Below are 58491 nucleotides of genomic sequence, written 5' to 3'. Positions count from 1 at the left end.
ATATAAAATCAGTTATTTCTGAAATAGTTGCTTTATGGAAAGTATTTCATTTAGAATAAATAACTGCTCCAAAAATCAAGTGATTAATCTTTTCCTGAAAGGGACAACAATGAAAAATAACAGCAAAGTAACAATCTGAGTAACATATTCAAACTGGAGAACATTTATTCTTCTTCACTTGAATGTTCTATTTTTATATATGCTGGTTTTGTTTATTAATTATAGTTGTGAAATGTTAATTTAATACTAACATGTTATTTCTTTAAGATGTAAAAAGAATTTGATTCCAAGATGTCTGTAATTTCAGACCAACCAACCAATTTGCAGCGTGCTTCTAAATTAAAGTTAAAATTAACATACAGTATGCTTCCATCAGGTAACATAGAAATAGGATACATAAACTATGAAATATTAAAACATAGCACACCGTATTACCCATAAAACTTGTTTTTCCATTTCAAGTTTATTAAAACTTTAGCAGTACAAATGATCCAGATTGTGGATTATCAAAAAACCAAACTGAAGTCCACATTTAAAAAAAAAATGTTCCCCAACGTGTCTCTAGAACCTAGAAGCAGAGCGGAAACAGTAAGTTCATAAACTCATCCATGCCTATTATCTTCATCGGTTCCAGCACTTGATTCATGATCGGATTTTTTATCTTTGCCATGGGCACGATCTCTCTCCTGATATTTTGATTTTTGGTTGATCTCCTTTTCTCTTGAAGAACGAGATCTGTCCCTTTCCTTTTCCTTACTCCTCCGCGAGTAAGATCTCTTCAATTCTCTGTCCTTGCTGCTTCTTCTTTTCTTTGAGTCAGGACTTCTCTCTTGATTTCTATAGGACTTTTTGCTTTTATTCGTCTCGGAGCTACTGCTGTCACGGCTTTTTGAACGCACCTTTTTTCCAGCCTCTTCCTTTTTGCGGGAACTTTTGTACTCTTGATCCCGATGCCTGTCTTTACTTCGACTTTCTTCCCTCTCAGAGCTATGGGATTCCTTCCGCCTTTTATATTCTTTCTCTCTGGACCTCTCCGGGGTGCCTCTTCTCTCTCTCTCTCTACTCCTTGATCTTCCTTTTCTTCTTACTTCCTTATCTCTATGTTTGGAATAATCTTTACTTCTGCTGCGGTCTCGTTCTTTACTTCTGGACCTGGCTCGTTTGCCTCTGTCCACACTTCTGCTTCGCTCTCTGGCCCTATTATTGGAACTATGTTTGTTTTTAGGCTGCTCACGTTCCCTGCTTTTTGAGTGTTCATGTTTTCCCCTGTCTTTACTTTTGGTATGATTCTGGCCATTACTTCTAGATCTTCCCCTTTTATTCTTCTCCTTGCTTTTGCTTCGTTCTCTGCTATGAAAGTCGTTATATTTTTCTTTGTCTTTTTCTCTGCTTCTTGATCGCATTTTTTTATCTTCATGTTTACTGTATTTTGAGTCTCTTTCTTTACTTTTGGATACCTCTTTGCTTTTGCTCTGGCTTCTGGATCGAGCCTTTCTTTTGGCTTTGCTTTTGTTATGTTTGTCCTTATCTTCTTTCTCAGAATTCCTCTTTGTCCCTCTGTCTTTACTGCCGGATTTGGGATCTTTGGGCTGTGTTTCTTTCTCTCCTCTTCTATCTGGACTTTCAGAACCCTCCCTGTGGTCAGATATTTTTCTTTCTTTTCCTCTTCCTGGACTTTTTTGATCTGCAGCATCCTTCTTGTTTTCATTAATTTCACTCCTTCAAGACAAACAAGCAAACAAACAAACAAACTTGAACATAAAGCTAGTGAAATAATCCCACACCATTATCTGAATTTACGTTACAAACTGCAGACCCAGGGAGGTACATGATAGAGAGAAGTACCTCTATAATCAAAAATACAACATACTATTGGAGAACTCTACTATATGAGTCAAATGTGACACAACAGAATGAGGAGGTCTCTAAAAAATTTGTGGAACAATTTCCCATGAGGGGAAGAAGAAAGCACACGTACTTTCTTCTTTTAATTTCTCTATACTTGTTTTAATTTTCATTTAGCAGATTATTACTTTTTTTTCTTCTTCTAACAAGATTCTAAATGAGCACAATAGGAAATGGAAAAATCAAATTATTATTTACAGGAGTTTCATTGCCGCACTGACTATTGAGTTACTTATTAAGTGAGATTAAAAATCAAATAAATAAGTAGTACAGAAAAGGCTACAGCTTTGATTGCCTCTTACTTGTCTCCTTTTATCCATCTTTCTCCACTTGATACTCTCATCCTTTGAGCTCTCTGCATTTCCTGTCTCCAGTGTGGAGGAGTCTCACTGCGTCTAAAGCGATCCCTTGACCTGGATCTTGAAGGTGTCCGGTACCGCTTTGAATACAAGAGAAAAAATGAGCTAAAACAAGATGTGGATCCTAATTTGTATAGCAGCTGGGATAGCTTTGATTGCAAATTACCCATTTAAAAACATAATAAAACCTCAATTTAATGGACCATTTGGGGATAAGAATTGTTTGTTGATTCAATGTTCAAGTGACATAAAGTGATACAATTGATACAGAAAATGTCAACTGATACTTATGCAAATAATATAAATGACATCAAATGTCCAAATTACCATGGAAACAATAAACTTTCTTGGTGAAGATGACATCTGATGTAAAATTTTATCAGTTGCACCTGAGGAATTGTGGTTTTACTGTATAAACGCTCATAGAATAAAATTAACTTAATTGTGCAGCTGAATTTTTAAACTGAAGCTCAATGTTCACTGAAAATAACACAGTAATATAACAATAGCAAAAATATAAAAAGAAAAAAGGGTGCTGTCCAGGAGAATACAAAAATGTATTTTAAAAAATAAGGGGAGATACAAAATTTTAAAATAAATAAGAGATCAAGTAGTATAAGCAGTCTAATTAACACAATACTTAAAACTTTTGCTGCTATATTAATTTTTCAAAGTGATTTCTCACACTTTTAAATACCCGTCTTTCAGTTTTCCAGTGTCTTGTTATAATACCACTTCAAATCTATGTCATTTAACAAATTATATTTTCTTCTTTTTGAGTTAATGTTACTTATCGTTCTCATTTGAAAGAAGCCAATTAATAAATTTACTTGTTAATTTTAACATTTTTTCTAGAGCTTTGCCATACTTTGACCTCAGTTCTAAACATTTGATCCTTGAAACAAAAATATAAGACTTTAAAAATTCAGTTCCTTGCAAGCAAGGATTTATGGGAGATTTCCTTAGCAAATCTTTGTCCCACAAAGCTAGTGAACACTGATGAGTTTCAAGGAATCCTCTAAGCCACTACCCTAAGAAGCCTTGGCAGAAGGCAGTCCATTACTGGAGAAGAGAACGATTTAGCAATAAAACATGTGCATACCTGATGGTAAAGGAACCCTCATGAAGACTAATAAAACATGCATCCCAATTTAAAGTCAATATACTGACACAACCTCAGCTTGTTGTAGAAATCACTATATTCTAACCAACCTGCAAACATATATAGCTTATGGCCACAACTAAGCCCAAAATTTCTACTGCTAAATGAGACATTTGTCAAGTGAGTTTTAAAGCTGTTAAGTGGATCATTGCAGTTGTTAAGTTAGTGACACTGTTAAGTGAATCTAGCTTCCCTGTTGATTTTGCTTGCAAGAAGATAGCAAAAGGGGATCACAGAACCCCAGGACACTGCAACCATCATAAATTTGTGTCAGTTCCCAAAATCTGAATTTTGATCACATGACCATGGGGATGCTGTAACTGTCGTAAGTATGAAAAGCAGTCATATCTCACTTTTTTTCAGTGCTGTTGTAATTCATACAGTTATTAAAGTAACTGTTACAAGTTGAGGACTATCTACAGTATATTGCTTTCTTTGTCTTGATATCTTAGCATGATACATAAATGCAAAATGCTGGTTTTGTTTGCTAAACTTTCTGGCTTTGGCCTAATTAGATAGAGATAGATAAGACAGATAGATAGATAGAGACAAAAAGACAGGCAGGCAGGCAGGCATTTATGTATATGTCACACAACTAAATCACAGTTTATTAAAAGCCAAATATCAAAGAAATTAAACTGCAAAAAGCAAACATACCCTTGGTCCCCTTCCTTTTATTTTTCTTCCAGATCTTGTCACCAATAGCCTTCGATATGATGTTTGACAATTTGATAGATTACTAGAAATTAAGAAAAGAAAAAAATCATTGCTGTTTAACCATGATTTATTAAGTTTCTTCCATAATCACGTACTTCTGAAGCTCACAAGCTGCCAAGACTATACTAAACATTTTCTTCATAAAAAAATAATTCAAATATTCAGTGGTGAAGTGATAGTAATAGTAATAGTAAATTCTAAGAGCCTTAGACCAGCAATGCCAAACTAAAATGCAATCAATGAATAAAATACAGATAACAGTAAGATATAACAAGGCAGTTTTCTTACATTACATAAAGATGACTGCTGAACCTCATGGATATACAAAATTAGCTGAAAATAGTTAATAAATATTTAAATGATAAACATATTATTTATTCCTCCCTTGAAGAATGTTTATCAACATCAGGGAATAAATCCTACTGAAAGCAATGTGCTATCTTTTAAGTAATGTTGCTAAAATTGGTGCTGATAATTATTTTAATTGAAGGTTTAAAAGCTATTTTAGCAGTTTTGTGTTAATGGATATTTTTAAAATGTGTTTTATGGAAATTGTTTCATTTTTTAAACTGCATACATTTTTGACAAAAATAGCTCAAAGATTTCCAAAAGAAACAAAAGTATGATCAATAGAACAGACATAATTATGCAGGAATACAAGTTCACATACAGTTTATACTGATCACAACTTTGAGGTTATTATGTCAGTCTCAAACACACACTAAACTTTACATTTCCCAAAGCTTAACTTCAACCAAGTTAATATATTTTTTTCTATTCACCCCAGTTAAGATATAGTCTTAGCCAAAGTGGGCTGAATCTCACTGCAAAATCCCTAAGGACCAAATATTTTCATATGGCTTATTTTTTAAGTGGATCTGTTGATATCCTAGGAGATTAGCATATGAAAAATGTAAATGAGTTGCTGATTTCCCATATAGAGTTATATTGCTCTATCCTGTTTGATCTGGCTTGACATTTTGGTAATTACATTGCTTTGGGTGGGGTGGACAAATGCAATATTCTGTGTACTGCACTAGTGCGTCAAGGGTCATTTGTCCCATTCTTCAATAAGAACAATCACCCTGATTGCTGTCAGATTTGGTGGATGTCTTTATGGGAATGTGCTCTGTTAACATGAAATGGCTTATCAGACAAGCGTCTACCATACCCTTTTGGTGATAACTATCAGGCTAACCGTAACGAAATTACTCAGTTGAACAGCCAAGTAGGGTGTGGATGTGCTAAGTATGAGCTGTTTGGTGGGTGTCTGCAGCCTCACCTTTCTAGAATTAGTCAGAATATTGTGGTATACATCAGAATATAACCACTGTGCTATGTGATCAGAATTACTGTTCTGTTTTTGTTAATCCTGGTTTATGCTTTTAGGCATATTAAGAGGTTACAGCCACTTTAATAAATAATGGAGAAAAGCAAGGGAAAACTTTCTCTAATTGCTAGGTGCACAAGTGTTGATCCCGAATGTTTCTTCTGTGATGGGGAAGAAACAATGAGGGGTACTCTACACCAAATAACTGGAAGTTGTTGCCTTTAATACTGGCATTCGTGGTTACAAATTAGTAGATTAGTTGAGAATGGTTTCCATAACCATTTTATCTGCCTGATACTGTAATTATTTTCCCATTATATTAGTCTGCCTTATGTTATGTTTCCACCATTTAGTTAGTAATTGTAATATGTTTACACATAGATCTTAGTATTTTAATATCATAGTATTGTGTCGGTAAACAATTTTAAAAACCCTTTACCTTTCCCTTTCTCTTTCTCTGTTCTTTGTCTCTTTTTCCTTTTCATCTACTTTGGGAGGACTTTTCCTCATCAGAAATCTGTTTTCTGGAACAGGAGGAATCTCTTCTGGACGGACTGTAGAAAGTGGCTGTTGCAATTCAGGATTTTCTGTTTCAGCTTCACTAGCTGAACTTAAATTTATAAAACAAAAGAAGACATTTATCTGTATTTTTAGAATAATGTTAAGTTTTCAGATGCCAAACATATTTCAAATTTACTATACTTTAGAAATTTGTGTGGGAAAGTTGCAAAACATTTAATATTTTAATCTGAACTGTGCTGGTTTTTCTTATGCCTTGCAAGTTCTAAATACAGGGTTGAATATGAGGACCTGCTTTTTTGGTCTTTTTACTAGCATAGTAATTTAAAAAAAATACTCCTCCTGTTTATATATTATTGAACATGTATGTAAATCGACAGATTTAATCGTGCCTAGGGACGGTTTCTAAGCTGCTAACCTACAGAAAGTGTCCAGGTTGTGACCCTCCAGCTTATAAACAACCCCTTAGTTACGAACAAGCTGCCTGCAGCACTCAAAATGGCAATGAGATTGGATTTAAGATGGCAGGTGGCACTTCTCCCTGCTAACTGAAAAACCTTTGAAGCCTTGCAAGGACCTCCATGATCATGCGTTAATATATTGCACAGCCTATTTTCAGGGGTTCCTGAAAGCCCTGCACAGCCCAAGACAGAATGCTGTCTGTCGTTGTGAGTCATGTCCCACTCCAGTTTTTCTCTAATTGACTGGCAGCAAGATCCAACTCAAACGGCAGACATTACTTTACCCCCATGAACTCAAGCATCACTGAAGCAGCACAATGCCTATGTGAGCATCACAAAGTAAAGCAAGTATTTTTAATATACAGCTAGTCCTCAACTTACAACCACAACTGAGCCCAAAATTTCTGTTGCCAAATGAGACATCAGTTAAGTGAATTTTGCCCATTTTCACAACCACATTTGCCAAAGTTGTTAAGTGAATCGCAGCAGTTGATAAGTTAGTATCTCAGTTGTTAAATGAATCTGACTTCCCCACTGACTTTACTTGTCAGGAGGTTACAAACGGTGATCACGTGACCTTGGGACACAGCAATGGTCATAAGCATGAACCAGTTGCCAAGCATCTGAATTTTGATCACATCACGACATGCAGCACGATGCTGCAACGGTGCTAAGTGTGAAAAATGGTCATAAGTCACTTGTTTCAGTGCTGCTGTAACTTTCAACAGTCATTATTTTATTTTATTTATTTTATTTTAATTCCATGTATATCCCACCCTTCTCCGAAGACTCAGGGCGGCTTACAAGCTTAGCAGTAGCCTTCATTCTAGGTATATGCCTGCTTATTAGGGCTTTCACACACCTCCCAAGCGGCATTATTACAAAGTCAGCTTATTGCCCCCAACAATCTGGGTCCTCATTTTACCTACCTGGGAAGGATGGAAGGCTGAGTCAACCTTGAGCCTGGTGGGATGCGAACCTGCACTAATTGCAGGCAGCTGGTGTTACTTAAGGAGGCATTAGCCCACTGCTCCACCCAATCAACTGTTGCAAGTTGAGGACTACCTGTATGGCACTGCCTGTTTCAAGAAGTTCCTGAAAACATTCCATGGATTCAGCTGTTCCTCAGCTCATGGAAGAATGCCATTCACATTTTTGACTTGCGTTGGGCTTCTGTTTTTCTCTTATTACACAGTAAGACAAACACGTGACTAAATAGCTTGTTCCAGTTTACATACAAATGGATTTAAAGGAAGACTTAGGAACAGAATTTGTTATTGACCTGGGGACTTGCTGTATTACAAAACCGCTGGGTTGACCTCCTAGCAACAGAAGCATTGTTCTCCAAGTATCTCAGATTTCATCCAAAAATATATTTAAAACCATTATGATTTTAGATACATAAGAAATCTATTTGATAAAAAACATATAAAAAGATTTATTTTACAAACAAACTGTAATTGACAATGGAAAATGTATCTTTAATTCCTTCAAATTATTCTATGTTACATTTGTTGCAATAATAGCGCAGGAAGGAATTTTTTTTAAATGCTTTCATAGAAATCTTCCCTCTTCTCTATTTACCTCTTTTTGCTTTTTTTCCTCTTTTTCTTTTCTTTCTTATGTTTCTTAGAGGTTTTTTTGTGTTTCTTTTTCTTTTTCTTTGTTTTTTCTTCAGCAGCACTGTCAGATTCAGTTGACGAATCAGAAGACGTTTTTGAATCACTTGAACTTTCTGAATCACTAGATGAAGAAGACGACTTGTGTCTTTTCTTCTCTTCCTTCTTGACTTTAAATGAAACCAACAGAAAAGCATTTACCGCCTAAGCTTAAAAATACTCTTTTCCTATCTTTCCAGTTTAATTTCCAAATATTAAAGCAAATAAATTATTTCCTAATCATGATTTTTCATATATGAAAATGCTAAATATTATTGTTTAACTGCAATTACAGTTGTGACTGTACCACGTTCAAGTAGAAATATATTGTTATACCCCCAAAGTCTAAAGATGCTTAATAAACAATTTTAACAATGATGCTCTTAAAGCATTAAAATAAGCCAAATAATTAATTTCTACCAAAGGTGACTGGAAAACAAAAGATTAAAGCTGATTTTTCCCCCTTTGCTGTATTGGCAATCTGGAACGGCAGACTATTATTAAAAAGGTATTTTAATCTTACCTTTGGATTTTGGAATTAGTTCTCCACAACTCAATATTCGCACTTCTGCATACGGTTTACTAGATGCATCTGTCTTCTGATTTTCTATTTCTCTTACAACTTCTTGCCCCGAAATTACTTGTCCAAAAACAACATGATACCTAAATGAGCGAAGCATAATTTTAATAAATGACTGACATATCTATCTCATGGAAGAATTCAACAGAATTTTCCAATTACAAGTAAAAGACAAAAATACGTACCCATCAAGATGAGGGGTAGGCTTAGTTGTTCTTTAGATGACACCAGAGGCAAGAATTTAATAAAAAAAGGATAATATTAGTATCGAGTTGACAGCGTTCGAGCACAAATTTGGTATGACAGAAGTGAGAAATTTGAACAAAATATTAAATATTGAACAGTCAATACATTAAAATTTATATAAAGTTCTGCTTATTAGTGTAACTGTACCTAAAATTCAAAAAATATGTTTAAAAAATATATTCTACAGTCTAGTTTTGAGTGAGATAGTATACTTTGACAGCACTATACTATATAATGGCATGAATATTCAGAATTCTTCTGAATAGGAACAATTTCCTTCAATTAAAATATCTGATACTATAAAACGGGCTTAACTAGAACATTTCTTCCAGGCATCCAATTCCTATGTAAGGAACACTTTTAATAACCTGAGCCATTATTTCTGTAAAACAGTTTAGACTCAGGTTCTTTTGTCAACCAGGCCATACCGTATTTTTCGGACCATAAGACGCACTTTTCCCCTCCCAAAAGTGGGTGGAAAAACGAGGTGCGTCTTATGGTCCGAAGGTAAGCGAAAACACTTGTCTCCCGTTCAGTCAACGCAGTCCATCAGCTCCATTGGAGAGACGTGATTGAATGAAGACATGGAATTCTCCGCCCTGCCCCTGTGATTGGTCGGCAGGGGAGGAAATACGGACGTGCCTGCCATGCCTTCTGACTGCCTCCCCCTCCCTGCGCGCACACATTTTCTTTCTTTTACCTCGCTGCTAAAGAAATAGTTTTTGCTAAACTAAACCTCATAGGCGACTTGCCCCAGCAAAGCCGTGAGGAGTTGTCCCTGCAGGTTTCTCTGCGAAGTTTATTGGAAGTGATTTCCCATTTGCAAGATAACACTGCTAATTGTTTGAAATTGCTTCGGCATCTTAGAAAACCTATTCAGGGAAAAGAAACTACCGGTACCTCTTTCTTTCTTTCTTTCTCTTTCTTTCTTTCTTTCTTTCTCTTTCTTTCTCTTTCTTTCTTCCTCCCTCCCTCCCTTTCTTTCTTCCTTCTCTCTTTCTTCCTTCCTTCTCCATTCCTTCCTTCCTTCTCTCTCTCTCTTCCTTGCTCCCTCCCTCCTTTCTTCCTTCTTTCTCTCTCCTTTCTTTCTTTCTTTCTTTCTTTCTCTCTTTCTTTCTTCCTCCCTCCCTCCCTCCATCCTTCCTTCTCTCTCTCTCTCTCCCCTCCTTCCTTCCTAGTATACCGGTACTATTTGGTTCAGAATATTTTTTTTCTTGTTTTCCTGCTCTAAAAACTGGGTGCGTCTTATGGTCAGGTGCGTCTTATGGTCCGAAAAATACGGTAGTTACTTCTTGTCAATTAAAGATGTTATGTTATTCAGTTTCAGTAGTACAACAATACTGAAACATTTGGCCTCATACTAATTTATTCATTCCACAAATCTCTCTAAACTTCTATACCACTGAGCAAATAGTGTACATTCATTTTTGAAGAGGCAGCTTATGCTTAATATAAAATTGAAAATAAAGAAGCAAAGACAAAGATTTTGAAGACACTACAACCATCAATATATTACTCAACCAATAATTTCAATTAATTGCAACTGATAAACATGTAGCCATTGAATTCACAGTAGAACTTATTAAAGATTTAATATTTAAAAAACTAATGTATTTTTATTTGTTCTCAAAGTTCAGTTATTCATTCCCTCGGACGATTCCCTTCCTCTTCCTGAGCACATTAAAGACTTATCAAGGAGTCATTCCCATTCACCTGTCAAACTTCTGCCTATATATACTGTGAGAAGCAGGGGACACAGATGTGTCCTTTATTTCATAATGAATAGAATTGTAAAAATAGCATCTTCTGTTATGTCTGGAATATTCAACAATATTGCTTGTAAATAAATGTTAACTTGCTCTGACAATCAAAGTATACATACATAAGCATTATCCACTTTCAGCCCATATCACTATTTAGTCCTTAAAAAGCTCACAATTATTACACATTAAAAGATTTTTTTAATGTAGGCATTAAGTTGCAACTATTTAGCTCTTACATTGTTAGAACACTCTACATACAGCTCTCTTTTTGAAATATAAGACTATAATAGCTGTCCCTATTTCAGAGGAGATTTTGATTCTGACTTATTTGGCTATTTGTAATTCTATTTATTATTTCCACTTAGGACAGAACAAAACAGATGCACCATTTACCTCTGAGAGAATTTAACTCAGTATACAGATATGGTGCTTTGTAAGTAGCAGGAGAAACATAGTAAAGAAACTGTAGTAGTACAAAAAAGTGAGGAAAAGTTTATTATTACCTATATTTCCACACTAGTAACAACTGACTTGATTTATGGAACTTTGCATTATGTAGTGAACTTTCATGGGTTTTATATGGAATATGTTTTAATGATTATATGGAAGAGAAACTGTATTGGGGAACTGAGATTTCATGGAAGACAAGGCCTACTAATATACTAATTACTTCTGACTTTTCTCTCCCTCAGAATTATAATAGTTTTATGTTTTGATCTCTTTGTGATGTTAAATGCCAGGTTGGTTAATATTCTCACTCTCATCTCTAGATGTGTTTTGGTGGGAATTTTGTCCTGCCATATGTAATCAAGACTTGGATTGTGAAGGATTAATCTCTTCAGCGTTGCTTTTCTGTTCAGCACCCTAGCAGATTATAAAGTGTTCTTATAGACTAGATTCTTCAGTCTGGTACCTCTATCATTCCAAAAGTAGAGGAACCAGAGCTGTCTGAAAATTATGGAGGTTATAAAAATTTGAGGATATAAAGTTCAGGAAGTTAGTATCTATTTTTCAGGCTCAACGCACTGTCATAAATAAGTTTAGTTTAGACAAGATGGAGTATATGTAGCACATTATTTTCTCACAAGGTATTGACAGTCAAATTGTTTTAGAAAAAATGTACCCCTCTTAAGAGATCAAAACTGGGGAATGCTTTGTTTATTCAGATTATTGTCAGAGCTTTAATAATTTGCTATGGCGTGAAATGTGTTTTACAAGTTTAGATTAGTAAGTTAATTAGGATTCAACTGGGATAGAAATACGGTGCATTCATCAGCCCATATTCTGTACCCTTTCATTTTAGACTGATCGATGGATGTACATGATGCCTTCACTGGCTCTTGGGCCCAATGCCAATGCTGTCCCTGTATAAAACAGTACAGACTGTTTACGGACTAGAGAGAAAAAGAGCAACTTTTCTAATATATTTCACCTGGGAATATTATCCCAAGCCACAGTATTACTATTTAAGTTTTCCCTCACTTCGTCTGTTCAACATACGCCATCAAAACGGACCCTGGAAATATCATTCAGCTTCCCATGACAGACAGCAGGAGGTATACTCTGGCGCAAGCTATGTATCTTACGCAGCTTCACATCCCAAATCAGGAAAAGTGCTTTTGCTTTAGCCCAATGTAATTCTCTTCCCTCAGCGCTTCTGGCTGGAAGGTACAAAACAATCCCACACTCATTATGAACATGTCCTTGAGACTCAGTACATATAGAAACTATTGAACATGTTCTCTTGTATATCCACTTAAAATACAGAATCTTGAAATCCTCCAATTGCCACACTTCTGACTAGTCAATTGGACACAATAACCAATAGTAAGCAATGTCTACTTTCTGACATCAAACCTGAAGTAACATGCAAGGCTGCCAAGTTTTGCATGGTAGCATGTAAAATTAGACAAAGGATAATTAAGAGTAATTGAACCTGCCAGAGTAGGGATAGTCAGAAGTGGATGAGGCTCAGCATTAGCTTTTGGGTATACATTCCATGTCAGCTATTGCACTACATTATATTTTTCTCAGCCACAACAGGGTTTCTGTAAGAGAAGCTTACAATTGTTATACTTACAAATAGACAGGTATACAGGTAGTCCTTGACTTACAACAAATTGCTTAGCTTGAAATTACGACAGCTAATTACAACCCAAGCCTGAAGTTCTGATGGCCATGTTCTTCCATAGTTACTGCATTTGGCAACTGGCCCCTATTTATAATTGTTTGCAGTGTCCCTCCCGATTTATGACATTTTTTTCCAAAAGAAGGTATTTATTTCTGGTTTTCAGAAAAAAATGCCCCATAGCAAACAATGGCCTCACTTAATCACCATGGCATTTGCTTAACAACCATAGTGTTCACTTTACAATTGCTTCATGACTGCCAGAAAGTGGTTGTAAAATCAGTCACATGGTGACCTACTTTAGCACCATCACAACCTACAACTTGTAATTGGCAGGATCCATTAAGATCCCAAGTCAAGGACTATGTCTGTTATACGGTATGTGTATGCTTGTATTTTATACTGTTATTTCAAGTTTATATTATCCAGATTGCTAATTTTATTTTCTTCTTGTTATATACATATAGCCTGTGCAAGCCTTTTAGTATATTTGATTTGACTGTTGGTACTTTTCTTAACTATCCTGGGCTTGTCAATTTAATATTGGTTATTTTAAATATTTGAATACCAATTCTCTTGCGCTGATTAATGATTGCAATAAGCTTTCTATCAAACCATTCTCATCTTTTACTATGGCACGTTGAGTTCTTACTCAGGAGCAAGACCTTTACTAGTAGATTCCCCTCCTCCAATTATAGCACATGTTCAATAGAGAAGTCCATCTATAAGTTCCTCTACATTTAGACTTTTAAGAAATATTTTTATTGTTATATTGTCCTTTTTTAACTTTTCTTATATTTACTCTAATTGTGTTTTTAATTTTATGTACTTGGAATTTTTTGGAATTTTGTGATGGTAGTTGTTTTTGCTGAGTTTTGATGTACAATACTTTTTTTGTAATAATTTCTAATTTTTTTTATAATTGTATTTCTGTTTATCTTGTAAATTAGTCTTAGATAGATCTCCCATAATTCTTAGAAATAGATAAATAAAAGCATTCTCTGTGCTAAAGGTATTGATACTTTGTAAACAGAAAGTCATTCCAACAATTCAAAGTTCTTACAATCATAAGGAGCTCCATCCAAATGATGGAGCTAGCATGATACTTACATAAAAAACTGTGAACCATTTGTATCTTTCCCTCTGTTGGCCATTGAAAGGAGAAATTCTTTGTTGTGCTTTACAGCAAAGCTTTCATCTAGAGAAAGCGTTTGAATTACTTCAAAAATCCAAGTTATTACCTTGCAGTGGCATTTTTTTTTTTTGCATTTTAAATTAGGATTGTCAAGCTGCATAAATGTTATCATTGCAGTGCCAAAAAGTATTCAAATAGATAAAACTAAAGACAGAAATGTATACTAATAATTCTCAGTTTATTGGACAAAAATATAAATATTATTCAATTAATATTGTTGAATTGCATATATAATGAATGAATGAATGCAAAAATACAACTATCTAGCAATCCATTGATCTGTCAAACAAGAACAATTTGTAAGTGACTCATTATCCAAAAAGACAGACATATTTTTTGGAAAAAAACTTTATTATATTTTGCTACCTACATTTATAAGTGTGCCAAAATAATATGTTGTATTGCTAGATAAAAAAAAAATACCTGATGAGCAGTCCTCTGTTTTAGAAAAGGTAATTTGGAAATTTGAAATAAAAATAAATTTCAATTACTTATACAACAGACTTTGTTTATAAGATATTTGTGTCATAAAAGCATCTTATCTAACTTCCAGTTACAGCCTTTTAATACCATCAGCTCACATTTCTAGGAGCATGAAAAGAACTCAGATTGATTAGTCAGAATTAACATTCAGCCATCTTGGAATTTTTACAGAGAAAGACCGAAACCAGATCCATTTATTGGTCTACTTGGTCCAACTGCCAAACTAGCATTCATTTTCTGCCAAAAAAAATCTGTTTGTTAAAGGCATGTCAAATGACTGGAATGATGTTTTATCGTTTTCCCTCTCTGCTCAGACATGAGCAAGGAGGGCTGGTTTGTTAGCAACCAATGAAATGGTTAAGCTGGGCTTGGCAAAGGGAAGTTAAATGGAGACAAGATGCAAGGTAGGGGGGGAGGGAGAAGGGAGGGGGAGGGGGGACTGTTAAAGATAAACTGTATGTTAAAACTTTTCAATAAAAAAAAAGATGCAAGGCTGTCACACACTTCAGGAAGAAAGGACTTCCCACCTTAAGAGAAGTAGAAAAAGAGATGGGTTGGTATGCCACTGATTGCGAGATCACTTGAGGCCAGACTTTTTAAAAGGTCTAAAATAACTCTACAGTTTATGATCCTCATTATGAACCTCAAAATAAATTAGTTATTTTGTAGATCCATCAAATAGGTTGCTCCTAATATATTCACAACACAGCGGTGGAGTTGTAAGCTAACCTGAGAAAAAAATAGTTCTTACCTTCAAAAAAGCCTCCATAAATTGATTCTCCTCCTCTCCCATTTCCTTGTATGAAAAAACAACAACATACATCTAAGAAAAGATCCTGCAAGCATCCAATAGAAGATAATATAGATAGTTCAGGGTTGAACTGTGGAATCCTTAGTGTTCTCTGAGCTTGGTTGTTTGTTTGCTGACATTTCAATACCTGAATTGGGTAACATCATCAGTGCTAGTGAGTATGGGGTTTGCTCCCTGTTTCTGTACAGTAACTTGCCCTGCCACCATTGCGGAAATGTGGTTTTCTCCTTGGTAGTTCTTTGATTAAAGTATAATTTTCTGCCAGATTGTTTGTCTGGTGTCAATCCCTGCTTATCTAGGTATTGGATGTTGGAACTGACACCAAAGACCCCACAAACTTTAAAATATTTGTATTCAAACTGAATATTTTTATAGAAGATATAGTTATGGAAGAAGTAACAGAAAACAAGTCTGTTATTTTACTATCCATCTAGGTAATTTAAAGTGGACATTAATGAAACAGAATGGGAGAGTTCTAGTTTTTCTTATATTTTTACAAATGAATTCAGATTTTTTTAAGAAGAAAAAAATGGCAATATTTTAGTAACTTCTTTAGCAAAGCACTCTGCTTGAAACTATCATAGAAATTCATTCCTAAATTTTGGCAAGAGACTATTATTCCGAGTTTCCTTCCACAAAAAATAGACATCAAAATTATTTAAATACTGTAAAATTTATTTATATTTGAACAATTACAGGTAATAATTTGGAACAAGTAATGACATACCTTCACTGAAGTCACCACCTTGGATCATGAAATCTTTCACAACTCTATGAAATAAACAACTTTTGTAGTGAAGTGGTTTCTGGGTTGATTTTCCAGTACCTTTTTCACCTACAAAGAAGAAATAGTTTAATGCACATTAAATATTAGTGACACAATCTCACACAATGAAATACAAGTCAAATTGTAAATCAACTTTTGGTGATTTTTAAAACTCTAAATACTAAGCCATTAAAAAAAGGTCACACAGTACTAATAGTAGTAAAAAAGAAGCAAATAAAACGTTTCTACATAATAGGCAAAATCCACAGAACTGTACCCATTTGTTAATTCATACAGCTAGTCCTCACTTAACAATTTAAATTGGTTCCAATGAAATAGTCACTAAGCAAACAACATGATATAGACAAAAAAAGAAAAGGGGCCTTTCAACATTACTGAATACTGCCATCTCATTTAGACAGTTTCCTTGTGCAGAAATGCCAGTGTTATTCTCATTCTGGCATGTACTGTTGTCAGATGCAGAAATTTGAACCTAAATGTATGTGTGGGTTGGACAATAATTTTTAGTACCATTTATTCCCACTGTATTTATAAACAGTTGCTATCTGAGGCAGTTGCAAACAAGGATTGCTTATATAATAAAGTGGTTTGAAACTTCAGTTAACTTCTCAATTGTAAGACTCTACTATTCAAGGATAGGTTTGTATGCATTTTGTTTTGGATAAAGGCAACCTTGTGTACAGTGCTAAGGAAATAGGAGAAAAAAAGCTATAGTTGTTTTTCCCCGTGTATCTCAGTGCACACTTGAATGAAAGAATTTAACCTGCGCTTAGGTCACCCTCGAGTTATAACCATTTGTTCAGCAACGTGTGAGCAAAGGGAAGGAGATATTATGGTAAGATATGGGCAAGTGTCTTCTGTAAGAACCTAAATGAAAGTCAGAATTAACAAAATTCCTCTGAGCTCCAATACGACAGTGGAGAATTTTTTTTTCAGAGTTGGAATCATCCAGGTTTCCCTATCTTTCTGACTATAGGAAGAAACACTTAGAATTCTCTGAAAACTTTAACTATGTGGTTCCACATTTCAGTGCAATCCCAAGAGCAGAGCCATCATGACCATAAATTACTAAGATGTAAGACATTTAACAGATAGTCATTATTTTATATGTATGAATTAATACATACTTCAAAATAGATCTTAAACTTACCAAACTTAAGATAAATGTGTAATATTGCTATAGTTTTATGCACCTTTTGACATTATACTTAAGAACAATTAAATCAGCATTAGCTTTACATAGCAAATTATGTAAATAAGGAAAAATATCTACAAACCTGTACAAAGGCAGCGAAAGTTCTCACATGTTTTTGGGCAAACATCTGAAAATAATTCAAAGACAACTCTTCCAGCTAAAATTAAGAAAAGAAAAACCCATTACATTTATATTCACTAACTTTAAGAAGGCGAGCTTGCATGCATGAAAATAAATATAAACCACTTATTCTAAATCGGTTTACCTATGCGTAACATTTAACATTGAAACCAGCAGTCTTACCAGGGGTGTTATTGATGGCTATGTCAAAAAAACAACGAGGTCTTTGGGTTTTCACTCCCATGGCTTCAGAATATTATATCTGAAACAGAAATGCAAATCATAAAGAAATTTGATTATAGCATACTACTTGATTTATTTATTGAATTTATTGGCTGTCTATCTTATCACAGGGTAACTGTAGAGTTACTAATAACAATGATAGGTAAGATATTACAAGGCTTTATTATTTCATGCAGAGAAAAATATATAGGCAATAATATTGCACCAAAAATATTGAATTATTTTTATGGGTTCTAAAAAGAATGCAATACTACATATTTATATTTAGGAATGACCACATTGGAGCAGTCCAAACTGTGTTAACAATCAACTTCCAATTCCTTATGTGATTGTCCCTCTAACATTGGGGGGGGGGGGGAGAAAGCAAAACAGTGGTATGCTAACCAGTGAACACATTACTGTATGACCTTTTCCTTCCACCTCTCCTTTACCACATTTACCATTCTCTTACAACTTATTTCAGGTATACCACAAGGTGATAAAGCAGTCACCAAATGACTGGATGAAAAAACTATTCAACAATGCAAAGTAATTTTCTATAAAATATTTTATTTTTAAAAAGTATTGATCCTGCTCCATTTCAACAAATCTGAAAATATCACATCATAACCAAGTCATTCTGGTTCATTTATTACAATATTAATTTATATGGATGCAATTCTGGTTTGGATTTGCAGTGAGGGATGGTTAACATTAAATAAACGTAGAGAAGGGAATATATGGAAACAATGTTACATCAATCTTCTCTTAAAAAGGCACAAAGTAAATTATTTTTTTGACAATTATAAATCCAGAAAAGGCAAATCTTTTAGGATCTGATAGTTGAAAGGTTATTTCTCCAGCATCATAATATAAATCGCAGCATCTTCCTATTTCATCTATCCCTGTGTTCACACTAGTGTATAGCCTTCCTTATATACTGAAAAACAGATGAATCTGCTTAATATTTAATGTTCCTTCTACTTGGTATTATTTCATATATGACAGGACAAACACTGATGAGGCATCATATATGCCAAAACATGGAGAATTAGCAGAGTTCCAGGTTAAAGCTACAAACAGGAAAATAAATAATGGCTGAATGTTAATTTCACTTCTTTCATAATATAAAACTAGTATTTGATAAGCATGTTTACCAGTTTATTGAAAGCAAATTATAAATTACAGCAGCCTTAATCTATTAAAACATATTTATTTCACTGAAAATTTAAGCCTATAAATTGGAAATTCCCTAATTTTTTTCTGCAGGTTAAAATTAGTGTGTTTTAAATCAGTATTATTTATTTTAATGTTATCAAAAATTCCAGAGTTCTCTAGATCATGATACACTATTTATGTGAAGAAAAAAGGTCAAAGAATTAAGTATAGCACTCCACACTGCTTTCCCTTTTGAACTTCCAAATACCCCACATTTTCAACTATTTATCTTAAACAAGAGAGCCAAAACCTATATATTTGATTACTTACTCCCATGTAATTCCCAATGCCTTATATAATTGTAAACACATGAAACAGCAATGGATACAGGCAGTCAACTTACAATCATTCACTTAGTGACTGTTCAAATTTTCAAGTACTGAAAATAGTGACTTATGACCATTTTTCACATGTATGACTGTTGCAGCATCCCCATGGTCATGTAATCAAATTTTGGGTACTTGGTAACTGGCATGCATTTATGACAGCTGCAGTGTCCCGGGATCATGTGATTCACCATTTGTAACCTTTCCAGCTGGCTTCTGACAAGCCAAGTCAACGGGGAAGCCAGATTTGCTTTACAATTGCATAATTCATTTAACAACTTCAGCAATTTGCTTAACTATTGTGGCAAGAATGGTTGTAAAATGGGACACAATTCACTTAACCTGTCTTGCTTAGCAATGGAAATTTTGGGCTCGGTTGTGATATATGTTGAGAGCTACGTGCATTTGCTTTCTTTCTCATTTATTATTCAAATTTATACAGTCATCCTTTCTCATATACGGTAAATGATCATTGGCAGCTAACAGGCAAATAAAAAACATAACAAAAAAGAGTAATATTATAATGCTATTTGAAAATGAGAAAAAAATATGAAAGCATATAAAAACCATCACAGAAGACATAAAACCACCAAGGCAATTACTATGGCCACAGTACCAGCACCGCCACACTCCTGAGTCCCCATGCCCAGGGTCTTCAGGGCCGTGTGAGGGTCCATCTGATCTGGGGGAGGGGGGATCATGTTCCGTAGGGCAGATGCCACAAGGAAGGCTCTCTTCCTGGGTCCTGCCAGACAACACTATAGTCGATGGGACGTGCAATATGCCCTTCTTCCTAGACTGGATGGGGTAGGTAGATGTAATTGTGGAGAGGCAGTCTGTCACGTAACCTGATCCCAAGTCTTTCTTACATATAAGCCAAACTAGACCATTTTTGAAGGTTAGGATATAATTGTTTATTTGTACAAATTCTCCTAATACTATATGTATTTGAAAGAAAACTAGATTTAATCCCAAACCATTTGCTTTAGGCCATGAAGGAAAAAGTTTTCTGTTTAACTTACAGTAGTAAAGAGGTAAGCTTTAAAAATCAGGATCGATCTCACACACATACACCCTTTTTTGTTAAATACAGTATCTATGACCAGCTTTCATTGGATAACAGCAGCTCTGCTAGATCACACAGAAAATCCTGTCTAGTCTGGTGTCTTGTTTCTTATAGCAATTGACTAGAAGCTTGATTAAACAAAGTAGAAACGAAGGCAGGCTGAGAGGGATCTTTTTTTTAATATTAAGAGGCACAGTATGCAAATTATGGTTTGAATTTGGGGAGCACATGTACATTTAATATTCTGAAAGTTTCACTGCCCCAAATGATTTGAGACCTTGTTCGCATAATATGTTATTTTACATGCATTTAATAAACCAGTACTCTTTGAGAAGCCAAATAAAAATAAGTGGTCTGCTTTTTTGACAGAACTCCTTCCTCTGTCATTAGGGCAAAGCAGGTCATTAATTTCTTGGATGGCCAAAATGATGCTACTCACTCTTGTGCATAATGTTTCTTGTGTTTCAGTTTAGGCAACATACAGTAAATAACTTTAATTTTTTATATGAATTTTTTTTTACAAAAAGTTTGAAATTTACAAATAAGGGTTTTTTTTCTAGTATTCAGGGGTGGATTGATAAAAAAAACATTTAGCCTGGAGTTGATTGATAAAAAAAACATTTAGTGTGGTTTAAATATTCTCTTCAAAAACACAAGATACCCTATTTTTAAGAACATTTGTTAAAATATTTTAAATACAACAGGGGCAACATAATTTTATGACTTCTATATTCACCTTATACTATATTTAAACCAAAAAAGTAAAATATTAAGTTCTAAATGCTCTAGCTTGAGAGTTTCAAACTCATAGAACATAGGCCAAATGTGGCCCTTCAAATAATTTTCTGCAGCTGGGAACAGTATTTTAAAAATGTGAAATCTACACCAAAAGGCAGCAATGCTCCCTGATTACTTTAATGGGTATTAACAAGTAAAGTGAGAGAGCAACCAAGATCAACAATCTGTTACCCTCCTATGCATACACTGAATGTAGCATCTCATATTGCTTTAGGTCCTAGGTGAGCTGGCGTCTTCTGATTTTCTCCCTCATATTTATTTATCTGTCCAACTAATTTATGCTTGCCAGGCAACAGGCAAAGATGTACAAGGCAATGGCATTTACTGGGTTCATTGCAATTGCTGATGCCCGCAGCTCCAAGCTAAGAAGAAAGTGTGACCTGACACAAAACCTGGGACCGACAGGCAGAGGGGTGGTTCAACTCCTAGCTTTGCATCAAAACATTGGCCAGGGCTGTAGCCTACTCCTCATTACTTACCTGCTTTTACTAGCAACCTCTTACCACCATGTCTACTTCAGGTTTAATTCAGGTGGCTTGCTATGCCAACCTTGGTACTTCCTGTCTGGGAGCCTCAGATGGACAAAAGGCTTTGCATGGGGAGACAGTGACAGGACCCATGAAACCCAGTGCAGTGATGACTCAAGCCCAGCTGTTAGGAAGTACCCTATCTGAGGTTTCAATGATCCCATTTTATAATGGGGTTGCTGGGGTCCTTTGTGCAAAACTAGCTATCCACCACGTATCAAATTTCACTGGCAACAACAATCCAAACTGTCATTGCATTGCTACCACTATGGCTAAAGTAGCTGTACAGCACATAAGTAGAGTACTGCAATCTCTCAACTGTTTTTGTTTCTCTTTTCTGAATCATTTCTAATATTATAACATTTTAATTAAGAAGGAGCAATGGGATGCTTATACATTATCCTAAATATGGCTGGTTATTTCATAAATATATTTACTGTATGATGTATTTATTGAGTCTCATGTTTCATTTTATTGTTGCCAAATTTAAAGTTTGTTTTAGGCTTTCCTAAATAACTTAGTATCACAAATTTAACTACCAAACCCAAAGCAATGGAATTGAAATAAATCACTTCCAGTACAACTTGCAATACAGTGGTACCTAAGACTATCCAAAAGAAAAAAGAAAAAAATTCTTGGATCCAGAATGACAGATGTATAGAATAATCCATTATGAAATGATAAACTTTCAATAAACATATCTTTAATTACAGAGATCTTGAATTCTTTCTATTACATAAACCTTTTGGGCAAAGCAAATTCCCATACTGATATTACTAATTTAAAGGAGGATGCACATCAGTTTTTAAATGTCTTATGAAAACAACTGTATCAACTAACAAATATTAAACCAATTCCTTAAAAACAGATTAAAATAACAACTACAATAACCACTGTAACAAATGTTGGATATTTTTCCTGATTTCTTCAAAAAACAAATGTTTGACCGGGCACCAAACCTTACTTGCAATCAAACACAAAATTAAAATGTTGAACACGGTGTACTGTCACTACTAGATTACCTTCATGATTCATCCTTGATGAATTGAATTGTGTCACAAAAAATTAAAATGAGATTTATCAAATACAGATCACAAATAATTCTTCTCAAATTTGTTGAGACTTTTAAGATAACTTGTTGCACTTGACATGTCTTTTAAATAATGCAGAAACATTTTCCTTCAATTTAAATGTATACCGGTATTCAAATATTAATGTTAAAAATAGGAAACTTAGGAATTGACAAAAATATAATCAAACTGTCTTATTTGAAGCAAAGTTAAAATTTTGACCAATCCTTCTGCAAAATACATCCAATAATGAGAGGCAATTAGTTGCAGTGGTTTAGATGCTGGCTTAGAAACCAGGGGACTGTGAACTCTAGTTCCACCTTAGGTATGAAAGATGGCTGGGTGATTGGGCCAGTCACCCTCAGTCCAATCCAATTCACAGGTTTGTTGTTGTGGAGAAAATAGAAGGGGAAAGAGTATTATGTATGTTCGCCATCTTCTTATAAAGTAATAAAGATAAAATAAAAATCCAACAAATAATGTTGCATCCATAACCAAATCTGTAGTTTTATTAAATCTGCCTTCCCACACCTTCTACTGAATATATTTGTTCTCATGTTTAAGAAAAGGAAAACTGAGGGAGAGATCAAGAGCCAAATTTTGCTTCTCCTTAGGAAAACCAAAGCAAAATTAAATTCGTGCCCTTTGTAAATTCCTGAAGATACAAATCGTTATAACTGAAAAGCATAAAATTGTACTACTTCGTCATCTCCTTCTCTCTCAGAATACACGATGTCTTTAAATATGATTTGTACATTTTATTAAAAAAATCATTGCTTGTTTTTTTTTAGAATTTCAAAACTAAAGTATTGCAATGACAAGCAATATGTGAAGATCTAATTTTCAAACAAAGTGCTGATTTTGGAATGTATGATAACTAATAGATGGCAAGTTCCTGTAGAGTATGGGAAGATCAATACAAAGGGAACAACAACACGGAGGTAATTTAAGAGCGATCCCACTTGGTCTACAACTGATTCAATTAGTTCCTCCCCTCTTTTCATTGTGTCTGTTAATGTCACCACTCGCTACTTTTTTGGCCTTTTTCATCTTTTACTTCGGATACTATTCGGAGCAATCGTCCCATGATCTTTCTTCTCTTTTTCACCAAGTTTTTTTTTTTTACGACGAAAAGGACTAGTTTGTTTCATTAAAAAAGCCGCTTAAATCAGCCTAGAATCTTTCCCCACAAACTGGAGGAAAAGGGGAGGGGGGAAGTAGCTTTAATTTTGTTGCTTGGGAAGAACAGCAGGTTCTTCTCCCCCACTCTTGCACAAGTTGCCCGAAACAAACCCTACAAATCGCTATTAAAACCCGAGGAAACCCCCCCCTCTCCCACCCATCGAAGGCCCTGTGTTGTCCCTCAGCCACTCAACGCGAAACTGCTTCTCCTCCTCCTCCCCCCTCGACCTGTGGAGAGGGCGACGCTTCTCTCAGCGAGGCCTTCAGGATCAGCCTCTGACTCTGAATGAGAAAAGGCCTCTTCCCCGTTCACCCCACCCCCCGAGTCAGCGTGAGGCAGATTCAAACTGGGAAGAGAAGCGAGCGAGCCCTCCTCTTCCTCCCTTCTCTCCCGCCCGCTCGGCTCTAAGACGGGGGGGGGGGGGAGCGTCTTCTCCCTCAGGCCACCCTCGAAATTTGCCTCCGGCTCTTCTGCGGACCCGCTTCGCCGGGGCTCCTCTGGCCACTCACCAGCCTCTCTCGTGAGGCCCGCCAACCTCCCTCCGGCCGCGCTCCTCACCACCTCGCCTCCGCCGCCATGTTAGGATCTGGTGCAGACGGACTGCGTCAGTGGAGGAGGGGACGAAGCGGGAAACCCGGAGCGGCTGGAGGCTGGCGCGGGCAAAGGAGGGGAGACCGGGCGCGCGCGCGCTCGTGTGTGCACGCGTGTGTGTGCACGCGTGTGTGTGTGTGTGTCGACGCGCTGGAGAGTCAGAACCTCTGGCGACAAAGTCACTCAGCCTGGCGCTTCGGCAAGGCGGGCAAAAGGGTTTTCAAGATCCCCGCTCCGCTGCTAGGCCTTTTTTTTTTTTTGCCGCCCTCTTGGGAACGCTGGCTCTGCTCTGCCTTTGGCGGGCTCCGGGCCTGGCCTCTCCTCTGTCTTGGAATCGGCGGCCAAGAAAACGAAGGGATGCCCTAAGCTCGCGTTTCTGTTTCCGCGATTAAGTCAACATGTTTCCTATATCAATTAAGAGAAGCGTTTCAAGCCGCCCAGCCCTATTACAACGTAGCCTCAGCAACATCGAGACTTGACTGCGCCCCGAGGCTGGGTTGGTCATCCACCCCACGTCCTGGTATCTCTTCGGCTATTTATTTATTTATTTTTATTTTTATTCCATTTATATCCCGCCCTTTTCCGAAGACTCAGGGCGGCTTACAAGCTTAGCAGTAGCCTTCATTCTATATCTGTTAATGTAGGAAAAGGGCATTGCATAAAGGTTTTGTTTGCACGCGTTGCTGTTTACTTCGAGAGTAGAGCTTTTCAAGGCACAAAAGGAGTTTATTGTAGTAGATATAAATTTGCAGAAGGATCAGGCTGGAATCAGACGTCCTAGGCTTTCCCTCGACACAACCTGGAAGCAGCAGTTATTCATAATTAAGGCTCACGATCCCTCCTTTGGATACGTACACTCTTGTCACCGATTTTGATTACCCTTCCTACAATTATTTCCAACATCTCCCTTTCACGCATCTGTGTGCTGTAATATAACTTCCCAGTAATTACTTAATAATTCAGTTTGCCCTACTGAATGCGAATCTTAAGTTGCACCTCTACCAAAGTTGATAAAATCTCCAACTTTTCGGTAAACGACTTCGTATTATACATACAACAATATTTGATTAAACTTTGCTATCCTCCCAACTCACGATTCCGGGAGGGTCATTGCAATCGAAAAAAATTACTGTACAATAAAAATCAAGATACGGCACAGGTAGAAGTAGAAAATTGCCCTTTTTTTTTACATTATCAACGTCTAAATTCCCGCCTGCGAAACCGAAGCGTCGCTCCGCTTGAAGACTACAATTCCCGAAAGGCAACGAGATTGTCGGTGAGGCACGCTGGGAAATGGAGGACAGTAGCGGATTCTTTGAGCGGGCATCGAACAGACGGTTACGGAAGCCGAGGAGGCGCGATTAAATTCATTCTTGGAAAAACGGCTGGATGCGGCCGGCGTTCCTCAGGCGCTTTTTGTACCGTAGGTGGAATTCCGCGGGAAGCTTTGAGGTTTCACGCAACCGGGATGCACTTCCACCACGTGATATTTTTGAGGCGGAGCCGGCGGTGGGTCATTCGCGGGGCGTCTTCCTTGCTAGCCGGCAGCATGGCCGCCCGTAGGGCACCGCGTGGGTTTAATTTGCTCCTGCCGCATCTTGTACCCAACGGAAGGGAGAATTTCAGCCGTTTGTGCAGAGTTCAGCTAGGTGTTGATTTCTAAAGCAGCTCCCGTGATAAGATGCGCTCCGTTACGCGCAAAGTCGAGGAAATCGTGTCAGGAGGTCGTATCCTGCTTCTGCTTAATTCCCATCGCCCAAGGTTTGTTTTTATCTGCGGTATGCGTTTTCTAGATTGCGATGGGGTTTTTGTGGCTGTTGCAGAATTAAGAGACTCAGACCTCGGAATCAAAAGAAGTTTGTTTTATTTTGCGGGCAAAAGGTTCAGATTAGAGAGCAAAGGCAACGTCTGAACCCCTTTCCAGGAAACAAGCAGGTACATTTATAGTCTTCAAAAGTCACAGAACACGGAAATGTAAATTACTAATTTTGATTGGTTACATGGATTCTAAGCCCCCTTCTAGCTCATCCCTAGCCCCCCTTTGCAGTGCGAAATTCTAGCTAAATATCTTGCAACCTTGTTTCTAACAATGGTCACAGGCCCCTTGCTAGCATCTAAGTTTCCTGTGCTATGTCTGTGGTTGGGTACAAGCGAGACATATGTGGTTAGCTGTAACTGAACTCTGACAGCTATCTCAAAGGTGCCCCAGGGGTGAATGTGTGGTCTGACATTTTCCATTTCCTGGTTCTTCTCTTACTTTTGTGTCCTACCTCACATTTATGACATACAGCATCCATAGGTATTATCTATATTTTCCTTTATGGCCTGCCTCATGGCTACCTCAAATATGTGTCTTTGCAAAACGTTGCAGTTGTTTGGAAAGATTTTGGGTCAGATGCTGCTCTCTTTTGTCTTTTTCGTGGCATGCTTCCTTGTTGAAATTTCAGCTTGGGAGAAGAGCTACGGTGCCTTCGTGAATTGGCACTCACTGTAGCTGCAGCTTAGGTACTCACTGGAAGAATAAAATTTTGCAAACCTGTTGAAAGGAAACGTTTTTTATTTTCTAAAAAATAAATGACGAACCAGGGAGAGTGTCTCAGAGAAACCTAGTTGAGCTTTAGCAGTAAGAAACTTACTGAAGCGGTGCCAGAAATGTACGTCATATTTTAACAATTATTGGTGTCATATGAAAATAATAAATGCTATTATAAAAATATCAAATATACTCGCTGTTAATGAATTGTTTCTTATGCAGTTTTCATGAAACGAAGATGATTCTCTTTTAATCCAATCTTTATAACATTAAGAAAAAGTATAAGCCGTTAGTCCCCTAGGGTTTTATAAATTTTTTTTCAAATCACCCAGCCATCATTTAGATAGATATCATGTTTATTCACTATTACCTTGGGTATTCAAATAACTTTTTTTTAACTTTTGCTTTAAAAATTCCATAAGGAATTACCATATTTTCAAATCTATTTCGCAGTATTATTTTGTATATTTGGTCTTATTATGAGGTGTTTTGTATTTTCACTTTTACCACGGTTTTGAATTAATTTCATTTCCCCCCTTATGGTGGATGTTTGAATTGTACTATTTATTAACAGCCCTCCCCGCCCATCTTCTTGAACGTTATTTTGTAAGTTGTGTGGAAGACTGACTGATGCAGCACCTCAGATGTTGAGTCAGTAATGGTAATAATAATACTTGTTATAAAAAAATCCAGACTTAATTCTACACAATAAGAAGGGCTATATCAATATATGGGGAAAAATAGAATCCATCATAGGCTTTCTTTTAGGATGAGATGAGGGAACAGAGTGGCAGAGACATAGGAACATAGTTGCATGGTTAAAGGTCATGACAAGTTATAGCTAATTTCCAAATTGTGCTAAACTCCCTGAATTCCTCCTGACTGCTAGGCCAGAACAAGCATAAGAATAGGAGGAAAACAAAATGTGTGAATACTGTGATTCCTCACAATAGTTTTTATGGTTAGTCTGAATAAGGGTACCTTCTATTTAATTAAGGCTTCTTTGAAGCATTGGGGGGCTTATTAATAAAACGTACCTTGGCAGACTAATACTTTTGTATTCTTTTTCTTCCTACAGTCACTTCGTATTATATGGTAAAGGAAATAACATTGTTTTATATCTGCAAATAACATTTCTTTTTCCTAATGTATACTTGTGGCAGTCAGAAATGAAGAAAGAAGTTCTGGGTTCCCTTGGAAGAAGACTATCCAAATGACAAATATGCTTTGCCTAAGACATTTTTATCCAATTGCAACAAGATGTTTTAACCGTCGAACTTGGAGCAGCGACACTTTGTTGAACCAACTAAATAACTTTACAGATGAACACCAAGTGTTCAGTCTTGTGTCAAAGAACAGAGCCAGACTCTCTGAAAAACATGTGAGGAGTGCAATTAAGAAACTTGTGCAAGTTCAAAAGAAAAGGCCTAGGTACTCGGAAACTATGGATTATATAAGAAGTCATTCTCAGTTTTTTGTACTTCGCATCTTGGCAGAAAATAAGATTGAATGTATGGATAATGAATCATTAGTGGATGTGTTATACAGTGTACTCTGGTAAGTAGTGTGAGATTGAATTGCAATTACAGCAATTTTTCATGATTTTATTTTCAAAAAATGAATTGCTGTTGTATACACTCAGGCAAATTTATTACGTGTTAAAATGTGCTTATATTCATACTTTTTGAAAAAGTTCAATCTAGCAATCATAAAAATGGAGTTATAGCAGCTGTAAAAGATTGTATATATGTACTTTGCAAAAACCTAAAGGAACAAACAGGTGTGATCAAGACAAAGTACAGAGACCTGCCTTTGCCACACAAAAGTTAAGATTGGTTTTTAAAATTGCCTCTTGCATTGGGGAAATGCTGCTGGAGTAAAATGCAACAGAACTCCAAAATCCCATTTGTTCCTCAAGCATATAGAAAAGAATATCAATCACTGTTGTAGTTGATATTCACCACAAGGTTGAATATGAACAATTTTTGTTACAAGCATTTAAGGGTTGTTACGTGTAATTTAATTTATTAATATTTAGATACTTTACATATGGGTTGGGAATTCAGAAATCGTCAGAGGTTACTAAAAGGTATATTTGAAAAGAGGAAAGTAGTACTTTTGTGCATTAATCCATTAATAATATATTATAGAACAAATTTATTACAGAACAAATATATATAATAATACACATACACACACTATACATTATATACACGCACCCACACATACATATGCATATGTGTACATGTATATAGTGTAACAAAAATATATGCTACCAAGTTACAATTTATTGATCTCAATATGTAGATTTATTTTAACTCTAAAATATCTTATGGACATTTGTTTGGCTCACTTTTTATTTTTTCTGAAGGTTTGAAGTTGATGCCCATGACTCACTTGTAGAAGAGTTGGTTGTAGAAGGCTGGAAGCGATTAAATGAGCAAGTGTACATTTTATCTGTTTATTCCTTTTCATATTAATTGGAAATTCATGCTTAGAATAAATCTCACAAAATTAGCACTAGGCAATAATATTTTTAATCCTTTCTCTTGTCTCTTTCATAGAATTTGGTGGCTCAAATTGCGATGTAAGATAAATTTGCATGGATTATTACATTAAAAGTAGAAACTATAAATGTAAGACTACATCACTTTAGTTATTGATTCAAAATAAACTATTAGTAACTTTAGGCTGCAGTTCTGAGTTCCATATTCGCTCATTGGAGTTTGTCCAAACTGAGTGCATGAACAAGGAGAGCAAGCAAAAGTTTGCCAGTAAAGTTCAGCGGGAGGAAGAAACAAAGAAGGAACCAGCTGTCCATTCTGAGGGAACTTTGTGCTCAGCTATGAGGAGTAAAAAGCTCATGTCCTCAATAGCTACACATTGTGAAGGATGTGCCCTGATGGTTGTTGGTTGTCAATTATGATTGACTAGTTAAGTAAGCAGAAACTGTAGGACGGGTTCTCAACCGGGGGTGCGAGACGATATTCCAGGGGTTGCGAAAACTTAGGTTTAGAAGTTTCAAAATTATAGTGTACGTGCATAATGCATTTCAAACTTTTATAAGGGGTGCGAGAATATATCAGAAGCATTCTAGGGGTGCGGGGTATAGAAAAGGTTGGGAACATAAGGCAGTCAGACTGCTTTATTCATAGTCCTGTGCATTCTGCAGCACTTTTTCCAAATTAAATCTGAAGCACTGCAAAGCCTTAAATACTAGAGGTCTGCAGTATTTAGGTCTGAAGCAGGAAATGTACAGGTAGTCCTCAATTTATGATCGCAATTGAGCCCAAAATTTACCTAGTTAAATGAAAAATTTGTTTTGCCCCATTTTACAGTTTTTCTTGCCACGTTTGTTAAGTGAATCACTGCAGTTGTTAAAGTTAGTAACACGGTTGTTAAGTGAATCTGGCTTCCCCATTGACTTTGCTTGTCAGAAGATTGCTAAAAGGGATCACATGACTCCGGGACACTGCAACCGTCATAAATCTGAGTCAGTTGCCAAGCACCTCAGTGTAAATCATGTGACCATGGATATGCTGCAACAGTCATAAGTGTGAAAAATGGTCATAAGTCCCTTTTTCAGTGCCATTGTAACTTGGAATGGTCACTAAATGGGCTGTTGTAAGTCAAGGACTATCTGTACTTTGGATCTGGCATATTTGGGGTACATTTATGCTGGAGCTGAACTGATCTTAAGTTTAATAGCAATTCCTTAAAGAGTACAAGTAGGTGGATATTTGAACTGGAATTTATGGTGACAACTAATTCCAATTGCTTGGAATGCAGTTGTTGAATGCTTTCTGGAAGACTTTTCTACCTTTACTTGATTAAGGTTCTAAGCTGCAAATTTCTCTTTAGGAAGTGTACCATGGAGAAATACTGAAAATTGCCCTAGTTTGTAAACATATATGTAGACCTTTGGCACAGTAACTGTATTGTCTTTGTTATCCTCAGACTGACTCCACCTCTGCTGTCTAAATTTGCAATGTGTGTACAGGAACAACATCTACATCATAGTCCACTCATGGGTGAAATAGCTCATTTGGTAGATAAGAAATTGGATTCCATAGAGGATTCAAGGTAATTTTTATTTAATAAAGATTCCAGCCAGGGATTCATAGGTCTTTTAAGATTAAATGGAGAGAATTAATAAGGGAAGCATGCCCTCATTGTTCCCGCAAATCCAACATCTGACATGAATACAGACAGGCAGCTTTGGGTGTGTAATTCCTAGATGTGAAAAGAGCCTGAAAGGAAGTTTATTACTGAATATTCTCAACTTATCTTATTGTAGATATACAATTGAATGTGCCCTATTGTGGAGACAATATAGTTTGGGATTTTTAAAGACAGGTAGCCCTCATTACGACTACAATTAAGCCTGGAAAGCGCAGTTGTGTCACTGTGGGGGTGCTGCAGCTGACCATAAAAGTGAGCCAGTTGCCAAACACCAAAAATGCGATCATGTGTCTGCAAAATGCAATCATGTACCTGTGGGGATGTTGCAACAGTCGTAACTTTGAGGACAAGGTTTTTTTGGGTCTGTTATAACTTATGAACAGTCATTAAGTTTCATGGAAGACATTTTTTCCACGGATGGGGTGGGGGGAGGATCGTGTAACCCAGATCCCTAGAAACTGCATGCACAGTTTCACTCACCTCCAGCTATGCGGCCCGGTTCCTAACAGGGACTTGAAGACCCCGTCTTATGCCACACATACCTATTCAGAAGTAAGCCCCTTTGAATAAGCTGAGCGAAGCTTAGTTGCAATGGAGCAATCTTAGCTGCTATCCCATTTCAGCTTACACAAGCATGAATCCTTTCAGTTGTTTTTAGTTGTCACAATTTGGGTTTGCTTATCCAAGACGCTTTCTAGTTTTTTCCCCAAAAGCTCTTATTTCATCATTGGCTGTAGAAAGGAACTGATAGGTTTGGCAGGTTATTTTCATCATAGCATAGATTTGTTTTTGTATTTCTTCCATGGTGTACTCTCACATCTGGTGTTCAAGGTTAGTCTTATCTTGTCTAAAGTGTCAGTCAAGTGTCTGTCTGTCTGTCTCTCTCTCTCTTTTTAGGTTGTCAGATTGCAATTTCAGGTTTAGCCACAAGGTGTCCCCCAAGTGCTTAGAAAATTCTTTTCAGTTATTTCTTCCATTTTAGAAGAACAAAGCCAAGTTTTCAAATAAGGATAGGAAGTAAAGAGTAGATAGTCAAAAGCTTTTAGTCCACAAGTTTTTTTTTAAAGGAATAAAGTTCTAGTTGAGGTCCAATTCATTTTTTCAACATTTCTTTTTAAGTCACCCCTGGAAGTTCAATCGCCACTGTTTCTGAAGGGAGGGTTGAAATCCCCCCTCCCTCTCCGCAGGGGGGAAGGTGCTTAGCAGCTTATTTAGGTAGAAAAAGAAGATTGGAGAATAAGAGGTTGATCTTACCCAGTGTCTTCCACGCTGCTTTAATGTTGCCTGGTGGTAAGTGTGACTTTGGCTGTCTGCAGCCTAGTGACCGGCCATGTTGCTATGGCCGGTCTTTCATCCACCGGTTCGAAGGGAATGCAGGCACCAACAGGAGAGTTGCGGCTCTGCTGCGTTTCTGCAAAAGCCCCTTCTTGCTGGTCGCCTCTCCAGGGTGACTCTTCGGCCCTTTTAGGGCCCCCCAGTGATGGGAAACTGGACGTGGAAGACGAGAGCCATCCTCCAAGCATCCATAACGGCTGCGTCGGCAAACCGGAAGTCTCCCTTTCAATTGCTTTGCCTACAAGCACTGCAGTCCTTGTAACAAGGAGAAATAATTTGGTGTGGCTTTTTTTTTAAAAGAACAGCATTACTGAAAGGCAAAAACTTCATTGTGTAACATTTATCTATTCCCCATTTACTTAATATAAGTGCTCTTAACATGTCCTGTTTAAAAATCACCCTCTTTTTTCCTCTTTTTACTTAATGTCATTTTCTTTTGCATTGTTAGATTTTCTGATGAAATGAATAAGTGTAATTTTTTAAATTATGTTTTTAGGGCTTTGTCAGTTGTAATGAACTGCATATCTTCTGTTACCTCATGGAATTTAAAAAAGCGGTTAATAGAAAAAGCAGAAGACTTGTTTGAAAGAACAAACGTCTCAGTGAATGATGCCAGGCGATTTATACAGTTTCTCCGGAATGTCAGTTATCCACACTGGCCGCTGGTAAAAAAATGCAACAATATTTTTGTCCAGCATTCACATGAGTTACGTGTTGAGGATTTTTCTATCATTCTTGGACTCTACCAGAATTTACAATTCAACAGCACTGAATTTAGGTTACTTGCCAAAGAAAAGCTGATAGAACTTAAGGATCATTGCAACAGTCTGTTGAACGTCATGCAACTGTTCGTTCATCTTGCACCCATGGTACAGCAAGAGATGCAAAAAGAGTAAGTGCATTTGTCTTGCCGATTAATTTGTGTATTTTCTTTTTAAGAGAAGTGAAAAAGTTGAAATTATGACTTACGTGTAAGCTATTGAGGGGTTATTTCCTCATAAATACAGGCTGTAATCCCCGAAATCAAAATGTTAAGTGTAAATGACTTATCTTCATAAGGAATTGCATTCTTTGCAGGTTGTGGCCCGGGCTTCTAGACAGGTGACTCTACCTGTATGCAGGAGAATTGCTCTTTCCTTTTCCTCCCCTCCTTTCCCTTCCTGAAAGGCAAATACTCATATGTTCAGAAGCATTTTAAAGTGCTTTATTAGAGCTTTTCTAAGGTCTTCCTCAAACCTAATGAAGACTCTTAGATAATTACATACAGCATGCAAAGTGTCCGTGCAGTTTTATTCTCCTGAAGATCCCTTCAAAAACTGGAAGATTCTTCAGGGTCAGATTGAGAAAAAGCATGGGACTGATAAACACCTTCAAGGAATGGCACAGGTCAGCATGACTCTGAGGACACCAGCAGTGCAGAAACAGAACCAAATATCCCAATTTCTTCTTTCCTTTTTAAATCTAACTCAAATACTATTGCAAATTCAGCATTTGAGAAGCGTTTCCACAACCAGAGGTCGCAAATGGTCACACGTTATGTGCAACTGTGTCAATTATATCTAAAAAATATTTCTTTAATCGTGTGGTTTATGTTGCTATTTTTTTCCTAAACTTTTTTATGAGCTGGTATAATACTGTCTTAGTTGGCAAAATATTTGTATTGGGGTGTGAAAGTCAGTGTTCCTACAGGATGAGTTACTATGACGCTTCCATTTTTCATTCCCTGTTAATATATTTGGGCTATGCTAGATTGGGGGGCAGGGGGCAATTCATGAGAAACCAGGGCTGGGAAGGTGCATAGACATACAAACATGCACATACGTAAATTGGGGAAAAAAAGCAGTTGCTTTCAAAATAAAAGCAATGCTGTTGTATTGCATGCATGGCGTACATTTATTTGCATTTGACTTCTAACTTCCAATTGACCTCACACAGGCCATACAGGGACAGCCAAGGGGCTGTAAAATGCCCAGGTCTGTCCTATATGCTTTCTTCAGTTCCTCTCATATATATCTGTATAATAGTAGAAGAGATGGAAGACTCTCAGGTAATAGAAAAACCTAGGCAAGGCTGAGAAGTGCAGATAGTCTTCAACTTACAACAGTTGGTTAAGTGACCATTCAAAGTTACAGCGGCACTGAAAAGTGAGTTAGGATCATTTTTAACACTTAACGACCACTTCAGCATTCCCAAGGTCACGTGGTCACAATTCAGACACTTGGCAACGGACTCATATTTAGGATGGTTGCAGTGTCCCTGAGTCATGTCATCAGCTTTTGTGAGCTTCTGATAAGCAAAATCCATGGAGCAGCCAGATTCACTTAACAACCGTGCTACTAACTTAACAGCTGCAGCGATTCACTTCAAGGAAGATCACAAAATGAGGCAGCATTCACTTAACAAATGTTTCACTTAGCAACAGAAATTTTGGATTGAATTGGAGTTCGTAAGTCAAGGACTTATCTGTAAAGCAGTAGACACCCACCTGCACACACGAAATCAGTAGCAAATATTTTATATTGCTGTCAGGTCAAAATCACTAATAAACTTTGACTTCAAAAATTTCACCATTTTTTTATTTGTTGAAAATTATCTGTTATTCATCTAAGCTTCCAACATTTTTCCATGGCTTTCAGAATATTTGTTTTGTAAAATTTGTTCTTGGTTAATTAGCATAGTATATTTTAAAAGTAAGAATGATGGACTTTCTGAATGCTCAGGCAGTTTTTCTATGAGAAACATGCATATATAAATATATGTACATTTCTTTTTTAGGTTAAGTGAAAAGATTCTACTAGTCGCAGATGATTTGGATCGGTACCAAACATTAATTGTGGCAGAAAAAATGCAAGAAGTACAATACAGAAATCCACTACTGATTGAAAAGTAATCCTCTAATACAGTATAAGAATCTTATTCATGTTTTGAGTTATTCTTTATTTTTGTGAGCAACTATTCTATTTTGCAAGAGAATCTTCATGTATTTCTTTTCTAAGCTGTTTCTGAATGTAGCTGGAATTTCATCATAAAAGTTTCCGTTTCTTTGAGTTTTAAATGTACAATATTTATCTTCAAATAATTGTAGAGATGAAAGCAATTTGTTCTTTTCTAGGAAAAACACATTACAGATAGTCCTTGTTTAGGAAGCGCAATTGCTGAAATCACTTGTTAAGCAAAGCAGTTGCTAAGTGAAAAATCCTGGGACCGTGACAGTGCTTAACAATTTTATGCAGGACAATGCATTCTAACTGTAAAGGTCAGCACAGGAGCAAGAAAGAGAGATGCTGCAAAGGTTGTAAAAATGCAGGCATGGGTTACAAAGTTACTTTTTCTTCACTGTCATAATTGCAAATGGTCGGTGTCTGAAGCAAACATTAAGTGAGGACTACCTGTATAGATTGAAACCGATAATAATTGTGTCAGAAATTTTAAAAGGTAGCTTAGTGCAGCATAACATCTGCACAGTCCAAATAACCAGGCTTATTCAGTAATTGTTTCAATTATAATCCATAAGTAAGAATTGATTTCAGCTCTAGCGGAATCTTCAAAAATTTATCTCTTCTGTTCTTCCTTATCTAGTATTAATTGTTATGCCTTATGTTTGACACATAATAATGAACTTTGTATCGTGTAAAAGATACCCATCTTCACAATATGAGCATTGCTGAGACAGACTTGCATGTTCAGAATAATTCTCCCAATATCTGTACTGTTTTCATTAAGACATTTTTCTGCCATGGTTATATTCAAGAACATAATAAGGAATGTAGGACTATTAATACCCCTCATTTTATGGTCCTTTCTTTGAAATGCAATGACATAATGTCCTGATCAGAGTTAGGGTAAAGAATATAGGATGCTTACTTTTATATTAACTTATTTTTCAACCTACAGACTTTTTAAGTCATTGGTCTGCGACCAGCTTTTTTTTTCAGATTTGTAATATTTGTTTCTCTAAAATTCTCATCTAAAAATTATGACATAGTTGCGGTATTCAAGCATGATACAATTACTTCTGGCACATTTACTCTCTGTTATAATAGCAGAAATACCTGTAGTTTCTTTTGTTGTTGTTGTTAACTGCGAAGTCGTGTCCGACCCATCGCGACCGTATGGACAATGTTCCTCCAGGCCTTCCTGTCCTCTACCATCTTCTGGAGTCCATTTAAGCTCACACCTACTGCTTCAGTGACTCCATCCAGCCACCTCATTCTCTGTCGTCCCTTTCTTCTCTTGCCCTCAATCTTTCCCAGCATTAGGCTCTTCTCCAGTGAGTCCTTCCTTCTCATTAGGTGGCCAAAGTATTTGAGTTTCAACTTCAGGATCTGGCCTTCTAAAGAGCAGTCAGGGTTGATCTCCTCTAGGACTGACCAGTTTGATCGCCTTGCAGTCCAAGGGACTTGCAGGAGTCTTCTCCAGCACCATAGCTCAAAGGCCTCAATTCTTTGGCGCTCGGCCTTTCTTATGGTCCAACTTTCACTACCATACATTGCAACTGGGAAGACCATAGCCTTGACTATATGCACTTGTTGGCAGGGTGATGTCTCTGCTTTTTAGTGTGCTGTCTAGATTTGTCATGGCTTTCCTCGTGAGGAGCAAGCGTCTTTTAATTTCTTGGCTACAGTCTCCATCTGCAGTGATCTTGGAGCCCAGGAAAATAAAATCTGTCACTACCTCCATTTCTTCCCCATCTATTTGCCAGGAATTGAGAGGGACAGATGCCATGATCTTAGTTTTCTTAATGTTAAGTTTCAAGCCAACTTTTGCACTCTCCTTCTTCACCCGCAACAAGAGGCTCTTTAGTTCTTCTTCACTTTCTGCCATTAGAGTGGTATCATCTGCATATCTTAGGTTGTTGATATTTCTTCCGGCAATCTTAATTCCAACTTTTGATTCATCTAGCCCTGCCTTTCTCATGATGTGCTCTGCATATAAGTTAAATAGGCAGGGCGACAGTATACAGCCTTGTCGGACTCCTTTCCCAATTTTGAACCAATCAGTGGTTCCGTGTCCAGTTCTCACTGTTGCTTCTTGGCCCACATATAGGTTTCTCAAGAGACAAATAAGATGGTCTGGTACGCTCATCTCTTTAAGAACTTGCCACAGTTTGTTATGATCCACACAATCAAAGGCTTTAGCATAGTCAATGAAGCAGAAGTAGATGTTTTTCTGGAACTCCCTAGCTTTCTCCATGATCCAGCGTATGTTGGTAATTTGATCTCCAGTTCCTCTGCCTCTTCGAAATCCTGCTTGTACTTCTGGTAGTTCTCGATCCACATACTGTTGGAGTCTAGCTTATAGGATTTTAAGCATAACTTTACTAGCATGAGAAATGAGTGCAATGGTGCGATAGTTTGAACATTCTTTGGCACTGCCTTTCTTTGGAATTGGAATGTAAACTGATCTTTCCCAATCCTGTGGCCACTGTTGAGTTTTCCAAATTTGCTGGCAAATTGAGTGTAGCACTTTTACTGCATCGTCTTTTAAGATTTTGAATAGCTCAGCTGGAATACTGTCACCTCCACTACCTTTGTTGTTGCTCAGCTTTTCTAAGGCCCACTTCACTTCACATTCTAGGATGTCTAGCTTGAGGTCAGTGACCACCTCATTGTGATTGTCAGGGACGTTAAGCTCATTCTTGTATAGTTCTGTGTAATTTTGCCACCACTTCTTAATCTCTTCTGCCTCTGTTAGGTCCCTGCCATTTTGGTCCTTTATCATGCCCATTTTTGCATGAAACGTTCCCTTCATCTCTCCAATTTTCTTGAAAAGATCTCTGGTCCTCCCTATTCTATTGTTTTCTTCTATTTGTTTGCACTGTTCATTTAAGAAGGCATTCTTATCTCTTCTAACTATTCTCTGGAATTCTGCATTCAATTGGGAGTATCTTTCTTTTTCTCCCTTGCCTTTCGCTTTCCTCCTTTCCTCAGCTATTTGCAAAGCTTCCTCAGACAGCCATTTTGCTTTCTTGCATTTCTTTTTCTTTGGGATGGTTTTGGATGCTACCTGTTGTACAGTGTTGCGAACCTCTGTCCATAGTTCTTCAGGCACTCTGTCTATCAGATCTAATTCCTTAAATCTATTTGTCACCTCTACTGTATATTCAACAGGGATATGATTTAATTCATACCTGAGTGGCCTAGTGCTTTTCCCTCCTTTCTTCAGTTTAAGCCTAAACTTTGCAATGAGAAGCTCATGGTCTGAGCCACAGTCAGCTCCTGGTCTTTTTTACTGACTGTATAGAGCTTCTCCATCTTTGGCTGCAGAGCGTATAGTCAATCTGATTTCTGTGTTGACCGTCTGGTGATGTCCATGTGTAGAGCCGTCTCTTGGGTTGTTGGAAAAGAGTGTTTGCTATGACCATCGTATTCTCTTGACAAAATTCTATCAGCCTGTGCCCTGCTTCATTTTGTACTCCAAGGCCAAACTCGCCTGTTATTCTGGTTATCTTTTGGCTTCCTACTTTAGCATTCCAATCCCCCATGATGATAAGGAAATCTTTTTTGGTGTTCTATAAGGTGCTGTAGGGCTTCATAGAACCGGTCAATTTCATCCTCTTCAGCACCGGTGGTTGGGGCATAGACTTGGACTACTGTGATATTGAATGGTTTGCCTTGGATTCAAACTGAGATCATTCTGTCATTTTGAGGATTGTATCCCAGTATTGCTTTTCCTACTCTTTTTTTTAAAAATTCCATTTATATCCCGCCCTTTTCCGAAGACTCCGGGCGGCTTACAAGCTTAGCAGTAGCCTTCATTCTATGTATATGCCTGCTTATTAGGGCTTTCACACACACCCCAAGCGGCATTATTACAAAGTCAGCTTACTGCCCCCAACAATCTGGGTCCTCATTTTACCTACCTCGGAAGGATGGAAGGCTGAGTCAACCTTGAGCCTGGTGGGATGCGAACCTGCACTAATTGCAGGCAGCTGGTGTTATATAAGGAGGCATTAGCCCACTGCTCCACCAAGGCTCTTTTATTGACTATAAAGGCTACTCCATTTCTTCTGAGGGATTCTTGCCCGCAGTAGTATACTTGATGGTCATCTGAATTAAATTCACCCATTCCTGTCCATTTTAGTTCGCTGATACCTAAGATGTCGATGTTCAGTCTTGTCATCTCTTGTTTGACCACGTCCAGCTTTCCTTGATTCATGGATCTTACATTCCAGGTTCCTATGGAGAAAAAATCTTTACAGCATCGGACTTTCCTTTCACCACCAGACACATCCACAGCTGAGCGTCCTTTCGGCTTTGGCCCAGTCGCTTCATTCTTTCTGGCGCTACTAGTACTAGCCCTCTGCTCTTCCCCAGTAGCATATTGGACGCCTTCCGACCTGAGGGGCTCATCTTCCAGCGTCATATTTTGCCTTTTGGTACTGTCCATAGGGTTTTCATGGCAAAGATGCTGGAGTGGGTTGCCATTTCCTTCTCCAGTGGATCACGTTTTGTCAGAACTCTCTGCTATGGCCTGTCCGTCTTGGGTGGCCCTGCACGGCATAGCTCATAACTTCATTGAATTATGCAAGCCCCTTCGCCACGACAAGGCAGTAATCCATGAAGGGGGTAGTTTCTTTAGTCCAGGTATAATTTAGTCAACATGTAACACTGCATTTTATACTACTTACCTAGTATTATAGCCCAAGTCTAAATGTATTTCTCATAAGTAAAAACTTGAAGTAGCTAGACATGCTTAGGATCATGCTGTAGACAAGGATGTCACCTCTGCTTTTTTATTTTAGTTCTACGAGCTTTGAAGAGAAATATCAGACAGGATGAGAAAACAATAGGCTCGAAAATTTAAAGCCTTATAAAATAGGGTCTTTTGCTAATGCTTTAACCTGGATTATACAAGAACCCAAGAATGGTACAGAATGTTTAATGAAGAAACTAAAAGAGTTTGGTGCATTAGCTGGATTTAAAATAAATTAAGCAAAGAAGAAAAATGTCAAATAAAACTATGACCATGCTTGATCCAGAAGCCCTGATGAATAAAACAGGTTTTAAAATTGGGAAGAAGGTTAAATACTTGCGGGTTATATTGAACTGTATATGGAACTGTACAGGTGAAACTCGAAAAATTAGAATATTGTGCAAAAGTTCATTTATTTCAGTAATGCAACTTAAAAGGGGAAACTAATATATGAGACAGACTCATTACATGCAAAGCAAGATAGTTCAAGCCGTGATTTGTCACAATTGTGATGATTAAATTTTAATTTTAATTTAATTTTAATTTTAATTTGTTTAATTGTGGGCTAGTCTTATTTAATTCTATTTTAAAGTGTACTTATTTGTATTGTTTTAACTCGCCTGGAGAGGAAGCATCCTGGTCTTCCATAACACCTCAGCAGTGCCACAGGCTGATAGCTTCCTTGCCACGCCGCACTGAGGCAGTAATTGCTGCAAAAGGGGTCCAAACCAAGTACTGAGTACATATGCATGCTTATACTTTTCAGAGGTACGATATTGTTCTATGTACACTCCTTGTTTTATTGATTGCATGTAATATTCTAATTTTCTGAGATTGTGGATTTGGTTTTTCATGAGCTGTACGCCATAATCATCACAATTATGACAAATCACGGCTTGAACTATCTTGCTTTGCATGTAATGAATCTATCTCATATATTAGTTTCCCCTTTTAAGTTGCATTACTGAAATAAATGAACTTTTGCACGATATTCTAATTTTTCGAGTATCACCTGTATGTTATTTCAGAAAAATTATCTCAAAATATGGAAGGGCATTATTTAAATGGGGGAAAACTCCAGTTGTCATTGCTGGGTGAAATTGCAATGATTAGGATGAAGGTATTAACCAGGATGTTATTTTTATTCCAGACAGTACTATACTCCTAATGCAAAAAATATCTCTAGTATGTATGGCAGGTCAAAAAAACTAATAATTAAATACAAATTGCTGCAAGATGCTAAAGAAAGAGATGGTTTATGTCTACTTGTTTTAAAATTGTGCTTTGCTGCTTGTTGTCTGGTATGAATAATGGAATGGGTCACTCTAAAAAACATTCTAACTTGAAACATAATTTTGTAATGTGTATCTTTTTGGCTTTCAGGATTGTATCCCTCTTTCGCAAATACTTGGATCAGTATAAGCCGTTCGAGCTTTTCAGAGTGACAAATGTGCTAGCCATGCTGCATTGGCCCAAATCTGACATATATTCCAAATTACAACAATTGTCAATCTGGTAAGGAAGTACATTTCCCCCCCCCCCCCAGCACATCTATATACTCAATCTATTAATCCGGACTTGTGTTTCATGGGGTTAGAAACATTAAATGAGCATAAGGGAATATAAAATGGCGAATCTGTTCAGACTTTCTAGGAAACCTGTACATCACAGCTAAGCACTAATGAAATATAGGTCTGATTTCAAAAAGTGACCAGAACTGCACAGGTCTGTAAATTTATTACAGCTTTGCAATTAAGTGCAATTAAGAACACTTGCCCTGTAGAAATGTTTATTATTCTGTGAACTTATTTGATATTAGCTCACTAGCTAACTCAGCAGCTCCTAACATCCTCTATACCCCGCACTCCTAGAACTCTTCTGATATATTCTCGCACCCCTTACAAAAGTTTGAAATAACAGCAACGAATTATGCGTATACACTATAATTTTGAAAACCCAAGTTTTCGCACCCCCGATTGGGAACCCCTGAGCTAACTCATACAATATTTGGAAAATAAATTATTTCTAACAATTTTTTATTTTCAAAAAAACTTGTAGTGACAGCTCTTTGAAAAATAAAATGAAGATTTTGAACCCAACTTCCAATGCATGTTGTATTAAAGTAGGGTTCAAATAGACTGACTCACCTGGAAAGTTCTGTTTGAACTTCCAAGTGTTTGTGATGTACATGAACAAACCACGTTCCACTCCATTCATGCCCCTGTATCATTTCTCTTCTCTTTGAGTAGAATCTACCTAAACGTCCCTCTGTTGATCAAAACTGCTGATGGATGGATGGATAGATGATAAGATAGATAGATCATTAGTAGGTAAGTTTAGGGACCAGCAATGTTTAGAAAACAGTTTCCATTGACAGAAGGGCATAACTTAGATATCACATTTATCTTCTATTATCTGTTTCCATTAGGAGTGCAGTTTGAATTAGTTAATGTGTAGCTTTATTTATATGTAGGGACGCGGTGGCTCAGTGGGTTAGGACGCTGAGCTTGTCAATCAGATGGTCGGCAGTTTGGCGGGTTGAATCCCGAGTGCCGCGTAACAGAGTGAGCGCCTGTTACTCGTCCCAGCTTCTGCCAACCTAGCAGTTCGAAAGCACGTAAAAAATGCAAGTAGAAAAATGGACCACTACGGTGGGAAGGTAACAGGGTTCCGTGCGCTTTTGGCGTCTAGTCATGCCGGCCACATGACCACGGATACGTCCTCCGACAAGCGCTGGCTCTTCGGCTTTGAAACAGAGATGAGCACCGGTCCCTAGAGTTGGAAATGACTAGCACGCATGTGCGGGGGAACCTTTACCTTTTAACCTTATTTATATGTATCATTAAAAAAAGATAAAGGTTCCCCCGTACATGCGTGCTAGCTGTTTCCGACTCTAGGGGCCGGTGCTCATCTCCGTTTCAAAGCCGAAGAGCCAGCGCTTGTCCGAGGACGTCTCCGCGGTCATGTGGCTGGCATGACTAGACGCCAAAGGCGCACGGAACGCTGTTACCTTCCCACCGTAGTGGTCCCTATTTTTCTACTTGCATTTTTACGTGCTTTCGAACTGCTAGGTTGCAATTTTAAACAGATGTTTGTTGATAGAATGCGTCTTTCGTTTGTAAAATTAATGCTCTGAACAATAAATGTGTATTATCTGAAAATACAGAACATGCACTTAGTCAAACATATTGTTTTTATCTTTATGACTTTAATAGATATATTAATTAAATTCTTAGCTAAGATTCATAGAATTAATGGTTTAAATTATCTAATAAAAGTTTAATACTGTTGGTTGCTTATTTTTTTGTTCTTTGGTTCCAGTTTTCTAGCATAACTGTGAGAGTACCGGTAGTCCTCAGCATATTTTAATAAGTATGCATGTGATCTAACTGAAAACATGTAAAAACGTATGGTACACATATATCTTGTACATTCATTTTTTTAATTAATGGTCCCTTATTTATTTAATGGATTTTTGTTGTTTCAATTCCAGCCAGTTACAAGTTAAGAGATTCCCCGCTGATATTCTAATGCTGGTTCATGTTCTTTCTAACCTTCCTTCTCCTTATGTGGATGAAGCTGTAGTTACTCAAATTGATGCCATCATACCTCAGTGCCGTCTGAATCAGCTCAGTCGCTTTACCATAGATCTCCTAAAATGGATGAAACATCAGAAGCCAAATCAGAAAAGCTATTCTGGACCATACGGGTCACTTTTGCAAAAAATTAACAGTTGCGCCTTTCAGAGACTTGAGAAAATAAACAATTTGGATATTTTGCTGAAGGAATTCAGATACATACATGGAAAATGGTTTCAAGAAGTGCTTCTCGAGAAGACCATAGTTACTTTACATCAGTTGAGAGATCAGATTACATGGTCAAATGTAGTGACGTTTGCATCCTTTCTCATTGGAACCAACTACCGCTGTACACTATTACTTGACAGAATAGCTGCGGTTACCACTGAACATATCGACCAGGTACAAATGATATCATGTATCTCTCTTGCGAATGATGAAATGAGCCATGCGCAGTGAGGGAAGGGCTGCAGTAGAGCATCTACTGTACACACTGAAGGTTCAGTTGTGGCACCCAAATTGCGTCTAAGGGCTCCTACTGGTTATGTGAAAAATGTGGGCTTGGTGCCCAAAGAATATGATTTGTTAGAAGGCAGTGTCATACATTGTTCTCACTCTAACAGTGGGAGCATTCAAACAATGGAACAGCTTGCCTTCAATGGAACAGCTGCTCCATCACTGGAGGCTTTTAAAAAGAGACCTGATAACCATTTGTCTGACATGGTATAGGCCGGTCTCCTGCTTAAGCAGGGGGTTGGACTAGAAGACCTCCAAGGTCCCTTCCAACTCTTTTGTTCTATTTCCACATTCCTGGTACAATCTTGTTTTTTTCTAATTCCAGCTATACAGTACCATACCTATTTATATTTCTGTGCTGTTCTTTTTATGCTTTTTAAAAACTTTTAATTTGTACTTTCTTGAATTGTCAGAGCTCCTCTTTTAAATCGTGTTTAATACAGATTGTGCATTGATTCTAAATAATTTAAAATATATTTTAGTTCAGAAATACATATATTACAGATGGTACGAGGAGCATTTTTGCAGAATATGTTGAATATACAGGCAGTGTATTGGACGTATGACTACAAGTGAGCTCAAAATTTTTGTTGCTAAGTGAGACGTTTGTTAATTGAATTTTGCCCCATTTTACGACCTTCCTTGCCACATTTGATAAGTGAACCACTGCAGTTAAGTTAGTAAACACGGTTGTAAAATGAATCTGGCTTCCCCCTTGACTTTGCTTCTCGGAAGGTTTGCAAAAGGTGGATCACATGACCCTGGGACACTGTACCTGTCACAAATATGAGTCAGTTGCCAAGTGTCTGATCTTATGACCATGGGGATGCTTCAGTGGTCTTAAGTATGAAAAATGCTCAAAAGTCACTTTTCCCGGTGTCATTGTAACTTTAAATGGTCACTAAATGGAACTGTTGTAAGTCGAGCACTACCTGTATACAACCTCAAATAATGATTATTTGGTTTTTTTAAAAAAGAATATATATAAAAATGTGGGGTGGCTAATTGAAATGAAATCAGTGGAAACCGAATGTGTATAGTCCTGATTTCATAGATTTTCATTTTAATGGTACCCAAAGTTACATATTAGTGTGTGGCAAAAGTAGGTGTAACTGGTGGGGCCTCCTTGTGCAGCCAGAACTTCATGTAAACATTTCCAATATCTGCTGCTTAGTCCTGCATATCGGATTGGAAGAATTTAGCCCATTTCTCCTTACAGAACAGCTGCAATTCAGAGATATTGGTGGCCTCCTCACATGAACGGCTCGCTTCAGGTCCTCCCAAATCATTACTCTAGGATTGAAGTCATGACTTTGACCATTTCAACACATTTAATCATTCTATGATGATACATCTTATTGTTTGGGGTCATTGTTTTACTACATGTCCCACTTTCTCTTGAGCTTTGGCTCACTATCAGATGCCTGATAGTTTTATATAGAATTTGCTTGTACAGGTGAAACTCGAAAAATTAGAACATCGTGCAAAAGTTCATTTATTTCAGTAATGCAACTTAAAAGGGGAAACTAATATACGAGATAGACTCATTACATGTAAAGCAAGATAGTTCAAGCCGTGATTTGTGATAATTGTGATGATTATGGCATACAGCTCATGAAAACCCCAAATCCACAATCTCAGAAAATTAGAATATTGTGAAAAGGTGCAATATTCTAGGCTCAAAGTGTCCCACTCTAATCAGCTAATTAGGCCATAACACCTGCAAAGGGTTCCTGAGCCTTTAAACGGTCTCTCAGTCTGGTTCAGTAGGAATCACAATCATGGGGAAGACTGCTGACCTGACAGTTGTGCAGAAAGCCATCATTAACACCCTCCATAAGGAGGGAAAGCCTCAAAAGGCAATTGCAAAAGAAGTGGGATGTTCCCAAAGTGCTGTATCAAAGCACATTATAGAAAGTTATGTGGAAGGGAAAAGCGTGGAAGAAAAAGATGCACAAGCAGCAGGGATGACGGCAGCCTGGAGAGGATTGTCAAGAAAAGGCCATTCAAAAGTGTTGGGGACTTTCACAAGGAGTGGACTGAGGCTGGAGTCAGTGCATCAAGAGCCACCACACACAGACGGATCCTGGACATGGGCTTCAAATGTCGTATTCCTCTTGTCAAGCCGCTCCTGAACAACAAACAACGTCAGAAGCGTCTTACCTGAGCTAAAGAAAAACAGACCTGGTCTGTTGCTCAGTGGTCCAAAGTCCTCTTTTCTGATGAGAGCAACTTTTGCATCTCATTTGGAAACCAAGGACCCAGAGTCTGGAGGAAGAATGGAGAGGCACACATTACGAGATGCTTGAAGTCCAAACCAAGTACTGAGTACATATGCATGCTTATACTTTTCAGATGTCCGATATTGTTCTATGTACACTCCTTGTTTTATTGATTGCATGTAATATTCTAATTTTCTGAGATTGTGGATTTGGGGTTTTCATGAGCTGTACGCCATAATCATCACAATTATGACAAATCACGGCTTGAACTATCTTGCTTTGCATGTAATGAGTCTATCTCATATATTAGTTTCCCCTTTTAAGTTGCATTACTGAAATAAATGAACTTTTGCACGATATTCTAATTTTTCGAGTTTCACCTGTATAATTCAGAATTTGTAATCCCATCAATGATGGCAAGCCATTTTGGTACAGAGGCAGCAAAGCAAACCCAGACTGTGAAATTTCCTTCGCTGTATTTCACAGATGAGATAAGAATATTCTGTATTCTTTGTATTCTTTATTGGCCAAGTGTGATTGGACACACAAGAATATTCTTTATATTCTTTATTGGCCAAGTGTGATTGGGCACACAAGAAATTTGTTTCTGGTGCATAAGCTCTCTGTACATAAAGTCCACAAAGTGATAAGTCATAGATCATAAATCATAAGATACAATCATAAATCATAAGATACAAACAAGTGATAAATCATAAGGTATCAATAGAAGAAGGTAGTAGGAAAAATAAGATGAGAAATATGAGAAGATGAGAAGGATAATAACAATACAACCCTACTACATGGATAAATATCTTACGCACTTTTCATTCATGCCAAAAAGTTCACCGAACTTTTTTCCACAACATCCTTTTGGCTTATCCACTTTTGCAAACTGTAGACTAGCACCAATGTTTATTTAGTTTTTGGAGAGTACTGACATGCACACCGTTGATTAGTGTTCTGATGTTGGTCTCATGAACGCTGACATTTGCCAATGCAAGAAAGGCCTTTAGTTACTCTCGGGTTCTTTAAGATTTCCCAGACTACTATAGGTCTTGCTGTTGATATGATCTTGATCGGTCAACCACTGGGGTAGGGTGGGGGGTAGCATTGGTGTTTAATTGTCTCCATTGGTACACAATCTAATTAACAGTGAATTGATAGGATCTAAACGCTTTGGAAATAGTTTGGTAGCTTTCTTCAGTGAGCATCAACAGCTGTTTTTCAGCAATTTAGAAATCCGTTTTGTTCAAGCTATGACACACTTCCATATAGCTGTGCTATGAAAATCAGACGTTGATGATGAATAGCCTGAATTCTCTTTAAATAAGACAGGGCTTCCCATACTCATACCTGATTATCATCCCAAAATTAGAGTCAGGAGATTGAAACTACTCACTTTCAATTTTCCTTCAATAGTCGTAGAGCAGGGGAGTCAAGCCCGATCACGTCGCGGGCCGTATCATGACATATCGGGAGTTTCTTTGCCTTTTTGGGGCCAGAGTGGGTGTGGCCTTTGTGAGCTACCTGTTCTGTACCAGCCTGCTACCGGCCTTGCAGAAAAGGCAACTCCTTTACAGACGGCAAAAGGCTGGAATACGTCTGCCAAATTTATTACAAAAACAAACAAAACATGAAACAAGATACCGGAGCTTTGAAACACTATCGGAGCGGTTGCTTTCAGCAAACCAGCCCTCCCCAAACATTCCCTTTATAAAGAGTTCAGGGCGTGGCCTCTCTCTGCCTCCTTCCGAGAAGTCCCACAGCCTTCCTCTGCTTGCTCCTACTTGACTGCCTCCTGAACAGGGCCAGCTGTGGGTCATCTTCATCCACACTGTCAGGCTCACACAGCTGGGTCTCCACCAGGTAGGAGGGGCCTGGCTGGGGGCTCTGCGGAGCCTCAAAGCCATCATCAGCAAGTTCTTCAACACCCCCCTCCTCCCCCTCATCTGAGTCATCCGACCCAACTGCCGAACCCACAGGCTTACGATGGTTAGGGTGAGGTTTTCTGTTTAGGTTTAGTTCAGAATTGTCCTCTGAAGCTAGGTGCCCAGGTTTTGCTGGGGTTGGGCTTCTGTTTATAAAACAAATTTCTATACCTTTTGTTGAGGCGCCACATCTATAGCGACAGATACTTAGTTAAATCTTATATGGATTAGTATAACCTGGCAGTAGCTTGTGAAAAATGCTCAAGACTATATTGCAGGTAAGCAGTGGACCTGATTAGAAAATTATAGCTCTCTCATTACAGTAGCTTCTTGAGCTACCCTGTTTCTGTTTCAGAGCATAATTAAAAGTGCTAGAAGTATCCAAGTTTCTTGGGACCAGAATATTTGAAAAACTCTTCTCCCCTGGGTTTTAAGAAGTCTTGGGAGAGGTGGATGAGTGGTTGTTTTTTGAATGTTACACAAAACTGGCAAAAACAGATCAGCTGATTTCTCCTATTTTCCTTTCTCTAGATTTATTATTCAGAAGTACATGTTATTCTTGCTCTGTTTTCTTTATTTAATTATGAACCTCCTGAAGCTGAGAAATTTTTTGAGGCTTGCATTAATCACACCAGTCTTCACTTGGGTAAGTTTGTTATCAAAATGATTGTCAGATCACATTTTTTCTGGAAGTGACAATTCTCAACATGCAAAGAAAAGGTCGAACTGTAAACACTTCTGTTTCTGTCTCTTTCTGAGAAAGCAAGCAAGCAAATATATTTATTTGGGCTCTTTCATTGTTTTCATAGAGAATATTCTAATTTCTGAGTGTTATTAAAGAGGAAATTTAAAGAGCCAGCCCTGGTGTGGGCACTGTCCCATTCTATAGCTTTTAAAAAACTACAGTGTTATTTTTGTACTTTTGCAGTGTATAAGTAGGAATACATTAAAATGGTCACTGAAAATAGACCTTTTTTGAGATGAATAATGGCTTTTTCAAAGTGTTTCATCTGGTTATTTTCTCTAAGGATGCTTACAAAGTCGCTCAGTTTTAGAAAATATGTTACAAAAATGCCATAAGCATAAATGCAAAACTGTAAGTTTGTGAAGAAGTAATCAGCTGCAAAGGACTGAGCAAATAAAGGAGTAATATGTACAGGTGAAACTCAAAAAATTAGAATATCGTGCAAAAGTTCATTTATTTCAGTAATGCAACTTAAAAGGGGAAACTAATATATGAGATAGATTCATTACATGCAAAGCAAGATAGTTCAAGCCGTGATTTGTCATAATTGTGATGATTATGGCGTACAGCTCATGAAAACCCCAAATCCACAATGTCAGAAAATTAGAATATTACATGCAATCAATAAAACAAGGAGTGTACATAGAACAATATCGGACCTCTGAAAAGTATAAGCATGCATATGTACTCAGTACTTGGTTTGGGCCCCTTTTGCAGCAATTACTGCCTCAGTGCGGCGTGGCATGGAAGCTATCAGCCTGTGGCACTGCTGAGGTGTTATGGAAGACCAGGATGCTTCAATAGCGGCCTTCAGCTCTTCTGCATTGTTCGGTCTCATGTCTCTCATCTTTTTCTTGGCAATGCCCCATAGATTCTCTATGGGGTTCAGGTCAGGCGAGTTTGCTGCCCAATCAAGCACAGTAATCCCACGGTCATTGAACCAGGTTTTGGTGCTTTTGGCAGTGTGGGCAGGTGCCAAGTCCTGCTGGAAAATGAAGTAAGCACCCCCATAAAGCTCGTCTGCATAAGGAAGCACGAAGTGCTCCAAAATCTCCTGGTAGACGGCTGAGTTGACCCTGGACTTAATGAAGCACAGTGGACCAACACCAGCAGATGACATGGCTCCCCAAATCAACACAGACTGTGGAAACTTCTCACTGGACTTCAAGCATCTCGCAGTGTGTGCCTCTCCATTCTTCCTCCAGACTCTGGGTCCTTGGTTTCCAAATGAGATGCAAAAGTTGCTCTCATCAGAAAAGAGGACTTTGGACCACTGAGCAACAGACCAGGTCTGTTTTTCTTTAGCCCAGGTAAGATGCTTCTGATGTTGTTTGTTGTTCAGGTGCGGCTTGACAAGAGGAATACGACATTTGAAGCCCATGTCCAGGATCCGTCTGTGTGTGGTGGCTCTTGATGCACTGACTCCAGCCTCAGTCCACTCCTTGTGAAAGTCCCCAACACTTTTGAATGGCCTTTTCCTGACAATCCTCTCCAGGCTGCGGTCATCCCTGCTGCTTGTGCACCTTTTTCTTCCACACTTTTCCCTTCCACATAACTTTCTATAATGTGCTTTGATACAGCACTTTGGGAACATCCCACTTCTTTTGCAATTACCTTTTGAGGCTTTCCCTCCTTATGGAGGGTGTCCATGATGGTTTTCTGCACAACTGTCAGGTCAGCAGTCTTCCCCACGATTGTGATTCCTACTGAGAGACCATTTAAAGGCTCAGGAACCCTTTCCAGGTGTTAGGCTTAATTAGCTGATTAGAGTGGGACACTTTGAGCCTAGAATATTGCACCTTTTCACAATATTCTAATTTTTTGAGATTGTGGATTTGGGGTTTTCATGAGCTGTAAGCCATAATCATCACAATTATGACAAATCACGGCTTGAACTATCTTGCTTTGCATGTAATGAGTCTATCTCGTATATTAGTTTCCCCTTTTAAGTTGCATTACTGAAATAAATGAACTTTTGCACGATGTTCTAATTTTTCGAGTTTCACCTGTATATTAAGTATCATTGTTTTTAACATTAGTTACATGGAGAGAATGTGGGTATCAAATCTGTTCTTCTCTTAAACATAAGCCCAATGAACAAAAAGAATAAGGTCCTGCCCTATTGAGTGATATTTGGCATTATGCCCTTTGTTCCATGCTGATTATTCATTATTCATCCATATAATATGATTGGGCTGATGGTAGGATCTTGACAAATAAGTTTAACTTGTTTGTGCCATGCTTGCCTTTTGGTTGTATAGTACATGGTAGAATTATCTTGAATGCATTTAAAAGATTTCTCAGCAACAGTCAGCGCCAATGCTGATGTATCTTGGCTGATGTATCTTGAAGGCCCATTATCTTGGCTTTCCTCAGACATGAATTCCCAATTTCTTAACAATGGATTATTTTGTTTCTGATCTCAAATGTTTTTAGATTATTATAGAACATTTTGGGCATCTTTCCAAAGAAGAGAGGTGCAAATGAATTTTTAATAAATAAAAAACAGAAATTTCGAAAGGGAAAGAAAATGGAAGTGTTATGATGTCGTACAAAATAGGTAACTTCATAGTTTGGAAAATGCATAGAGATTTCAAAACTGAGAAGAAGAATTAAAAACTTTACTAAAACAATTTCAGAACTGATATTGTTCCTTTCATTCTTTACACTGATTGTATGACATCTAATCTTAATAACTTGACAGAATATGAAACTAAAAACATTGCTACAATAAAACAATTAACAATAAGTAAGGTTGTGAAATATATTATTTCTACTCCCATCTAAATTTTTTAAAAATGCTAAGTATTTAGCTCTCAGGAAGCCAGGTAATGTTAAGCAAATCAATGTTCTCAACTATATTCAATTTGTATATTTCTATCAGAATTTGGGGTCCTTAGAGAGTTTATATTTCCTGTTTGCTGTACCACTTCTAGATAAATAAATTTGTAATATTATGCGCTAATCTATTTATTTTGTACAGAACATTTTGAACCTTCTCTTCTTGTCTGGCTTGGTTTCGCTTTGGCTTCTGCTGGGTATTTTCCACAGAACGTGATAAAGGCTATATTTAACATTGAATTTCTCTCCAAATTGGATGCTGAGCTTCAAAGTTAGTGCTAATTTCTATTTTTTGATAGGTTTCATGAATAACTTGTATTTTAAAGAATGTAGTCTTGGGCCTTACTAAAGTATTCAACTCTTGGGAAAGAAAGATTTTTTTAAAAAAAAAGACTACTCCAAATAAAGTACTGTACAGTACTTTTGTGCATTAACTTGATAGTAAATGATGTTAAATATTAAAAGGGTCTACTAAGGAGATTCTCAGCCATCCAGGTCATGGTTGTCCCAAAGGTGCTTTCTCAGGAGGCAACTGGACTTTCTTGTTTTTCTTTGAAGACGTTTTGCTTCTCATCCAAGAAGCTTCTTCAGCTCTGATTGGATGGCGAGGAACGGAAGGATTTATACTCCTTGCAGGCAGTGGTCATTTGCAATTTTTTAGAGAGTCGTTGAGGCCATTTGGAGGTTTACTTGTGTCCTCAGGGTTACCTGAGTAGTGCAAATGTGTGTGGTGGAGCTTCTTGGCTGCAGGATGTTTTCTGCCCTGTGTCCCTTCACTGTTGAAGATTCTCCGTAGACATTGAGCTGTGCGCTTTGTGATGAACACCTTTTCAATGGTGCGGGAGTATGAATGGATTTCCAGAAAACATTGCAGACTACAGGGAGCAATTGTGCTTCAGTCTGAGGTGCAAACAACACAGACTCATCGCCAACAGCCTGGGCCTGTCTTCAACAGTGAAGGGACACAGGGCAGAAAACATCCTACAGCCAAGAAGGCCCCACACACATTTGCACCTCCAAATGGCCTCAACGACTCTCTTAAAAAGAATGCAAACGACCAGCTGTCTGCAAGGAATTTAAATCTTTCTATTCCCCACCATCCAGTCAGAGCTAAAGAAGCTTCTTGGATGAGAAGCAAAAAGTTGTCAACGAAAAACAAGGAAGTCCAGTTGCCTCCTGAGAAAGCACCTTTGGGACAAATATTAGAAGGGTTTTTCCTACATCAGTAATTTCTACTCCTGTTGTTATTTAAGTCTTTTAAAAAATACTATGTTAGTCTGGGGATATTCTATATTCTCAGGGTGTGAAAAATGGTCAAAATAGTTTTTGCATATAAAATTGGGTGGACTTTTATATTGTTTGGACTTTCATTGTCCCCACTGGAGTGCATTTTTTACCTACAGTTTTCCCATATATATTTACAGTTTGTTTTTTCAAATAAATCTTTTACATGTATAGATTTAAAAAAATAGGTTGCATCTCAACAATGTTCTTAGTTGAAAAAATTACCTATAACAAAGGAAAAACTTCAAATCACTAGTCATTTTATATATTTGGCCTTTAAGTTTCCCCCATGTTTATCCACACGTTTATCCACACACGGGTAAACAGCTGCTTAATGTTCCATAAATACATTCTGAAAAAACAACAGCCAAATAATAAAAATCAGTTTAATGCTATTTACTTTTGCTACATTTATTTAAATGTAGCTGCCTCCATAGAGGCTCGGCTGTCACCAAGAATTTTCTTCAGAAGCTGATATGAAGTACAACAAAATTGTATAGATTCAGTACTTCCTGAATTTAATTTTTAGACATTGGTTTTGTTTTACTGTCTGTGGAGATTCTCAGTCATCGAGGTCATAGTTGTCCCAAAGATGCTTTTTGACGAAGCAACTGAACTTGTTTTTTGTTGAAGAAATTTCAGTTCTCATCCAAAATGCTTCTCTGATGGCAGAGACAAACCTCCAAGTGGCCTCACTGACTCTCTAAAACAGGGGTGTCAAACTGCCGGCCCAGGGGCCAGATGCTGCGTCATGCTGAAACCGCGTCCACCCCATTGCCGGCAATGGAAAAAAAGTCATGATATGTGGTGACACGTCACGTGATGTTGCAAGTTTGACATCCCTGCTCTAAAAGAATGCAAATGACCAGCTATCTGCAAGAAATACAAATGCTTTCATTCCCCACCATCCAATCAGAGTTGAAGAAGCTTCTTGGATGAGAAGTGAAACGTCTTCAGAAAAAAAAAAAAAAGACGGAAGTCCAGTTGCCTCCTGAAAAAGCATCTTTGGGTTATGTTTTACTCTTAGCTGTTTGTTTCTTATTTCTTATTCTTAAAAACAAGGTGCTGGTTGTTAATTTATGAATTCTTCGATGATACCTGTACTTAGCTATCACAGTGAAGTAAGTAAAATGACACTAATACATTTTTGTGAATTTTTTTGTCTAAAAAATTGCCTTCTTTTTTTTTACTGCAATATTATATTCTAAACATTGCCTTGTTGTGCTTATTTCTTCTGGGTTTTTTTTTAAAAACAGCTCTACCATGGAAAACAGCAAGTAAGTCCACCTTCCAGCTGATGGAGCTGAATCGAGCTGTCTGTTTGGAGTGCCCCGAGCTTCAGATTCCATGGTTTCATAGACGCTTCTGTGAACAGCTGAAGAAAAAAAGTAAATATTTAAAGTTTGGGGCACTTTAATGGCATTAAATATAAGGCTACAATTCCTTTTGAATCATTTTTTTTTACAGAACTGGATTTTATTACTCCTTGGATATGGCAAAATTAGAAGTTAAAGGTCTCCTTTGTCATGTTCAGTCTGCTTCCTTTGGAGAACTGCGATCTTTTAAAAAATGGGCAAAGATGGTGGGAAGCCTCTGATAATACCTAGGCCTTGCCTTTGTGAAATAATAGATGGGGCTTTGTTCTGTCTTCTTTTCATTTCTAATTTGGTGTGTTTGTTTTCTTTGCTGTCTTTCTCCCCCCCCCCCCCAGAGACTGATTTGTCCAGTCTGTTGCAACAGCAGATATATATACTACTTGGAGAAATCCTAGGAAGAAGCCACTATGTCAGATGTTCTGTACTCACTTCTTACTACTATAGAATTGGTGGGTTGTATAAGATTTGTATTGTTTTATTTTATACAAGCCTTGAGAGTTTTGTCTAAATGTTTATGATCTTGCATGAACATGACACTCTTGATTTTAAAACTATGCATGTTTTTCCCCTTGTGAGCAATTCTTTGGCATTTGTCTAACTTTTGCAGCTGCATATCCAAGCTAAAGGGACGCGGTGGCTCAGTGGGTTAGGACGCTGAGCTTGTCGCTCAGAAGGTGGGCAGTTTGGCGGGTCGAATCCCGAGTGCCGCGTAACAGAGTGAGCGCCTGTTATTCGTCCCAGCTTCTGCCAACCTAGCAGTTCGAAAGCACGTAAAAATGCAAGTAGAAAAATAGGGACCACTACGGTGGGAAGGTAACAGCGTTCCGTGTGCCTTTGGCGTCTAGTCATGCCGGCCACATGACCACGGAGATGTCCTCAGACAAGCACTGGCTCTTCGGCTTTGAAACGGAGATGAGTCCCCTAGAGTCGGAAACGACTAGCACGCATGTGCGGGGGAACCTTTACCTTTACCTATCCAAGCTAACCTAAAAGTTCCAGACAGATGCTATATTCATTCAGGCATGCATTCATTCATTCATTTCCCGACATTATTTTTATAACTCAAGGCGGCAAACACACGGTACTCCTGCCTCTTCCTGTTTTCCCCAGAACAGCAACAACCCTGCGAGATGAATAGGGCTGAGGGAAAGTTGACTGGCCCAAGGTCATGGCTTTTCTTGCCTGAGGTGGGATTAGAGCTCACAGACTCCTGACCTGTAGCCTGATACCTTCACCACTGCTCTTTTTCATTGAAGCCCCAAAGTGCTCTGAAGCACCTCATTGCTTTCAAGCACGAATGCTGCACAGCCCTACTTTATGTTATTCTAGTGATGCCTATTTACAAATATTAGTAGGCGTGACTTCAGCTTCAAATTACTGATAGTCATTCATGTCTTTCAGATTTTGAATTTATCGTTGATAAAAACAGGAGACCTGTTGCATATACAGACCAACACATTGCCGTGCTTAATTCAGACAACATAGGTTGTGCTGAAGCTGGTCACTCCTACGGAAAGAAAGGGCTACCACCAGGATTGCAAAGGTGATCATGTTTTTTTTTTAATGTTATAGTAATGCAGGACGCTAAGGGTTTTCACTAGATTTTTCAATTCCAGGCAGTCCTCTGAGCAGGCGATGACACGTTATATTTACAATTTCACTCAAGTGATAATAAGAACAGGGATCTTAATTAGACAGCTGGCTTTTTTTTCCTGTTCACGTATTTATTCGATTTATATAGTTGTCCATCTCACATACGTGACTCTGGGTGCCTTACACAGTCAGATAACAAAAACAAATAAAAATAAACTTCTAAAATAAAAACCACTAAAATAATGAAAACCCTAAAAATAATAATCTGCAGGAGAGTGCAATCCATATATTACTAACAGGGTAACCAACTTGTAGGTTCCAGGCACGATGACAAAAACATGAGCTTCCAAAGGCAAGGTTGTAGGGCCCTATCTAACCTCATGGGGTTATTTTATTCCAAAAGGCAGGTGCAGGGCCCGAGGCGGCTTTCCTTCTGGGTCCTTTTAGATGACCCTCCTTTATTGACGTGACCTATAATATGCCTCTTCTGTTGGACTTGATGGGAAGAGTAGATGTAACTAGGGAAAAGTAGTTCCTCAAATAACCCAGCCCCATGGCATGTAGGGTCATTGTACTTTGCACAATGTACTTACCAGTTCTTTGATGTGAACCCAGAAGCAGACCAGCATCCAGTAAAGCTCACAGAGCAGAGGTATAATCTTATGTTGATCAAGGAGTACACCTACCATTTCTTGAAGGGCAACCTCACTTGACTGTAATCCATTCTGGTGGTGACTAGGGCATGAACGATAGCCTCTGATCAAGGAATGGGGAGAACTGGTGCAGCCTATGGTTTGAAGATAGTCTACCACTTTAATACGTTGATTCACACAAGCACATACATTACTGTATTTTTCAATAATTAATATAATTTAAATAAAATCAGAATACAATCCAAAGGAGACATATGTACTCTAAACTGAACAGATACCCATAGGTTTATCACTCACATAAAATTCATTGCAGAATCAAATCTTACTGAATAATGATGTACTAGTGAGCTTTTATATATGAAATAAAAATAAGCTACTTGCCAATAAAATTACAAAAAATAATATAAGCATCTTCTGAACTATTGGTCCGTAAAGATAATTCTAAAACAACTTTGTGTTCAGTATTATAAAATACTTGTAAGCTGTATTTTTGGTTACATGAAATAAATTTGAAATTGTATTTACTTCAGAATTGCTGTGGAATTCCTTGATTCAGAAGCTTTTTGCAAAAATTCAAATCACGTCAAAGGATACGTTGCCATGAAAAAGCGGCATTTAGAGATTCTCGGTTATCAAGTTGTTCAGGTATCATGTCTCCTCTTTGTAAAAGCTGAATAAAATTTCAGAATTTTCTGCATGATATTTCTTACCATAAATATTCACCTTTTGCCCAAAGGCTGCAACCAACTTTAAAGTACTCGTGTAATTATACATTTGAGGAAAGTAAAAGCAAAGAAATATTAATAACATTTTAATAATGGACCTTCATTTTAATCATATACTTTTCTTTCAGATCCCTCACTATGAATGGAATTCAATGGAATTGTCATCCATGGAAGCAAAGATTGAATATTTAGAAAAGAAAATATTTGAAAAGCTTTGATATCCTAGTGTGGAGAAGAAAAATAAAAAATTTTATATGGACTGTAACATTGGAAATTAATTATTTTCAGCCTTCAATAAACTTATTTTTTTTAAATGAAGACTATTTATGTTGCATATGGAGGTACCCCTATTTGGAATTGCAGAGGGAAAATTGTGCATTGCACAATTACATTTCTTGCATAAGGTGTGACCCTTTTTGGCCAGCCTGACCTGGCAAATTACCTAAGCCGTAGTTATAGCAATTTACTACGCTACACAGCACGTGAGCCTATCCTTGAGGAATGTGTAGAAGTTGCTTTTGGTGTCGAATCTAATAACTAGATGCTGTCTAATACCCAATCTATTATCCTCATGTTGGAAGACTTGTAATAGTTGGTATCTGATGTTGGGCACAATTTAAGGTATGTATTTTCACTGTGAAAGCATGAAGGACTCCTGTTTTGTTATAAAGTTCTCCAGGAATGAAAGGCAGCTGAAGGACCACTCTTAAAGACATTCCACTATTGGCCATTCAGGCAAGAGCTTTCTCATGGAGCTCCCAAGCCATGGAATAGACTGCTGCACTACTATAGTAGCTGCACTACTATTTATTCAGTGTGAACTGAATAAATTCGTAATTATTTATAATGCTAGGTTTACTTTTGT

At 37.6% G+C, this 58491-nt stretch overlaps 2 protein-coding genes across 4 annotated transcripts; one reads left to right on the top strand and one right to left on the bottom strand.

Annotated features, from left to right (window-relative positions):
- Window positions 1–444: 444 nt before the first annotated feature.
- Window positions 445–24508, bottom strand: PPIG (peptidylprolyl isomerase G). Its single transcript, XM_083365539.1, has 13 exons — window positions 24339–24508; window positions 17603–17681; window positions 17382–17456; window positions 16045–16152; window positions 15258–15302; window positions 13939–14026; window positions 8877–8906; window positions 8635–8774; window positions 8038–8242; window positions 5913–6083; window positions 4084–4165; window positions 2208–2344; window positions 445–1719 (listed from the first exon to the last, which is right to left on the bottom strand). The coding sequence occupies exons 2-13, from the start codon at window positions 17661–17663 to the stop codon at window positions 603–605; spliced, it is 2259 nt and encodes a 752-aa protein (XP_083221665.1). The 5' UTR covers window positions 17664–17681; window positions 24339–24508; the 3' UTR covers window positions 445–602.
- A 1047-nt stretch (window positions 24509–25555) lies between these two features.
- Window positions 25556–58094, top strand: FASTKD1 (FAST kinase domains 1). 3 transcript variants are annotated; one of them, XM_083365514.1, is made up of 15 exons: window positions 25556–25696; window positions 28117–28510; window positions 29325–29399; window positions 30911–31036; window positions 32967–33362; window positions 35246–35356; window positions 41549–41680; window positions 43659–44145; window positions 48941–49055; window positions 52138–52266; window positions 54536–54667; window positions 54991–55104; window positions 56057–56198; window positions 57432–57546; window positions 57755–58094. In XM_083365514.1, exons 2-15 carry the CDS (start codon window positions 28167–28169, stop codon window positions 57842–57844), a joined length of 2508 nt encoding a protein of 835 aa, XP_083221640.1. In that variant the 5' UTR covers window positions 25556–25696; window positions 28117–28166; the 3' UTR covers window positions 57845–58094. The 3 variants fall into 3 exon arrangements, with proteins under 3 accessions (XP_083221640.1, XP_083221639.1, XP_083221641.1); XM_083365513.1 differs by lacking the exon at window positions 25556–25696 and adding an exon at window positions 25943–26181; XM_083365515.1 differs by lacking the exon at window positions 25556–25696 and adding an exon at window positions 25943–26181 and having other exon boundaries at window positions 29325–29393; window positions 57755–58093.
- Window positions 58095–58491: the final 397 nt, after the last annotated feature.

The sequence above is a fragment of the Vipera ursinii genome, assembly GCF_947247035.1.
Source record: "Vipera ursinii genome assembly, chromosome: 1".
Lineage (NCBI taxonomy): Eukaryota > Metazoa > Chordata > Lepidosauria > Squamata > Viperidae > Vipera > Vipera ursinii.
Note: the sequence above shows the minus strand (reverse complement) of the source record. Positions and strands in the feature narration are given on the sequence as shown.

What these genes read in the sequence shown, in the direction of transcription:
- PPIG (XM_083365539.1), bottom strand. Translation starts at nt 17,663, where the DNA reads ATGGGAGTGAAAACCCAAAGACCTCGTTGTTTTTTTGACATAGCCATC. An exon ending in AGGAAAAAAAGCAAAAAGAG is followed by an intron (nt 6,084 to 8,037) that starts GTAAATAGAGAA and finishes TATAAATTTAAG; the next exon opens with TTCAGCTAGTGAAGCTGAAA. An exon ending in AGAGAAAGAGAAAGGGAAAG is followed by an intron (nt 4,166 to 5,912) that starts GTAAAGGGTTTT and finishes CTTAATTTCTAG; the next exon opens with TAATCTATCAAATTGTCAAA.
- FASTKD1 (XM_083365514.1), top strand. Translation starts at nt 28,167, where the DNA reads ATGACAAATATGCTTTGCCTAAGACATTTTTATCCAATTGCAACAAGA. An exon ending in TCACACCAGTCTTCACTTGG is followed by an intron (nt 49,056 to 52,137) that starts GTAAGTTTGTTA and finishes TATTTTGTACAG; the next exon opens with AACATTTTGAACCTTCTCTT. An exon ending in TGAACAGCTGAAGAAAAAAA is followed by an intron (nt 54,668 to 54,990) that starts GTAAATATTTAA and finishes CCCCCCCCCCAG; the next exon opens with AGACTGATTTGTCCAGTCTG.